Source organism: Phoenix dactylifera, chromosome 1 (genome assembly GCF_009389715.1).
Source record: "Phoenix dactylifera cultivar Barhee BC4 chromosome 1, palm_55x_up_171113_PBpolish2nd_filt_p, whole genome shotgun sequence".
Lineage (NCBI taxonomy): Eukaryota > Viridiplantae > Streptophyta > Magnoliopsida > Arecales > Arecaceae > Phoenix > Phoenix dactylifera.
Genome location: NC_052392.1, coordinates 37173122 through 37244882, shown reverse-complemented (window position 1 = coordinate 37244882; position 71761 = coordinate 37173122). Strand labels below are relative to the sequence as shown.

Below are 71761 nucleotides of genomic sequence, written 5' to 3'. Positions count from 1 at the left end.
ATTGGCATTTTGTGATGCATTTTTTTGTTAGGAAGATAGCACAGTGATTTGAGCTACTAAGATGAAGCCTATTAGAGAATTCTATGGATTTTTTAGTATTTGTTTGAAACCATGTGCATGATCCGCTTTTTTCTGTACAGAGGGAACACGAATGTTAGATGAGCATGATTAATTACGACCTTACATTACAAATTGCGTCTAGGCCTCCAGTGTCATAGTGTCATAATGCATGATCCATCTGCTAATATTCATCATAACACTTAAAGAATTATCTGCAAATATACCTAATAACCAATCCCTAATTTTGTAAGTTTATTTGTTTGTAAAATTTGCTTTTCTTAAAAGTTATTCTGATAATAGTTGATGAACTTGAGTTGTTAATATGGTATAATAAGTATACCTTCAATGGTTACTCCTAGTGCATGTTCAAAAGTAATTATATTATTGTTCATTCATCAGAATTCAATATGCACTCAGAAGACAACCGAGCAGAGACTTACTTTGTTACGCTTTAGGGATAACCATTACCATTGAGATGAATTACTACACCAACTCTACGATACTATTTATCTTCATAAACCTGCCAAAATTAGTTTAACATCAATTTTTTCCAAGCTTTTTTTTTTCCATCAAGAAGGGGTCCGTTGTGGAGCATGGTTGGTAGTTACAAAGCTCCATGGAAGGATTGGCAATTGAATATTTTCTTTTGTTTGAATGTCCACTCAATGTCATTTCTCTAAGATTTGTTGCTAACTTCTTAGAGAAGACGATTTTAGGCGAGAGAGTCTTTCCATGAAACCTATGCTAAATGGTGGGTAGGTGAGCTCCATTCTCAGATACAGTTTAAACTTCTAGAACAGGAGGAACCATTTGATCCTCTGAACTTGCAAAGAGTCCAGTTGAAAAGGGATGACCGAGAAAAAAGTTCTGAAATCCCTTTATGTTCGAAACTAGACCCCCTACCTGCTGTCTACAGCATTCAGTTCACAACTCAGTGGGCTTTGTTGTCCCAAGTCCACGACCAACGGAGAAGATTTTGGCCTAAATTGACATAGACCTGTCTTTCCTTTCCACTGGTTCTTGAAAGCTATCAATCTTCACTTCTCCCATTTTTTTATCCCTCTCGCATCGGTTCTACATCAGATGATGAGCCCATGCGACAGTCTTTTATGAAAAAGTTCTAAATTCCCTTTGTGTGTCTTTTATGTATCAATGGATCTGGCAAATCACTGTGGTTTGTGTTAATGTCAAGGATTCAGTAATCATTTGACACTCATATGCCGCAAGTACTAGCATGAATTGGAGTCATACATGTTGATGATATTTTTCCATTTTATGGTTCATTTCCATCAAGACTATGAAGTATGAGGGTTCAGTTTTGTACAACAGAGCCATCCCTTGATGATTGAATATTGCTTGAGTTTATCATTGTCTTGAGCTCCTCATATATGAGCTATACATGATTGAATGGGTTTTGTTTTAGATGTGATAGAGTTCCAAATTTTGGGGGATATTTTTTGAATTATGTTCTACTAAGTGACTATCACATTATGGTAAGTGATTGTTACACCCTTCTTCTTCCCCTCTCTGTCTTGTTTGTGGAGGTTCTGATGAAGATGCACATGTCCCTTCTTGACAATTGAAGTCATGGTTAGTAGGTGGATACTTAAAAAGGAAAAAGAAAACAAAAGGAAAAAGTTATGGTCGGTAGAGGCGCATGATGTTTAGTTTTCCTAGTTTTTGTGGGCTATATAGTTAATCAAATGATACTAGTCTTCTACTGCCTAGTATGACTATCTTGGTTTAGTCTTTGTTGAAAAACAGGTCATCACCTAGTAGTTATCTGAGTAGTCCAGAGTTCTAGGAGGGGCAAATTGGGGTAAATCATAACCTTTGGCATTTTTTGCATAGAGTGACTCGAACCCAAGCTATTGTTCCTGTCAGCCCAAGTCTTTTGCCATTGTATCAAGCAATGACCCTCTTTAGTTTAGTCTTTGTTATGGTTTGTGTTGCTGGAAATTGGACCCGGGGGCGACCGTCGGCTGAGAGGGGAGGAGCTCCGCTGCTGGAACGGTAGGTGGCGGCGCGTCAGCTGGTGGCGTCCTCCTGGAGAGTCCTGCAAGAAGCCGGTGGCCGGGATCTCCGGCGCCGGCCCTCCGATGCTTAAGTCAGAGGGGGCTAGTATATGAGTGGAGTAAAAGAGGAGAATGTTTGTTCTTGTGTCTGTCCCCTTTCTTTTTTCCCTCAGGTTTCCTTTTATAGAAGGATATTATGTTACCTGAGAGGTGACAGGGCAAATTGTCTTTTTCGTGATAATTGGGCATGATCATGCTCATTAATGGCGTTGTGGAGAATAAGACCGGATCGGACCGAGTTAGCGAATTGTCATGGTTGATTGGACCTGTTGGAGTGGTTGAACCGCCGGCCGTGGTGGGCCTGGGGTTCGTAGATAGCAAGTGCATTAATTGCTGAGTGAACCGGTGATCAGGGAGAGCCATACGCTTTGATGGTCTAGTGATCCGGAGATCAACTTGAGCCGTGTTCATTAATGGTTGAGTGCATTGGAGGCCCGCAGGGGTCACACGCATTAATGATAGGGCGTGCCGAAGGCCGGCGGAGGTCACGTGCCTTAATGGCTTGACGACGGTAGCAGAGTACGGTGGAGTTGGGTATCCAGTTGTCAGATTCTCTCTAAGGGATTAGGCTGGGGTCGAATATTTGGACAAGGCACTTTTAGGGCTCGGCACCTGGTCGGGTGCCGAGCCGAGCCAGTTGCCCAGTGGGGTGCCTCCAATTCGAGCGTTGTGAGGTCGGCGCGTTCTAGTCGGCGCCTTCCTGGCCGGGCGCCTTCCTGGTCGGGCGCCTTTCTGGTCGGCGCTCCTTTCTGGTCGAGCGCCTCCGGACTGGCGGGACTTGGGTTTTCCCCTAACAGTTTGTAATTTGTTTTTGTACTTCATAAATGATATGATCAATTTCTCTTCCTACCAATTTCTCTCCTGGGCTTCAAGTGAGATCCTTTATTGCCCAAGCTTGCCTTGTACAGGTTTTCCATACCAATAGTAAGATAGATTAACATCAGATCAAGAATCGAATGCGAAAATTTAGGTCTTTAGTGAACTTTGTATAGATGGTTAGGCTTGTCATTAACATTAAGGTTTAGACTTTTGTACCTTATATAAATTCTCTCGAGTGTTTGCTGGATAAAACCCTAAAAAAGCTGAAATCAGTAAAATCTTACATGTTTTTTTGCTTATATTTTAATACTTTGTATTAGAGATGAAAGTGGACCGGATAATATCTATGAATTTGTTTTCTTATCTAAATCTATCTATATAGAGATACAAATTTAAGCATCCAACTAATATCCTTATCTATTTTTCTTAGATGGATGAGCAACTATCCAATTTGTATTTAAATATACAGTATTGTTGTTAATCCTAGTTAAACTTATGTAGTATTCATGATTTTTCTAAAGAAAAATAAATGATTATATTAACATGTTCCCATAATTTACCTTCTAGTCAGTGAAACCTTTGATTTTATGATCACAAAGTTTCACTATCCAATTTATCTTCATATTTATCTTTATATTTATATCCATACCTTTAATATCCGATGTATATCCATATTTTTAAATAGCAAAAGTAAAAATTTTGTACTTTCAATTTTCCTAAAAATAATGAAAATAATTTTAAAGGATAGAAAATAAAAATAATAACACCAAACATGTTTTTTGTCTCAATTTCTGTGATTTTATTTTAAAAAATGAGAAATAAAGTGATACTAAATAGGCCCAAATTTATCTTTGAACTTTTGATTGTTTTTCTCATTTGATGGAATTTCTCTCGCTTAACACTTTCTACCTCTAATTTTTAAGAGAGTGAAAAAGAGAGATGTTTCTCTTTTTTTCTTTTGTCCCCTTTTTTTGCTAAACATGTGAGATGTTTCTTTAAAAAATAGCTTGGTGAATGATCAATATTTGAACATAGGATCGACATTTCATGTACAGGAAGGAGTGTTTCATATAGTCAAAAAAAAAAATTTCTTGATGTAGCAAAAAAACAACAATTTTCTTGACTATCAAATTAGTCCTATGTTTTAAACATCATAATCCTATTAAAAATTTGTTCGGAAAGTATTATTTCCTATTATTTCCCTCCTTGCACAATAATCTTTTAGGCCTCTACTTAGAAAATGGTTGAGATGTTGGTTTATTAGTGATGGACAGCATCAATCACGACGATTATTGGATAGCCGCAAATCTTATCAAGGTATTTTCTTGCAAATGATGGAGGATTTTTAGTTATTTTGTTAGATGAGAATCATGTTATAACTTCACCTTTAATATTTTGGAAACAACTTCGATTACATTGCGTCCATGGCCCAATGGATAAGGCTTTTGGCTTTTACATGCATTTTTTGGTATTTTGAAATAATTATTAATATTCTATTTTTTACTTTTTGAATTTTATGTTCTGAGATGATTATTAGTGAAAATTTAGGTACCATTTGGAATCACTTTTATTTTTTATTTTCAGAAATAAAAAAAAAATTTCTATTCTATTTCTATTTTACTAAAAAATAAACATGTTTGTTATTGTTTATTTTTGTAAAAAGCATAAACATAATTATAGTTGCAATGATATTATTAATGAAAATTTAGGTACCATTTGGTATCGCTTTCATTTTTCTAATTTTTAGAAATAAAAAAATAAAAATTTTATTTCTATTGTTTTTCTAAATTTTAAAATAAACATATTTGGTATAGTTAATTATTTTTAAGAATATAAAGATGATGATGGTGGTGAATATGCAGGGTGGAGATAGTGGAGGCTAGGTAGTAGTTATGGTGGCCATGGTGGGGGTGCTAGGAATGTGGTGGCAGCGGTAATGATGATGGGGCACTGATGATGTGGTGGTGGAGGTGATGATGGTGGAATGGTGTGGCAAAGGTCATGGTGGCAATAGGGATATGTTAGAGGTGGTTGGGTGGGTAGTGACCATGGTTGCGGCGATGGTAGTACTAGTGGTGGTAGTGATGGTAGTGGAGATGATGATGACATGATAGTGATGGAGGTGGTGGGATGACAATAGCGATAGTGGTAGTAGCGATGCTTGTGGAGATGATGATGGCAGCAGTGGTGGTAATGTTGGAGATGGTGTTAATGGTAGTGGAAGATGATATGAGTTTCTTGTTTTTTTAAAATAGTAAGAGTAAGAATTCTTATTTTCATTTTTGTAGAAATAGCAAAAATAATTTTTAAAAATAGAAAATAGAAATAATAACAACTAATATGTTTTCTTGCCTTGGTTTCTATGATTTTAATTTAAAAGCAAAAAAATAAGAAATAAAAGCAATGCCAAATAGGCCTAGATTTATCTTTTGAACTTTTTGCTTGTTTTTCTCATTCTGGTAGAGTATCTCTTGCTTAGTGCTTTTAATCTCTGATTTTTAAGAGGATGAAAAGAAGAAGTGTTTCGTTTGTTTAATTTTTTTTTTTTTTTGCTAAATAAGAGAGATGTTTAATTAGAAAAAACTTCAACGAATGATCAATATCCTGGGAGGGGCAAATTGAGGGCAAACTTATCCATTGGCATTTTTGCATAAAGTGGCTGCCTTAGGACTTGAAACCATGCCATTGTTTGTTAGTCCACGTCTTTTACTATTGTACCAAGCAATGGCTCTTTTTAGTTTAGTCTTTTTCATGGCTTTGCAAGTTATTTTTGTACTTCATAAATGATATGATAGGCTTCTCTTCCTACCAATTTGCTTCCTAGGCTTAAAGTGAGATCCTATGCCCAAGATTGCCTTGGAAGGGCTTTCATTACTCATATAAAGTTCTCTCCAGTATTTGCTAGACAAAACCCTAAAAAAAGCTGAATCAATAATATCTTACATGTTTTTTCTTGTATTTTCATACTTCATAGTGGACCAAGTAATATCCATCCGAATCTCTTTTCTTATCTGAATTTATCTAGATACAGTTACAAATTTGAGGATCTAGTCTATATCCGTATTTGTATCAATCAAAGCAAAATGGATATGGATATGTGTAGGTAACTATCCGATTCATATCCAAATATCTGGTTTTGTTTGTAATCTTATTTAACCTTATAGAGCACTAATAAAAATCTTAAGAAAAATAATAACCATATTAACATGTTACTAACAATCCGAATATCTGGTTTCTAGGTAATGTACTTAATCTTTTGGAGATTTAAGCGTTATGAATTCTCTTTATAAGAATAACCTACTCCCTTTTCCATTCTAGGTTCTATCAACTTCTTCCTTCAGATAGTTTGTGTAATACTCCTGTCCACGCTCGTCAATGGCATTAGGATCGCGAACAACTTACAATATATGCTGCATTCAAATTTCCGGAAGCCAACCATATGCGATGCATGTCACTGCCTCATGAATATATCTTGACAATTTTGAGATCGTCCCTTGGAAATACTAAGCTCGGTCTGGGAAGGCGTTATGAAGTCTTCTACAGGACAAAGCTCTATCTTGACCCTGTATTTATAACATAAGCTTGGGAAATAAGGGAAAATATGCAATTTAAGTTAAAGAGCTATTATGCTTCAGACTACTAGACATCATCAGGTTCACATGATCTTGTTTCTAACCAGTTAGCCTTGTTCCTGCTCAATCTGTTGAACAATTGCATGCAAGAGATGCTTTCATTTTTGGCAAATTCACTTCGTTGTTGCAATATTTTTATGCTGATGTTATAACTGCTGTCAATTTTATGACGATAAAACATGGCATGTGATTTGAAAGATCAATCTGATGGATCATCAAGTATCATTTATAGCTAACCAAATTATTTATCCTGCTGCTTCTAGAAATGCGCCTTTTCCTGGTCCTTACAATTTCCTGATGCACCTGCATAGTCTGCTACTAGAAGAACTGGACTTTGTATATTTGTATTGTACATTGTTGAGTGAGAAAGGGTCTCTGAGTACAAATTTCATCTAACTATGGAAAATCTCCGAATTATTTGGTGAAGTAAGGGTAGCATCTTTAAAAGTCATTCAGGCGTTGTCATTTCAGTAATCTGTAACAACTTTGCAGGTTGGTTAAAGTGGGAGCCCTTCAACGGACCTTTGCAATTCAACGACATGAAAAATGGCGCCTTGTGACATGCCCATGGTTGCATGCTGGTGTCATACATCTGATTCTGGACCTTCTGAGTACAATTTTTTTAGGTGTTCACTTACAGCAGGATTTTGGCCCTGGTACGTACTGCAGTCTCAAACTCTCAACAGTATGCTGTTGAATTATTTCCTTGTTCTTGTGAGGATCTGTGTGGGCGTCTGTTTAGTCCTATATTGATTATTCGCTGGGTAGATCTTAGATGCTTATATAGGATCAAATAACCCAAATAATATCCTCCAGCTAGCCATTTTGGGTGAGATTCTACATTGTTACAAATGGTATCAGAGCGGACCTGGCTCATAACCAATGTGAACTAGGAAACATTACAGCACAAATCCATTAGGGCCGATCATAGATCGATCGTGGTGCTTGTGATTAGATTTGAATGGATTTGAACCCTTAATCTGACGAGAATGTCAGGGCTTAAACGGGAGGAGTATGTGAGGATCCATACGGGCGTGTGTTTAGTCTCATATCGATTATTCGCGGGATAGATCTTGGGTACTTATATAGGATCAAAGAACCCAAATAATACCTTTGGGTTAGTATTAGCTAACTATAAATAAAAGTTTTGAGTGAGGTTCTAGGTTGTTATATTTCTAGTATGATGAGAAGCATTAGCTAACTATAGATATCATTCCTAGAAATTTGGAAGAATGTAAAATAGACTGTACATTCATTTACTTGTAACAAGCTTTGATTTTCCAGAGCCATGTCTGTCGTTTTTGTCATGCAGTTCAAAATGGTTAGTGTTAAATTCCCTTTAACAGTCGTTACTGTTGCAAAGATTTCCAATATACCTTATAGAAGCTTGTGCTGTCAAAACTTATGCGCTGCCTAAAACTGTATTTTACATCCGCACAATTTCTTTCATAACAATAGCGACTTCTGTGACAATTTCCAGTTTTATAGTATTTGTTCATTAGTTACCGAGAATTAAAATTCTTATATAAATTCTTTTTCTTGGATTTCTGTTTGCCAGTGAGGACTGGGGTGATATACCTACTCTCTGCTTTTCTAGGCAGCGTGGTATCCTCAATTTTTGTCCAGCATGTTCCAGTTGCAGGGTCGTCTGCTGCTTTATTTGGATTCCTTGGTGCCACACTATCCGGATTAATTCGTAACTGGCAGACGTATGCCAATAAGGTTGTTCAATCTCTAAGGGTTCTCCCTTGCTATCCTTTGCTCCCCTGCTTAGTTTCTCTTTTTTGCAGGTGACAGCAATAGCAGTGCTGTTATTTGTGGCTTCCATGAACTTTTCTGTGGGCTTGCTGCCGCGTGTTGATAACTTTGGAAACATTGGAGGCTTCCTATCAGGAATTCTTCTTGGATTTGCGCTTCTTTTTAATCCTCAGTTGTCGCAGTTGGAACGGAAGAAAGGCCTCTTTGACTACGATTTAAATAGAACCGTTAAATTGAGGCAAAAACTAGATAAGCCAGCATTGAGGATTGTTGCTCTGGTCTTCTTTTTCGCAATGTAAGTTTATTGCTTTAATTCTTATGTGCCTGTGCCAAAGTTACACGAGTTGCTGAACTTGTCGATTGCTTTCAATTGCTTTTCGAAAATTTATTTAAAGCAGTCTTGCCGGAGGGCTTGCAGCAGCATTTCATGGAGTAAATGCAAGTGAGCATTGCGGCTGGTGTCATTATATAAACTGTGTACCCACCAAAATGTGGAGCTGCAACGAGCAAGCAGTTCCTTGTGAGGTATGGCCATGTCAATTATTAATATCCGTGCAATAAGATAGGCATTGCATCATTTAGTTACCAGTCTTAAAACATGCCAAAGCTTAATTAGGTAAACAGCTATTTGCCCATAGATCTATAAAACAGAATTAGATCGTTAATTGAAGTTATCTCACAAAATATATGAGCAGCAGAAGTAGGCGTAGTATCAATTATGAGGCTATAATGTAGATATATTATTCTGCCTCTGAAACTATGTAATGCAATGCATTTTCACAGAAAGGAAGTCTAGCCCTCAGTCATAGATATGGATTGTCAGTGTTCTGTACTGGTTGCTTTCTTCCTAAAACAATAGTAGATTCTATAGATTATTTAGTCCAATATCTTAGAATGCTACTTGGAGGACAACTCCGTCATCTTTAATCTTACAGGAAAACTTTTTCATCTTTGGTTTGTTGTTAAAAACATCGTGAGAGAGAACTGATCAGCGAGCGGTCAAAAATTTGTGAACCAATCCATGATTTGTCAATGAAGAGGATGGCGCCGGGTCTTTCTAGGGAGAAAGAGGTCGACCCCTTGATGAATATGTTATGAATTCTGGCATGCATGGCTGAGATTCTGATGAAGCCTGCTGATGTCCTGCTGTTATATTGGTGGGTGCAGGAGATGGTGAGCAACGGCCGGCTGACATTAACGTGCATGCGCGGTGACAAGTTCCGGACATACCCTTTTGCCAACATCTCACAGGAGAGGATTGGAGACCTGTGCAGTCTCATCTGTTCCTGAGCCTCTCTGTATTCTTGGAGCTGGACTTCGTCTTTTGCTCCAGGAACAACGAGGATTGGGCTTTGGGAAGTTTGTTGAGTTGAGCCCTCCCTCTCTCTTCTCTTTTATACTTTGATGTAACCTGATGGACTTCCAGACGACTCGTGCATTTTCTTGGATGAGTGCGAAATCAAGATTTCGAACGGAAAAGGAAATTTCTTTAGCATAACTCAACACTATGGTTTAAACAAATATTGTTTCCTTCCTTCCACAATAATCTTTTGGGCCTCTATTTAGGAACTGGTTGAAGCGGTGTTTTAGGCGATGGACAAGCGTTGGGCAGCCCAAAGTCTCATGAAGCAGACGTTGTTTTCAAATGAGGAATCATGTTGGGAGTTTGGTTTAGTATATATGGAGCATATTCGAAAGGACGCTGCGCCCGTGGCCTAATGGATAAGGCGTCTGACTTCTAATCAGGCGACTGTGGGTTCGAGTCCCACCGGGCGTGGATCTTTTTGGACATTTTTAAATTAATTTTTTAATTCTGACCGCATCTTTTGATTTCTTTTTTTACTTTCAAAAATAAAATCAAAACTAGGGTACTGTATATGTTTGGTCTTATTGACTTCATTTTTTCTAAAATTTTTCCAATATTATTTAAAAAAAAGAAAGTAAGAAATTCTTACTCTCACTTTTTAAAAACAAGAAACTCCGAGCTGATTATTATTTAACTATTGCCATTTTTATTACTACCATCATCATTGTAGTTGATACTACTATAATCATTATCGCCACCAACTCCACCATCTCAGTGCCATGGTTATTGCTACCATGGTCTCTGCCATACTATTATTATTATTGTTACAGCCACTACCATATTGTTAGTATACTTATCATTACTATAGTTATAGCTGCCACCACTACAATTTGTACTATCCTCGCTACTACTATCACCGCTTTGCCTATCATCTTCATCTTTATATTGTTAAAAATAATTAACTATATCAAATATATTTATATTTTTAAGAATTTTTAAATAAAATAGAAAATAAAATTTTAATATTTTATTTTGAAAAATAAGAAAAATGAAAAGTGATGCAAAGAAACGAAAACTTAAATTTATCTTTGGAACGTTTTATTATTTTTTCAATTTGATAGAGTTTCTCTTGCTTGATACTTCTTAGAGGATGGAAAGGAGAGAGATTTTGTTTTCTTTTACTGGAGAGGAGATACAAAACATCTTTAATGATATCCGAATGTTTGCTCAGAATAGTAGGAGATCTGCTAAAGAGACTTACTTTTTAAACATAGAGTTGACATAAAAATTACCGGATAATTTGAATTATATATAACACATGTTGCTGCTGCTTGGGCTCAATTTTGCCCGAAAGGCCGTTCTTTAGGGAATAAATATCATGAATTTACTTATATTGTTATGCTCTTTAGATGGCCAAGTAATTTTTTTATCAGTAGTATTTACCCATAAAATGAAGAAAGTCTTATCTACTTAGGAGATGTGTAAGTCATTTTCTCAACTTTTTATTTTATTCCTCAAATACCTCTAACCCTATGGGTAGTATTTTATTCGGAAAAGTGGTGATGCAAAAGAACATTAATAATAAATTCTAAAAACCAATTTCCAATATATAAAAAATATAAAAAATTATTTTCTATTTAAATATTATCTAAAAAATATTTATGTAGAAAAATATAGATCTTTGGGTAAAATTTTTATCCCCCAAAGAGAGGGCCCTTAGTAGAAACAGACGTTGGAAGTCACGCGGCAGGCTGGTTGATTTAGCCTTATCAATTTGGATCAGTGTACAGAGGCAGTACCTTCCACTTCTTTTTGCATTATTAAAGCACTAAAATCATTTCATCTTTGTTCAAATCACCAGCTCATTGCCGACTTGCCAACTTGGTGAAAGCCGCTTTATATCTTCCAATTTGGAAATCGCGTCAATCATTACTATTAGCCATGCTTTTTTTCTTTCTTTTTTTTTTCCCCCCTCAAAGTACATGTTTGCTTTTTCCGGTCCCAAATGCCCGCTGGTCTACCTTCTCTGCAGCCTTGCGCGGATATATGGTGAGAGATTCAATTTCAAATTAGCTCCAAAAACCATCACATACATACATGACATGAAAGTGACGGATCACAAAGGCCTCCAACATCTCCATTAATAATTGATGATGGTGCTCGGAGAAATTATTCTCCACGTCACCCATCACAACCACTCACTTCTATAGATCACATCGTACATACAGTGTAGAGAATAATTTCTCTAGTGGTTTACAGAGCAATCCAAATGAAGAATGGATGAATGGCCATGATCGTCCAACAATACAAATCCATATCACATAAGGCTTTGGGAGCTGAATGTGAAATGCATGTTGAAGGACGAACCACACTTGGGATGCGTTGATTCGCAATCCGAAACGGAATGAAAATAGGAATTGAGCATATTTTTCCAATATATTCGGTTTATGATTAGAATCGGAATCGGATGGGATCTGAAAACTAAAAGAGAATCAAGATTGAGTTAGAAAATTGGGATTCTCATTTCTTTTAGGAATCAGAATGGGAATGAGACTCCTCTCAACCAAACAGCTGAAAAGAGCATCACTTTTTTCATTCGCATTTCAAAACCAACTCTCTCCAATCATGGAGAGAAAAATAGGTTGCCACATGCTATAATTCAGAAGGCCCCATGTCTAGTAGCATGCTGCAGTGGCCTAAAATATGGGACTTCAAACAGGAGAGGATACTAATTGCATGCTCCATGCCTTTTTGGTTCCCGTTAGCAAGAGTTGAGAGAACTTTATCGTTGCCTTTTCTGGAGTTAATCACTAATCTTCTCTGAAATTTGCACTGGCCTAGTGAGGCTGTTGCTTGGTCTGCCCTGCTTGTGGTAATAAGCCGATTCAATAACAGCAATAAATCTCAGTCCAAAATAAAGAAAATATCTAAGAGATTCTTTAAATTCAAATTTCTTCTTCAATTTTGTGAGGGCCTAGTTCATTGACCAGCCTGCACTTGATTTGAGCTTGTGGGGTAGCCCGAAGAGGCCAGCCTAGTGCGTCGCACGTGACAAATCGGGAAGAAGACTCTGACTGGGAGTCTCCTTCCTCCCCAATTTTGATCACAATTGCGATCGGAGTAGCAGCATTCCAAGCTAATCCAAACACCGAAAAGCTCAATTTTTTGCCTATTTAAGATTTTCTATCCTCCCCCTTTAAGATCTATCAAGGAATAGGGCTAGAGTTCTCTCGATTTCAAGCTTTCTTCTCGAGATTCTTTCTCTGAATTCTGCCGGGAAGCCTCACCAGACTGAGGTATGAATTCTTCATCTCCTCTTTCTTTCTTACAGTTTTAGGCCTTCGTTTCTTTAGATTTGAGCTGGCAATCGTCGGAGCTTCATCCGAAACAGAGCATCCCTATTTCGGCCATGATTAGCCACAGTCGATCACCAGGTTTGATTGGGGTTGCGGCCACCTGAGACCGCCGTCGGGTGGGTAGCTGGGCCACTACGGCTACCACCTGTTGCCGGCAAGGGGAAAGGAAAAAAAAGAGACAAAAAGAAGGATTCTTTCCTCTTCTCTATTTTCTCTCTCTAGAAGATCTATAGAACCTAGTATCGGATCCGTCGATCTGATCTACGAATTCAAGTTAATCCTTGAAATGAGGCCTTGAATTGCCTTGATGCCTGGGCCATCTACTAGACTGATTACTCCGATCCCATTGAATGTCCCTGAAACCCCATTGATGAACCATGTTGATTAATCTTGCCCCTGCTTGAGTCCGATTTATTGAGTGGATTGTTTAGACCGGACCCACATGAAACCATCATACGCTCGGTCAAGTCTTTGCGAATTATTTATTTAAAGTTATTAATTAGAAATTAATTTTATTGTTAATATTTCAAATAGGTCTAGCAGAGTCGGCTAGTGAGTCTGACGGTATAAGATAAAAGAAGTAAGCAAATCTTACACTTCTTATTATTTTTCAAATGATCATATTTTTCATGCATAAAATTTACTTGTGGAAATATCATGCTTTTCTTACAATTATGAACCAGCATATATGTTATGAAAATTATGCTTTATTATGAAAAATAGTTTTATGAATATTTTGATGAAAATAGCTTTGTAATGAAATATAAATCCGATCGTGCTATTTATTATTTTTCATCTATTTATGTGTATATTTTAAGAAAAAGATATAAGTTTTCTCAAGGCTCTTAGATTGTTATGACCATTCCTAAAAATGGAGGCTAATCGACGCTCTGGACCTAGCATCCATACGAACACAAGCCCTGCTAGCAGGTATAAAGTTGGCATATAAAACAAGAATCTTTGTTAATTACGAATACGGGTCGTTCATGGATATAAAGTGACCGTAGCACGAATATCTATGAGCAATATTTGAAACTATGATATGGATAAATGACAAAAGGATGATTTATTAATTTATTTGCAAAATGAACTTGGAACCATGTTTATGAACTGGGAATGATTTGTGCATGCATGATTGGCATTATGTCTTGTTTTAATATATTGTACTATAAAATACTTCAGTTTGTAATATCTGTTATTTTTCTTAAACGATGCATTGACATGAAAAACTTATGCTTGATTCAGTAAAGTAGGGTAAGATTTTACTTATTGAGCTGTGTCGCTCATATATCTTTATTTTTATCTTTCTCTCTCCAGATGAATAGGGTTGATAGGAACGAACGATGGTACAGGCTTAAAGTTCACTCTAGCAAGCTTGACGATTTTGTAGAAAAATTTTAGTATTTTATTGACTATGAAATTTGTAGTTAATGGATTTTTGAATATTGAGGATTATGGGTTTGGTATTTATATGTTGTTTAATGGATGATAAAATTAGACTTTTACTTATTATATTTTCTTTGAGATGAATTTGGAAGTTAAAATGGATTTGAAATTTAAATGAAATATCGTGTTATCATGGATTGTACCCTTTGGTACCACGATTATATCATGTTCTGGATTTGGGGCTTGACAGATTTTGCACTTAAAAATCACAAGACTATATCGAAGGCTTGGTAAGCTGTGACAAGATTGCGTGAAAGTTGATAAGCATTCAAATAAGTGCACTTCAGTAGGATCTATCTTCTTTCAGTTTTGGACCCGGACATGAACCACAGCTCAAGATTCCGGTTAAGGTTTATGGTCTCAAGTTGGTAACCAGAGTCACTGTCTCTCAACAAGAGATATTTTACTGCAGCAAGACTCCAAAGAAATCATAAATTATCAAACAACATGAACAACCAAGATAAAGCAGGAACCTTTTTTACACTTCAAAGAGTTTGTTTGTTTAACAGGCTTTTTACATGGATCAGGCGGAAAGAAAGCGACAATTTTGATGCCAATGAAATGATAAGGCCAGAAATTTTGCCACACAAACCTACCCACCTAAACCACCGCATTAGGCCACATTTACAATAAGAATCAATGTTTACTAATTGCAGATATATGATCCATTGATTCCGCTGTAATCCTGGGTCCCTCCAAGGCCCACTTGTAGTTCTCCACCTCTATTATTTGAGGCATTCTCCTCCACACCTTATCATTTCTGCTGCTCCTGAAAATCTGAAGGCCAGATGATGAACTGGTCCGTCAGCAAGATGAAGCCGATGCATGGTCCAAGCTTCGAGAGTGCAAATGAAGCAAATAGTTTGAGGAAGCAGGGAAATGAAAGATTAAAGCATGAGGCGTCGTTCAATCTTCGTACCCTCTCAAAGCTTGTGCTCCCTCCATTGGGTGCATTGGGATACAATCAGACTCAGGTGGAGTCCAGAGGGAGGATCATCTCCCCAATGGATTCAAGATACAGGTGCAAGCAACTTCATTCTTCATGCTTTAAATAGTCAACTGCACACGCAAGCAAGTAGTCATATAGTTTTTGAAGGAAAGACATATTTTAGAGTTAGATGTCTAGGTGGTTTTCGACCCAAATAAAAAAAGTTTACTACTTTCAAACTACCAGAACCTGCCAGGTTCTGGTCTCAGCAGCTTTTAAGTGTGTTCTTGTGAGATAAAAAAAACAGAAAAAAAATTGTCAAAAATACAGAGAATCTGTAACACATATTCTGTGCAATATTTTTTGTTTTTTTCAGGTGTTGGGAAGCATTTATGGTGATCCTCGTTGCTTACTCTGCATGGGTCTATCCCTTTGAGGTTGCATTCATGAACTCTTCTCCAAAGGGAGTTCTCTGCATCACAGACAGCATCACTGACATATTTTTTGCCATCGACATTGTTCTGACATTTTTCTTGGCTTACATAGACTCAAAAACACAACTCCTTGTCCAGGATCCCAAAAGGATTGCTATCAGGTTTGTTTCTCCAGCCATAGTCTAATATGATCATTGTTCAAGAGCCTATAAGATCCTTCTAATCAGGGTACAAAATGGATCCAGCAAAATCCAGTCCCCTTGTCCATTGGATCCAATATAGGAGCTAAGACTAAATAATATAATAAAGGTTAAGAATAATTGTTTAGCTCATACTTTATGTGGATTTGCAAGGCTAGAGGACATGTTATATATGATATTATCTGCATCCTGAACTATTAGATTTCAATTTGGGTCCCAAGGAGTTTCACTACAACACAAATAAGAGAAGTTAAAAAAGTCTTGAACACAAATCACTCAGCATCTCATTGTTTTCTTTGTTCGGTAATGCTTAACATATCTACAGATGGGAGAATGAACTGCTAAATGTTTTGACACAACTCTGGTGGTTTAGAAAATAAGAAAAAGGGGGGCAAAACTTTTAACCCCACTTATATAAGATGACAACAAAGTTGAGCCAGCACTACTTCTGTGACATGTCTTCTTGTATTTTATGAGTGGGAATATGCTAGAGAAACCTGTACTGAATATTCTGCAATCATCTAACGTCGCTCCATTGAGCACCTTGGACATTGGGGCCTGCCGACTTTGTGATAGGTCCCACCGAACTTTGATTTGTCAAGTGCTGCATGAGTCCTAGTATATGTGGTTGGCATGGCGGTCAGCAATGGCGTCTCACCATTTCTTTTGTTGCTGACTTGCAGTCAATACAAGACCAGGCACTTAATTGAGTGCTTATACAGATGATCGCAAACAAGTATGGTATACAGCACTATCCTGCCATGTAGGATGATATTTATCCCAATTTAATCCCTTTAGGAGAGTCTTTGTGGCAACTCACTCTTGTGAGATGTGTATGATAACTTCTTCTTTATTCAATTCTTTGGAAAAGTGAGGGACGGCTATTTTCCTGGTTTCAAAAGATGGTGCAACAAAAGCTGCACCCCCCTCCAACAAAAGCGCACACGAAAAGGAGAAAAAAAAGCTACAGTTACAAGGTGTTTTTTACATATCAAGAAAGCATGAAATTTTTTTAGTACTAAGATGATGACAAAAGATATGAGCCATAATCCTGACTATGTTCGCGTTTTGGAAAGGAAGGATCACATGCCTGGAGATCCCCTGCCTGAGAGTTGTGAGGGGTTGTCAGTATTTGTCATCACAGCATTGCTCAAAGTTTGAATGATGAAAGGATGAGAGTTGTGAAGGGTGAGATATTAACATTTTGGTCAAGAAAAACTATATCAGCTAAAATGGCTCAAAAACAGTACTGAAATAATTATTGAGCAAGGCTAGGCTACAATCACAGAGTTAAATGTCTACTCCCCCACCAATGATTTTTTTTTTTTTTGGCATCTGGTATGTGGGCAGCATGTGGGCCTTCATCCCAGATCAAGATCCAACATGCTAATGCTGTAACTTTCTTCGAGCTTGTCAAATTTTCTGTCGTCACATTTTTTATTTTGTTTTACAGTGACATATTGCTGATAGAAGTAGTTTGCATCAACTATTAAAGGTCCTAATGCATTGCATTGTAGATACGAACTATATTAAGATACACCATGCAAAAGCAGGCCAGTGTTCAAATAACTGGTTACCTCAGTTGGGTCCTTATGAAGCAGCAGATTCTCTCAGCCCTTCTGCCTGCAGCACAGCTAATTTAGGTGGTCAAATTACATGGATATAGATTCTGAGAAGCACTTTCAAATCACATGGATTCTTGGACAGATTATATTTCACCAGCTCAACCAAGGATTCTCCTGTATACAAAAGATAGTGAGCAGTTATTTAAAATCACAATGCAATTGCAATATATATTTAAAGAGATCTTGAAACCTAACTTAGAAGATCCTCTGCCATGCTATAAGCAAATCCCTTAACAATTATTAGTAGAATTTTTCCTTTTAGGGTCCCACTAAATATCCCTGGCAAACCCACTTACATGATAACATGTATGCTTAAGTTTGTTATTCCATTCCCTGATCTCCATAATGTAAAATACGTGCAAAAGTGACCTCATATAAAGTAAGTCTAAAACCCATCCAAGGTGGTAAATCATATGGATAGTTTGGACTTTTGTTCTAGAATTAAAGGCAATACCATTGACATGCTTTGCACAATTTTCCAAATTCCAGCTCTTTCACAGACATAGTTGTTTTGTCATATGGCATTTCTCAGGTATCTCTCAACATGGTTCATCATGGATGTGGCCTCAACAATCCCATTTGAAGGTTTGGGTTACTTGATCACTGGGGAGATCAAGGAAGGGATCTCTTACAGCCTATTGGGCATGTTGAGACTTTGGCGTCTGAGGAAGGTCAAGCAGTTCTTCACCAGGTACAAGCACAAGTGAAACAATAAATGTCTAGTAAAAATGTTATTTAACCATGTCCTACATGAAGTTCTGTTATTTCTTTTTGGGATATCTTTGCAGGCTAGAAAAGGATATCAGGTTCAGTTATTTCTGGATAAGATGCGCTAGATTATTATCAGTAAGTAGAGCTCTTAATTCTTCTACATCTTGGAAAGAAGCACACTAAACAAACTAAATGTAAAAAGGATACCGGAATGAGATGAGATGTAGCATTATTGTGCACAACCGTTGACTCAAGCTCATCTAATCAGTGTACCCTGCTTAAGTGCTTGACAAGAAACTAAAACCAGAGGCTTCTTTTTGTACTGAAATGTGTTCAGGAATTTGGATAACTAACTAGCCAGCTGATGAAATAATGTGTACCAAATATAGTATTGCTCTTTCATAAGTAGTCAGTTCATTAAACAGTCAAAAGAATTGGTTCATGTGCAAAAATAAACTCGATAAAACCTAAGTGCTAAATAGATCATGAACCGATGATGAAATGCTGTTGCTGCTTGCAGGTCACGCTTTTTCTAGTCCACTGTGCTGGGTGCCTTTACTATTTGCTAGCTGACAGATATCCACATCAGGGGAAGACATGGATTGGAGCAGTCAATCCAAATTTCCGTGAAGCTAGTCTGTCGATCCGTTATATCTCGTCCCTCTATTGGTCCATTACCACAATGACCACTGTTGGTTATGGTGATCTCCATGCTGTGAACACAAGGGAGATGATCTTCAACATATTCTACATGCTATTTAACCTAGGCCTCACTGCATATTTGATCGGAAACATGACAAATTTGGTTGTCGAAGGAACACGTCGCACGATGGAATTTGTAAGAATATGCTTCAGCTTGACCTAAGTAGCCCAGTGGGCCTGAAAATCCTTGGTTGTGAACTCAAATGAAAGATAATTCTCAAAATATAGTTGTAGCATAACTACATGTAGAAACAATAGAAATGGGACAAAATTCTAAATGGATTATTCCAGATTCTTGGCATATTTTATTATGACTAACAACATACATCTGAGGTAGGGCTGCAAGTGGGTTAGTATAACCCATTTCCAATTCAAAATCTATCTGAAAATAGTCTAATCCAATCCAAATATAAGTTATTTGGATTAGGCTTGGATTTGAAAACATGACTTGCTTAGAATATGGATTGGATTTATGTTATCAAGCATCCTGACTCTAACCAGACATAACCTGAATCAACTTGAAAAGTCCCCTACATATGTCACAACATTTCTTAAATTATAGAAGTTAATTTGCTTCAGTAATAATTTTATGTTGTTTATCATCAATTTGTCTTGTTGATCATAATTTATGGGTAGCTCTCAATCAAATCTTACGTATATGCGAAACATCTACACATGGTTTAATTGTCATGTTTTTGTATAATATATCTATGATATAGTCAAACCAATTTATATTTTTTTTTATGGTCTGTGTTTGGACTGTTCTTGCCTGATTTGACCCCTAAAAACCTAAGCGATCAATGAAGTAAATCTCAAGTCTGAACTGCTTGAAACAGTTTAGTCCCTCTCTCTCTCTCTCTCTGTTTTTTTGATGCAGAAATGGTTTAGTCTAGGATTCAATTATTTTGACCTGATCAAAATATGGATTGGATATGCTATGTACCGATTCATAATCTAACCTGACCTACTTGTCACCTTAATTTGAGGAATGTAAAAAAATAATTGGGAAATGGTTAAATTTTCTTAATTTGATATCATTTGTTTATATTGCAGAGGAATAGTATACAGGCTGCATCTAACTTTGTATGCCGGAACCATCTACCTCCACGATTGAAGCAGCAGATACTCGCCTATATGTGTCTTAGATTTAGAGCTGAGAGCTTGAACCAACAACAACTGATGGACCAACTGCCCAATTCTATATGCAAAAGCATCTGTGAGCACCTCTTCCTACCAGTTATTAAGGATGTCTATCTCTTCAAAGGCGTCTCAAGGGAAATGCTCTTGCTCCTGGTTAGAATCTTTCTCTGATTCAAATTAAATACAAAAAATAGATTATTGTCTATTTATCTCAATGATGTTTGGATCAGGTAACAAAAATGAAGGCTGAGTATATACCACCTAAAGAAGATGTTATCATGCAAAATGAGGCACCAGATGATGTCTATGTTGTGGTGTCAGGCCAAGTGGAAATCATATACTCTGACAATGAGAGAGAACAAGTGCTAGGAGCCCTAAGGACAGGAGACATATTTGGAGAAGTCAGTGCTCTCTGTGATAGACCTCAAGATTTTACTTTCCGGACAAGAACCTTGTCCCAGCTTCTAAGGTTAAAGCAGAGCACCCTCAGAGAAGCTATGCAAACCAAACAAGAAGATAGTGTAGTTATCATTAGGAACTTTTTAAAGGTAACATATATGGTGATTTCAGGTTTGTGTGTGAGACAGTTATTTGCTCCTGTACTTGGAAAACAGTGTTAAGCCTCATGGAGAAATGCAATAATAATTTCACACTTTTTGCAGCATCAAATTGAATGTAAGAACATTCGCATTGAGGATTTGCTCGGAGAGAGTGATGAATATGATGAAGCCAATATACCTTGCAATCTCCTAACTGTAGCTGCTACTGGTAATAGTTCCTTCCTTGAAGAACTTCTTAAAGCAGGAATGGATCCGGATACTGGTGACTCCAAAGGAAGAACACCCCTGGTACTGTACTTGACCAACTCTTTTCCTTGATGTTTTTTCCCTGCTATTAATTGCATTTCACATAGCAAAATATAACCAAAACATTTCCTTATAGATAGGTATTTTGCTTCCAAAACAAAAAAGGGAATTTTCAGATACAACCAATTACTACATATCACTTCCAACATATGACTTAAGATATAATGACTTGAATTAATTAGTGATTGTCACTAGAATCATATACCGCAAATAGACTCAATGATTTTAAATGTGCAATTCCAAATACCTGATCATTTTAACAAATGACACCTGAGCTAGCTCAAAGTTTGCCACACCTGTACATAAGTACGTACTTATGCACATGGGTCCTCTAGCATCTGTCACCAATACTGCATATCACAAAAACACAATGTTTTTGATATTTATTACCTTGAGTTTGTTTAATATTTGCCATGGGTATTCTATGGCAAATGGCTGCATTGTGCCTTCTCAAGTGAATTTACATATACACTGTATTTTTTGTATCAGTAAAAAATCATCACTTTAGAACTATCCTTCTTTGATTTGTCTTCTAACCTCAAGTTCTACAAGAAACTACAAGATCCTGCAATCCTAGTTGGAGATCTAAGTGATTTGGAAAGCAAACAAACTCATATACTTTCACGAGCATGGTACTTTCCAGATGTCACAATTGCATAGGTGGTATGGAAGAATCAAGCTCAGTAGGTTCATGCAATGGCCTACAAAAGGTGTAGCAGTGTTCTTCAAGTCATAACCCCCTTCCCTCTTTTTTCAAGTGTAGTTTGAAGTGTGACCAACCAATATCTGTTTGTTTGAATCGGTGATGTAAGTTACCTTAACGCTCTGCATTCAATGATCCCCACCTAGGTAAGCACCATAATATCAATGTCTTTCCTACTGTTAATGAAGATCCTTTTAAAGAACCATCAGCCATCGTTGCAGAGGCACGGCGGAGGCCGAGGCCGCTGCCTCCGCCGTGCCCCCGCAGCCCTCCGTGGGTGGCCTCTCCTCTCCTCCCTCCCTCCCTCCCCCACTCGCTCTCTCGTTCTCTTCTTCTTCCCCGGCTCCGGCGGAAAGGAGTGTTCTGGTTCGGTACCGGTTTAAACCGATACGAACCGAAATCGTACTGGTCCGGTAGGCGACCGGTACGCCTACCGGTACCGGTATGGCAAATCTTGGATGAAATTAAATTCTGCAAGGATATTACTATGAGTATTGATTACCACGATTTTACTCCTAGTATGGGATAATAATTGGCAAAAAAACAATGCAGCACATGAAAAAATGCATGTGTCTAGGGATCTATTGAGTTCACAAAGACTTAACCAAAGTTACAAGTATGGCTACAAGGTTCTCATAAAAACTAGATGTTTTCCAAGCTTTCTTTAGTCCTATCAAGTAAATGAGACTTGATTACAGGCCACAAGTATGAAGTAAGGTTCTCATGGAAATTGTACACACCAAGCTAGCCATAGTCAGCCACATGTGACCTTAAAGGGGAGATTATGACCACTGCAATCTTGGAAGTACAACAACAAGAAGATAGAGTCAAGTAGTGTAAGCTGGGTATCAAACTAGTTAAGTATAGGTGATAGACCCAAAACAAAAGACTTCTGGTTGGAGGACAAGGAATGGGACCACTATTTTGGACTTAGAACTAATTAAACAATGAAGGATATGGATGATTTCATGATGTGATATGATTTGCTCCAGTATATCCTCGACCTCATAAGATAGTGTTTTAAAATGCAGAGGATGCAGCCGCATATGCAGATGCAGTCCCCTGATTACACTGCATTGCCTGTATGTGGTTATTTTATGCAATTATACTACATATGGATCGAAAAGATGGTCCACTTAGCATTGTTCGACCACATGTGCGGCCCACTTAGCAAGTTAGGCCACATATGTGAATTATGTTAATACGTTAAGTCGTTAACTATGTTACAGTTATTGCTATTAGGCGTTGAATACTAAGTATAAAACACTAACTATTAGTCGTTATTATTATTCATATTCTGCAAGATGTTACCATCATTCTTGTTGTTTTTATTACTTCTAATATATTTATATATTTGTAAGTAGAATGATAACTGCTTATGCAACTACATACCACATATGCTCTATGAGGTCCCTTGACCACCTGCACACTGCACCATTTTTCAAAGCACTGCCATAAGGGTTCAGAGTATTTAGTTGGAACTTGGAAGGCATCAAAAGATGGGGGAATTAGAATAGAGAGGATGAACTTAGAGTGCAATCCAGTGACTATATTTTAGATGAGGGAAAAGAGATCTTAACATGAGGCAAAGCTAGGAGGTGACAATGGCGATCATTAATCTTGTTGCTGGAGATGTTGGAACCAAGGAGTGGAAAAGCAAAATTAGATTAATGTTGACTTAGCCAATAATCCAATAATCTTTTGATAGAAGGTATGATATATAAGGTAATGGTTAGGAGTTAAATGTATGGAAGTTTTTTTAACTGCAGCTCAGAATTTAGATGCAATTATCTTTCATTAAACAGTATCACTAGTAAAGTATGGAGGGAAATGGCTATGGGGATAGCAGTGATAAAGACTACCATATGTCCATCCACTTCTTCTATGATTGATAAATTTACTTAAGCAGCCTTAAGAAGCTTGAAACTTCTATCCTCAAAGCTAATGTAACAATTACTCCTAGATTACAGCAAAACTTCTCGGTTGCAACTTTTTGAAGCATATTTCTAATGATATTGAAATTGTTGTAAATTCTTCCTGCTGATTTGTAGTCTTATATATTATAGCACATAGCAGCATCAAAGGGATATGAAGATTGTGTATTGGTTTTACTCAAGCATGCCAGCAACATAAACATACAAGGCAAGCAACTGTAAAAATGATTTTATCTTTGATTTTTCTCCCTTTCCATTTCTGATATAATGCTAGCAGATATGGAAGGAAATACTCTCTTATGGCTTGCCATCACCGCAAAGCATCACAAAATTTTCAACATCTTGTACCATTATGCGTGCAACTCCCAATCCCCACGTTGGTGGCAATCTTCTCTGCCTTGCAGCAAAAAGAAATGATCTTTCTACAATGAAGGAGTTGTTAAAACATGGTTTAGACATAAATTCAGAGAATAATGAAGGATTAACTTCCCTGCAAGCAGCATTTGCTGAAAACCACACAGACATGATTAAGTTCTTGGTCATGAATGGAGCCAATGTAGAAAACATCAATCTAAGCAATTTGGAAACAAGAAAAATGACCCAGGCAGATTTACAAGAGTTGGTGCAAAAGAGAGAAGTTGGTTATCCAATAGCAATATTAGAATCCCACGAAGAGCTTAAGCAAACAAAGGTGTCAGAGGAAGAAAGTCATATGATGAAGTGGGGCACAAGAGATGGACTTTATCCAAGGGTTAGCATATACAAAGGCCATCCATTGCTCAGAAACTCCTGCCTGGAAGCTGGGAAGCTGATAAATTTGCCAAGTACAATAGAAGATCTCAGAGAAATTGCTGGTATATATATATTTCTTATTTCATGCTATGGGAATCACAAAAACCACCAATCATTTTGCATTGTCACTATTACTTCTATTGGGCAAAAACTGCATAGTCCATAATTCAAATCTTATCTTGTTGGATCACATTTATTGTCTTCAATAATGTCTAGTTTGTACAAAACTGAAAATGGGGTTTCCTATTGTTGGCAGGGAAGAAGTTTGGAGTTGTTGCAAATAGCACAGTCATAACAAATGAAGAAGGAGCAGAAATTGATTCCATTGAAGTGATTAGGGATAATGATAAACTGTTCATAGTTGAGAATGAAGAACTTCTTAGAGTTATGCCAACAAATTGTAACTGATCTCTCTCTCTCTCTCTCTCTCTCTCTCTCTCTCTCTCTCTCTTTCACGTACAATCATTTGCTCAAATTTCTCAAGGGCACTATAGTTGTTATATATTACAATAACTTAAAGGAGATTTATGAAATGATAACATGATATCTTCTCCTATAATCCTTCTCATATGTCTAACCAAAAATTAAAAAAAAAAACTCACATGATATGATGTAGAAACATGTCATACTTCATTCTCCACATGTTTGATTGAATTTCACCACATTTTCTATTAGAAAATCATAGCAGGGTCAATATAAAGGTCTTCAAAACTAATCACATTTTTTAGCTGCAAAACTGAAACTCTGTTTGGAAGGTCAAAGAGGACTCTTCAATCACTTATTCTCTTCATTCTTTAGCATCATATTTATTATTTTAGGTATCATCTCCCAATTAATTCCACGTTACTAGTAAATCAAAATAAGACTCGCCCTCCCCACTAATCAAGCAAACTGAAACTCGCGGAAGGTTATGAGACAGATAAACTAACTCGCGACTCATGATGCCGACACAATCTAAAATTATATCTCAGTCAAAGAAGATCGTTTGAAAGTTTCCTTGAAGCAAATCTTCACACTCTAGTAGACGACATCTTAGTTTTTTTTTTTTTTTTTTCTCCACAATGTCCACGTTGATCACCCTTTATCCTTGAAATGCATCCAAAATCTCATAAATCACGAATAACCAAGGCATCAGCTTCAATAGGAAGTGGACATCTTCCCCCTTTTGTTTTTATTTGATGAAAGAAGGGGAAACCCACCAGTCGAATTACCCATATCCTAATAGAATGAAGAATAACAGATGAATCACAGGCTCGGTTGCTTTAGACATTGTATTTTACCAACTCTATCTCGAATCAAACACCCAAATTATCTCAGAACAATGAAAAATTTTAGCTGCTAATCGGCCATGTAATCTCCTAAGAATTTAAAACAAGCATTCATTACCTCTAAATCGATGGATACCGTTCGAAGGCAGCACCCACCGAGTTCAAGGAAGACGGACCGCTGGAAGCACGAGAATTATGATGCGGAATAATCCTCCATTTACGTCTAAGATTGCGATTAAGTGCATGAGCAACCTTTTGGTAGTCCGGCGGAACATAAGGAAATCCCCTTGATGCTAATTGTGAACCTATATGATAGGGGGGTATGAGTTCGAGAACTTTTCTCTTATCGTGTCCCAGAGGATCATCAAGTCCAAGGTCGATAAAAGAAAAGGCCTTGGCTGAGTGACGGGTCACGCGTAGCAAGGGAGAAAGGTGATGAAAAAGAGGCCCCATGGAGCTCTCTCCGTTATCTGGCCAATTCTGTGATAGGTTTCCACAAATTGAGTCAGTTTTTTTTTTTTTTTAATGTTTGGTCTTCTCTTATATTCTAATTATTTTGGATTTGTTCCTTCTTTTTATCAGTGAGTTTTTTTTTTTGATTGCTCTGTGCATATAGATGTTGATAACATTGCTGAATTTACTCTTTTTTTATTGCGGTTGGGGGAGGAGTTGACAGTTTTTATGCCACATTTATTGCAAGAAGTCATGCAAAATTTTTTAGTGCAGGTGATTGAGGACTTGTATGGGATTCAGTAGGAAATGTCAAATGTTCCTTAGTTAGCATGGGGAGATTTGTAGTTTGATCAGCTGTTATTATGTCTTCTGGGTTTTGCTTCTGAATATTTCCATGACATTCTTCCTATCTCTGTTTGAAAGCTTTTGTTTCCTTCTTTCCAACCTCTGATATGCACTTAAGCCAAGAATAATGCAAATATACTGTGTAAGTAGTACAAGTTTTCAATCTATACCCCATCTCAAATGTAACCCAAATGCATGGTTAGAATTATTAATGGATGGCAAAACCCTACCCTACTTTTTAGAGAATCAGCTCTAGTGTTTGCTTTATAGAATGCTAGTGCACAATGTTGATGCAAAATTGTGAATATAGAAATGTCAAATTGCTGAAATTCGGAAGCAAATTTAAAGAACCATATATATTATGGCATGTTGTTTTTCATTGATCTTTAAGTTGCTCTGTAATCTTTATTTCATTCTTTTATTACCAATCAAGATGTATATATATATAAAAAAAAACTAAAATGGTAACCTGGTCTTCCTTTTTTTTCTGAAATAACTAGGATGGGAGGAAGCCTAGAAGAAATTGGTTGAAGGTGAGATAAAAAAAAAAAACCAGCTCATTGGTTTCCCACATCCAGTGACTTAACCTACTTGGCCAATTGGCAGATCGAAAAAGGGTTGATCCATTCAAGTATGGCATGGTTCATATTTTGCTAAAGCAGAAAAAAAAACTCAAATGGCCTGACATTTTGAATATCTGAAATAAAGTGGAGTGTCGAAATTGGTATCATCTTGTTTTGCCCCATTTTGTAAGCATTTCAACAAGCACGAATCTGGCTTTGTCCTAATGTTCCTAGCCCTTATGAAGACTCTAAGCACATATGCATATCATCAGCTGGGATTTCATTACACATGCCTACAGCTTCTAGGGCTTCTCTACAGATTCTTGATGTCTTTCTAGTCTCTTCATGCGTCTATCTAAACATTCTTATCTTTGCCACATTTTTTTTGTTTGTAGAGACCATTAATATTGTTGCCGAGCAAAGTGTATGATACTGTGACTGTGACTCTTATTGCTGTTTTTTGATATTCTCTTCTGAAGTGAAGGCATCCCATAGTCAACTAAAATTTCAAAAGCACCTAGTATTCATCCACCCATTTCTAATTTATTTCTGTATTATTTTCTAAAACTAATCTAGAATAAAGGAAATCATTGTTTCAAAACCATTAGAGTGGGATGGTACGAATAGTACCATACTGTTCCGACACGAAACCAAAACCAGTATGGGTGCTACCGTGCTTTGATGCTGAAAAGCAGTTGTACCAATAGGTAACGATCTGTACCAGTGCATATCGGCAGTGTCGTATTGATAGTAGCTATTAGTATATACAATCTGCATTGGTACTATACTGTTCTAATGAAAAAAGTATATGGTGCTTGGTACCCATATTTAGAACCTTGATTGAAGCCTCTTTATGCCATCTCTTGGTCATCAATTTCGATAACGGACTAGTCTTCGTTTCTCTTTTCACTAAAACACACACCATGTATTCTATACTTCTTTTTTTCTAACAATACATACATATACTTCTTCCTCCATAATTCCTAAAGTGTTCTATAGAAGAGAAGAACTGAAGGACTACAAGGTTTTTTTGAAGCCAAGGTTGTAAGGACACAAGAAAGGGAGCGAAAAAGTAAAAGATACACTAGTTTTAGCTAGAAAATTAAGTTCATTGATAATGATTGGCTGTTACATGTTTAAGTAGATACATGGTGTAATGGAGTTCTGGTATGCTTTGATAGATAGTAAAGAATGGGTTATTACAATCATAACAAAAGTACCAAGAAGAGAGTATAAAGGACATTCGGATTTCTTGTCCTGTTAGAGATCTAAGTAAATAATAAAAAGGACACATGTAAATAGGAAAAATGAAAAGACATGAAAAGAACCATAAGAAAAACATCTTGCTGAAAAAGAATCCTGTAATTTGGAGGCCAACACAATGCACACAAAAACACAGGCATGCATACCATGCAGGTATGCATACAAATGCATACACATAAAAAGAATACCTTGAAGTATTCAAGAAAAATTTAAAAATGGAGCAAACTGTTCACATGCAATCATGTTAGATGATCAACACACAAACTCCACTTAAGGCATAGATTTGCGGAAATCCTATGCAAGATGATGCATCAGACCTTTTAAATCCCAGCAACCAACCCTATGCAAGTTGTTGCATCAGATCTTTTAAATCCCAGCACCGAACCCTATGCAAGATGATGCTTCAGAACTTTTAAATCCCAGAATCCAATGAAGGGTGGTTCGGCATTATCAACCACTATTCAATTTTCTGCTTCAAGTTTTCTAATAGAGTTAGCTGGAACACTCCAAAATTTGACTTTTTGGACATTTCAAACACTTAACACTTGGGGCATTTCATGACACTCCTTGACACTTAATATCATCAAATAATGATGCCATCACATTATGTTTCTAAATGTAACATAAGACTCAGTAACCATTTTATCAAATTTTATGAACTTAACGAGCATAGGCCTAGCTCATTATTCATTACATGCATATGTTAATACATCTATACAGATACATAGCATACAGACATATCTCTGTGTCTGATTTTTCAGAAGATTCCCTTGTTGGATTCTCCTGGGCAGTTGGACACTTAACGACCATGTCAGGTGTCAATTAACATTGTTGCCTATTGTTCACATTATTAAGGAACGTCATGTTATATATCACTTTTTGTACCTCATGCCTGACAAATTATAATATGGGCAAGTCATCAAATATTTAAGAAGGTCGAGTCTAAAATATGATTATCAGATCAACTTACTCCTTTACTTCCTATAAATGATTTTTGATCACCTTTTCCTTCAAGTCCCTATGACCTTTCAAGATTAACTCTCAGAGTGTGAATTTCACTGGTCCTTTTATTAGCAGGTGGCTGAATGCTGAATAATTATTGGCAATTATTCCCAAAATCAAGAGGGAGAGGAATGGCATTTGCTTGTTTTACTTTTGCTGATCTAATGAGGCATAGACTTTAGCGGACATGTTCTGTGAGTTTGAAGGCTTTTAATTGGTCCACATAAATCATAGATAAAATGGATAAATTAGAGAATGAACTAGATGTATTTTCTTTTTCACAAGATACCTGTGCCTTCATCAGTCTTCTTCAGTGATTTTCGTTATTTCCTGATGACACATGGAGCGTATCTGCAGGACATCTAGATGTCAAGATATTAGTAATTAAAAGTTTAGTGTTGTTTGCATAATAGCACTAGTTGTGATACTGGTTGTATATTCTTGGCTGTAGTTTAATATGACTCACGGTGTCCTAGAAAATGAGATTCCCATTGAGGTCATTTGGAAATAATAATTTACTACCATGTTCTCTTAATTCATTTTCCTCTTTGTTAAATGCTTTATTTTGGTATTCAGGCAAAATAAAACAGTGGAAGCAAGTGACCCCATGAATACTAAGAGACTTAAAAAGGCTGGCTGAGAAAAACTGAAGAGAGACCGATTAAATGAGCAGTTCCTTGAGCTGGGGATCATGTTAGGTAAATTTAGATGTCTTTTGCCTAGTTTTCTAATATTGTTTTGTAAATGTTTCCATTTAGTCATCTTTATGGCATAATGTCTTTGTTTATAAATACTTTGGAACAATCCAGGACGTCACCCAAAAAGGCTAACTAGAAGGTATTATTTAGGTTCCGTGATCCTATACAAGTACCCATAATCTTCCGGGTGAATAACCAATGTGGGACTAAATATACACTCGCACGGGTCCTCATATACTTACTAAGATAACCCAAAAAAAATTGAATGTGGATGCTACTTCATATTTCACTGATGTATATGCACGGGGAGATTTTTAAAGATTTACCAATATATTTTAGTTTTTTTTCTGAAGGATTTCCTGGATGAAATAACTGTGAACACCATGTCTTATGTGGCCCTATCTCCTTTGAAGTGCCCTGCCTTTTAGTTTTCTTCTGTTGATTGTTTACTACATTTATATCAGATCCCTGTCAACCTAATCCTTTCTGATGTGGTGGAAATGTTGAAGGAACTAACTGCTGAGGTAGAGAGACTGAATACTGAACAGAAATCTCTTTAGACTGAAGAGTCTAATGATGTATGCCTTCTTATCATTGCCATCTCTGTCTTTTAAAAAAAGAATAAAGAAACAAAAATTTACATGTGTTGCAATTTTGACATGTGATGATCTATGTCCCGCTAACAGCTTATGCAAGAAAAAGAGGAACTAAAAGAAGAGAAAGCAGTTCTAAAGGCTGATATTGAAAACTTAAATATCCAATATCACCAAAGGATGAGGTTTGTGAGGACTCGTATGGGTATGTATTTATTCCACATCGGTTATTCGCCGGAAAGATTTTGGGTACTTATACAGGATTAAGGAATCCAAAAAAATACCTTTCGGCTAGTTTTTTTTTGGGTGAGGTCTTGGGTTGTTACAAATGGTATCAGAATGAACCCTACCCATGTTCCATGTGGACTAGGGGACACTATAACATAAGCTCATTGAGACTGACAATGGGCCGATCGTGGTGCTTGTGATTAGATTTAAATGGATTTGGACCCTTAATCTGACAAAGACGTCAATGCTTAAATGGAGGGAGTATGTGAGAATCCGTGCGGGCGTGTCAGGACTAAGGAACCCAAAAAAATACCTTCTGGCTAGCCTTTTTGGGTGAGGTTTTGGGTTGTTACAAATTTAATGTATCCTTGGGTCACCATTGATCCAATGGTCTACACTGGAACTCCACCATTCTCTTTCCAGATGATGTCTGTGGTGCTAGATACACATCATAGTAGTTTACAGGGTCATGGCCTATCTCCTCCTGTGCCTTCTATCCTGTCATATCCATTGTATCCTTCCCTTCAACCTCATCCCTTGCTAAATGATCCTACACTTGATGTAGCCAATCAATATCTTGCCTTCCCTTCGTATGCACCAGTTATTGTGTCATACCAAAATTTGGAGAGACCGTCTGCTAGGAGGCATTCTGTGCAGCCTTCATCCAGGTAACATGTGCAGACCCAGCCTTTAGCCTTGAGTTGAACACCAGATTCCATATCTCACTTGACATGCCAGCAGGAAAATCGTCAAGACACAGATCAACAGGGAAGCTCTTCCACCACTAAATAATTATCTTGCAATTCTGGAACCAAAGGAATTGAGTCTAAATGTGAAGATGCAGCCATTAACACTAAAGAGGGTGAAGATGTTCAATCCAATCCTTCATGTGAGTGCAGTGGTTCAGGTTGTAACCTGAAGTGTCAAGAAAAGGTTGAGGTAAACTTTTCCAAAGGGCTCATATGTGAATTAAAGAGGATTATGTTTTCCTTTTGCCTATATGCTTGTCGCTATCATGGTTCAGTTTTTTAACCTTGTTTGGTCATGAAAATTGTGATATTCACTTAGGCTTTATGGCAATATAGTAGTATACACACTGTCTACTGCCAGTCATTGGTAGGTCTCATAGTTATGGTACATGGTGCACAAAGCATGAAATGGTGAGTGATGTTTTTTCTTCGTTTTAGTGTTTAGTTGAGATTTAGTCATACTTAATTTAAAGGTTATTTATGCTTGACCAATGGGTCTAATTAGCTTTCTTAATAATACCCTTATCAGTCCCAAGGGTTACTTTTCGGCTTCAAAAATGCTCTGCATCCTATTCAGAGAACGAATGCTTCTTGTTGTTATATTTTTCATTCAACCTTTCCAAGAAACCGCTAAAAGAAATCATAGGTTAGTGCATGAATAAATACCTATCATCATGTAATATGTACTATTTTTGCATTTTTTTTTTTTGATTCTTAATAAAAAGTTACGATGCTTCAATTTTTTCTTTTAGCTCTATGAGCTTTGATATGATCCATGTCTCTTTTCAAGGTTTGATGTTGTTTAGCAATCTGTTGTCTGGGTTTGGTGCTAAATGGAATACCTAAGTGTGTTGATTACTTCATTCATTGGTTGCAAAGAAAACCTGTCTAACCCTCTGAAATCATGAAAACTACTAAAATCCATGGGCACCTTGCTCTGCAGTAAAGAGTGTGCATGTGCTTTGTAGCAGCAGTGTGCTTTATTTAACTAGGCTGCAGGTATATTTATGAATCTCTTGCAGGAAATTGTGGCCAACATTAGTTAAAGCTGAAAGTCTGCATCACAAACAAGCTTTAGCACCGGCAATTGTTGTGAGAAGGATCATCTAGAGATATCATCTTCTTCAACACTTCCAACTGATGAAAATCTGAAAACATAATGAATTCTTCCAATGTAAGTTGCATGTTTTCGATATGTAAATGCAAATGATAGCGTAACCATCGTTTTCTGAGTGCCTTGCCATTATTTATCGGATCGACCAAACATTTCTTTGCTTTCTATGGAGTACATGTAAAGAGGTGTATACTTTCTATGCTGACCTTGAATATGGTTCAACTTATCTTGTCTTGAATATGGAGTACACATTTCTTATGATGTTTTGGACTGTCTCCTTTCGGGGCACTGAAGTTAGGGGATACTCTATAGAGTTTCTTCTTCGTGAGTTGGGAATTTTCACCTTTCGCTACATCAGGGAACATCCAAACCAGTCATGAATGCTCAAAAGGAAAAATTTTATGGGTCATTAGGCACTCGAATCAAAGCGCCAAGCCGATTGCAAGATTCTTTACAGCATCATCTCACCTCCAGAACTCTTCCAGACATTTTTTTCCAACTTCTTCATCTGTACAGAAATCAAAGATCTGAGAAGCCAAAACTGAAGGCATTATTCTATTGAAGCACTGAGATTTCAGAAAATGCAACAATTATGTCAACTGCAGGAGGTCAATGAGGTATTGCCAAGTAATTTGCGCTTCTACTTCTGCTATGACAAATTTACTAAGACTATGATATACTCGAATGCTTGAAGAATGAACCTTCCTACTAGAGGAAAAATCCTATTCAGCACCACACTATTCCCCATTCGATTCCCTGGTCTGACATGATACCATACCAGTGTTGGCCCAACCTGCACTCGGCACTCGCATATGCCTGTATGCTGCACCAATCACCGATTGCCACGTTGGATGATGAATGGAGCGCCCATCAGTGGTAGTAAAGTCATCACAAATTGGTATTGGGAATTTTATTTATCACCACTAATGTGAGGATTCATGCGGACGTATATTTAGTTATATATCAGTTTTGCACCGAACAGATTTTGGATATTTATATAGAATCAAAAAATATTAATAATATTTTTTGGCTAGACTTTTTAGATAAGATTTTGAAAAAAAAAAAATCAATTGAACCATCTCAGATTTGGTAAAGCATATGGGTTGATGTGTCACTCCCATTTGGTGTACAACGTAGACCAACTGGGAAGGTATTGTTATGCCACTGCAAACCCTATAGGAAACTCGCATTGTGCTGGAGGCTGACTCGAGAGCCATGGTCGATTGGGTATCCAAACTGAGGATGCAACCTCCGACATCCAGAGGTTTACCATAGTTTTAGACTTTTTTTTGAGGCCGCCGATGTCTATATCTATCAAGAGGCAAATAGTGCAGTAGATTAAGTAGCATCCTATCCCTGTGTTGCTAATCATTTGGGAGGTGTCGTCTAGGAATCTTTCTCATCCATTCCTATTCAGCTCCATGAGATCCTGTTTGTAGACTCTATAGGATGTCTTTACATTAGAGTTGTCTACAATATATGTTTAAATCAGAAAAAGAAAAGAAAAAGATAGGTAATGTTAGGAGTGCTTGTTTGATCGAACAAGATTACTCCTGCTACTTGGCATGAGAAGAGTTGAGGATTGATGTAACTCTCAAAAATTGTTTCAATACGAAGGGGGCTTTGTTGAATTGTGAGTTGCAATACTAGCATTAGATAAACTGTCACAACTTAGGACCTCATCCAAAATAGCTAGCTAGAAGGCATTTCATTAGGTTTCTTAATCTTGTATAAATACCTAAGATCTTTTTGACGGATAACTGATGTAGGACTAAATACATGCCCGCATAGGTCCTTGCATACTTTACCAGTTTAAGCCATTACGTCTTCGTCGGGCTAAGAGTTTAAATCCATTCAAATTTAATCACAAGCACCACGATCGGCTCATGGTCAGTCTCAATAAGTCCGTACTATTGTATCTCCTAGTCCACATGGGACATAGGTCAGATCTGTTCTGATATCATTATCACGACTCAGGACTTCACCTAAAATGGCGAACCGAAAGATAATTTTTTGGGTCATCATATAAACTAAAACCATTTTTTTTTGTATAAGTGGCACTTCAAAGCATTTTTCTTCGTTTATATGCTATTGAGGCTCTCCTCCTTCCTTCCATCTGTAACAACTCAGGATGTCACCTAAAAATGGCTAGTGAAAAGGTATTATTTGGATTTCTTAATTTTATATAAGCATCCGAAATCTATCCAACGAATAACCGATATGAAATTAAATATATATCCATACCAATCTCCATGCCATCCCTCCAAATTTGATGGATCAATTGATAGTAGCGAGACGAGCGAACCACTCTCCTCGAGCAATTGATCGAGTCCGTAAAATTTAAGTTCACAAGGTACGACCACCTCCATCTATCACGTTGCCCTGTCGGTCCTCCCTCTAAGCTTTTCCTCAACCAAAATGAAAGAAGAAAGAGCAAACATTGATCAATAAAGAGAGCAGATAATGTCGTACGATCTTCTCTCTCAAACACGCAAAAAAGAAAGAATAGAGAGAGGGGAAAAGGAAAGAGAGGACCATTTGGTTGCAGTCTCTGACCTACCTGGTTTTCTTTTGTCTTTCTTACCCACCCCCCAGCCCCCGAGGCTGAAGGGAAGTCACAAGCCGGTGCTGGTTGTCCTATCTGAACCAAACTCCTTTCCACGATAGAACGGTCAGAAAACATGACCGCATGGGACCACCTCATGAAACGTATCTAAGATCGACGACATTTGTATACAGCCATGTCCGTGTCCAAATACTAAGGACGTGTTTCATTTGCATCTTATATCAAAATCAAAAATAATTATATTTTTTTTGATATATCTAGCTCACGACTGAAATTAAAATAAAATTTGAATACTAAACGAGAGTTCGAATTAAAGATTCGGATAATTTTTATTTTTTTCTTAGAATTGGAATGAAAATAAGATTTTCTTCAACCAAACAGCAAGAATGGTAGTCACTTATTTCTATTTTTATTTTAGAGTCTATTTTTTTTCTAACTAAACATATAAGTTTCTATGCATGACACTAAACGCATGGAGATAGGGCAGGGCGTACACATTTTATATGACATTGGCCTTTTAGAGCTTCAAAGCATATTTTTCTACCATAATATAATGTTGCAAAGTTTGCTAGCTCAATATGATTCGAAATCTCTGAATTTAACCTGGGTTAAAAAAATCATAAGCGTGCAATGCATATGTCAAATACTAACTAAAATAGAGGAGAAGATAAATAATATCTACAACAGCTTTACAGAGAGAATTATCAAAAAAAATCTTAAAATTACCTTGTAATTGCTTTTCTGTTGTTGGTCTTATATTTGCTAGAACATCTTCTACGCAAGCATAAATATACTAAATTAGGGTTGCATGGAGAAATAGTCGGTTCATGGCGCTCAGGATTGTAATCCAACGCAAATTTTTTTCTTGAAACTTAAACACCAAGTTGGTCTTACGCAAAATTACATATTTTACTTGCCCGTAAAAAGGAAAAAAAAATTTCCATAGTTAAAGTTATTTGACTCATATCCATTCAGAATATATAATCAAGGATATATTGATAAGTGTTGGGAAATGCTTAAGAATGATCCATTCTCTACATGGCCAATCAACCAAAGAAATCTCTCTCTCTCTGTGTGTGTGTGTGTGTGTGTGTGTGTGTGAGAGAGAGAGAGAGAGAGAGAGAGAGAGAGAGAGAGAGAGAGAGAGATTTGAAAAAAAGATGCCAATGTTCAATAATGACAAATTTTTGTTGTCTTAATTCATCACAGGCACTTGTTTCAGTGAATGCGGGATCCTGGTTGGCCGCTAGCCATGCGAGCCATGTTACATTTATGAGTCATGTTACATTTATGAGTCATTCCATGTCCACATAGCAAGACAAGTTTTCCATTTAAGACAGCTTAAATAGAACAAATTTCATGAATGAGCCCACTAAATTGCATCAAACAATGGAAAGTGCAATAAAGTCATATACTTCATAAAGAAGGGGTTGCATAGTTATTGTTTGAGCTAATGGTTATGATTCCATCTCATTAGATATTTCCACCATATATATTTATTTAACAAGTATATTGTAAACTGAGCAATGCATAGTAGTTATACCCCTACTTGACTAATTGATAAGCAGGATAAGTTTCCTCTTCCCTATAAAAAAATATAAACTATATGAATAAATCCACCTCATTATATCAATTAATTTTTTTGGGACAAATGATGATATTAACATGGTATCAGCAAAGGTTCTGAGTTCGAACCTGTCTCCACACTCTTTAATCTCATTATTAAAAATTTTACATGCTGAGCTCACCTATTAAAAAAAAATCCGTCCCACATTTAAGAAAAAATATATAAAATATATAAATAAATTTAGCTTATTCTATCAGCTTAAGCTTTTGAGATAAATGATAATTTTAACATTCCCTTCAAACTTGGCAAGTATACTCTCATTTTGGTTGCTCTCTTGTTTCTTTTCCCTCGGTACATATCATTTCTTGCTCCTTTATTTATATATTTTTTTAAAAAATAAGCATCCATAGAGTCTATATTACATTAGTAAAGTTAAAGAGATTTGTTATTAATGTAATTTAGCATAGCTCCGCTTGTTGGTTCCGAATGAAACCTGACAATATCAATGAATGGTAGGAAGAAAGTTATAATTAAAAAAGAAGGACAGGTGGTTTTCCAACTCAAAAGGTAGAGAAACTCAGTTCACATGATTTCAAGAAGAGAGAAGAAAAAACACATCTCCCTTGTCCCACTATTTGGCCCCATGAGACCTAACACCTAATACATCGTGTCTAAAGTTGTGTTCCGGATAAGAAAGTAGGGCTGAGGCAAACACACCAACCATGAAGCCATGGCAGACTTCAATTCATAGACACACCAGGGGAGCTAAAAGCCTAACATGATATTGGCCAGTGACAGGCTTGCTGGAGTGGGATCTAATGTAGATTTCTGCTCCCTTATGTGTAAATGTCCACCTCCTAGTTTATGCTGACATGTATGATATTTTATTTGTAAGAATGTATATTTGTGGGTATCCCCATACCGTATCACAAAAAAAAAAAGAAAAAAAAAACGTAGAAAGTAAAACACCCGCATTCTAGCTTTCTCGAAATCAACTTCAATAATAATGTAGAGAACTAAAGTCAGTGTTGTGGAGCTGGCTTTATCATTCACAACTCCAGATCATCCATGATGGCAGGTGGTCGTAGGGTTGGCAAAATATGATCTGACTCATCATTACGACAGTGTTCAATCTCCATAAGCAAAATTGTAAACAAATCAATCCATTTAACTTAAATAATATTCGGGTTGGGTTTTGGTTTCAGATATCTGATCCGTTTAATTTTTGGATTGGATTGGGTCAGATAACTTGTTTAATCCATTTAGCCCATTTTAGACCTATTAACAAATTTAAAATTACTTAACCTATTTTTCTCCTGTCTAACCTTATCCGCTTAACATGTTTAACCAGTTTAATTTCATTTAACCCGTTAAAAATCTACTTAACATGTTTAACCTATTTAACTTGACTTGATTTGTTTAATTATTATGTGGGTCAAATCGGACTATCTAGTTAATAAATAGATTGGGTTAAGATCTGAATTTTTGATCTATCTATTAAACAAGTAGAGTACGAGTTGACAAATTTTTGATTTAATCCGCATTCAACCCGACCCGATTGCCATCCCTATGTCACGACCCCCGCCCCGTTCCCGGCGGGCCGCCGCGACGGTCCTAGGGTGCGGGTAGGCATAAGGCCACCAGCCACCGCGTAGAACCCTACTACCTATCAATCATCAATAGATCTTGAAAAAAATTGGCATGATACATGCACAAAATGATCACTTTTCCTATAGTGACCTGTCAGGATTATCTCAATACATACAACACACTACCTGTCAGAGCAGCAATCACATAATCTGTCACATAATAAACCTGGACAATATATAGCAATACATTATCACAGGCACACAATTGATCTGCACACACATATATATATACCTGCTTCCCAATTCATCCATGGTCAAACCCATATCCACAACAGGATCTATGACTGTAACTATGCACTATATACAATAGAAGGTTTATAATACACCAAAAGATATAAACCTCTATCTACATTATATTATACTATACTATGGAGCGGCACAGCTAGCAGGCAACCACTAATCCTGCTCCTCTCTATACAATACCTTTCCTGCAATCAAAAACATCAAACTGGGGAGTGAGTATATAAATACTCAGTGAGTGGAGTAGAGAGTACTATGCACATGAGACAAGATATAATCATGGCTCGAGGTAAAATCTCAAGATCAATAACAAGATGAACATGAACTCAACATAAAGAATATGGAGTAAATCATCAATATCACCACAATCAATATCAACTCATCTGAAGCATATATGGAATAATCAAGTCAACATATATGCTACTCATGAATATGTTCAACAGGTCATAGTACTGAATCATATAAATCAGGTGTCAATAGGCTGAATCATCAACAAGACAGCTATCGGGAGGTGGGTTTTACGCCCCAGGCGAACCAGCAACAACTCCCTACTGCCATATGCATACATCGAATATGACACCACACCAATATGTAAATCATCACTAGACAGCTGTCGGAAGGTGGGTTTTACGCCCCAGGCGAACCAGCAACAACTCCCTACTGTCACATGCATATGCAGGATAAGACACCATACCGATAACATAAATGCTAGACAGCTATCGGGAGGTGGGTTTTACGCCCCAGGCGAACCAGCAACAACTCCCTACTGTCACATGCATATGCAGGATAAGACACCACACTGATCATATAAATGCTGGCCAGTATCCAGAACAGAAATCCATCTCACATCTACATACCAAACGGCACCTCGCGGGAATTCTACATCCGCGGAAAGCCATACTGCACCTCGCGGGGTCTTACTATGCCCGGCGGCAAGCAGAATATAAGTCGTAGGACCGGCCGATCCTACGCCTAGGGCCGTGTCCCCCCCTAGGAAGGGACTGGGCTCCGCCCACCCAGAAGGCTACTATGTGCACAAAGGCCGATGTTCAACCCCATCGACTATAGGTGTCCTGCAGATACTGCCAAACCATGCATAAATGCCATAATGCACCCTCCCAATACTCTACTAAAAAGGAGTATGATCAAGACTACCACTCACTCGATCATGACCCAATCATAAACTAACATCAGGGTTAGGAGTGAGGGTCAAGGAAGTGCAATACAACTCAATATACCACTAAGAAGGCTCTACAAGTCTTTGAAATGGAAGAAATGAAATCAATTTACAAAAGAAGTTATTTCACAATTTGGAACCAATTTAATTACTCATAAAAGAGTATAATCAAGCTACGACTCACAAGTCTTTAAAATAGAGGAAATGAAATCAATTTACAAAAGAAATAATTTCACAATTCGGAATCAATTTGATTACTCATCAACCCCTCGTAATTCCTCTCAATGTTCCCTCAAATGCATGTACAGAATAATCAAGCATGGAGAATCAAAATTATAGAGGAATCTACTACAATATCAATCAATATGCTCAAGTGGAATCAATTCACACTTGGCGACATTCATGAAAATGAATTAAGGATGCTCATAGTGCAAAGTACATGACTCCCACTCACCTGTCAATCCGGCACGGCTCGATACGCCTCTAGAATTTTACAGTAGGCAGCAGGGGACTTCTTCCTCTTGTTCCCTAGCTTCTTGCCCAACTGTGACATGCATTTACAATACATTTAGTTTTGTATCAAGGGCTATAATCTACGTGCCAATTATAATATAGGGAACTTTAATTGATTCAACTCCCCCATTCCCTAAATCTTTTCTTTTCTTTCTTCTTTTTCTTTTTAATTAATTAACTTACCATTTATATGTATTAGGGACTCCCTTGCATGAGTACAAGGTCCCTTTTAGCTTGATCTAGGCTTAATACCCTATTATAGCATGAAATCCCCTATTTTCCACCCGGATGAACAGTAACCTGAACTGACAGTGGGTTACTTCATCCCGGTTTTGATCCACTTTCAGGACTCCAAATTTGATGAAATTTTTACCTAACATTCTACACTCATAGAGGATTCCAAAGAGATAACATGCATCATCATCGGAGGCCGTTTGACCCCCTAAATAATTCACCGAAGTTGGGACTTCGACACAGTTTTTCCGTAGTGCCGGAAAAATTTGTTAAAATCCGATTCTTCCTCTTTTAACCACCTCTACAACCCTTATCCGACCCCTCTAGACTATATCCACCCTTTGTATAGCCTAATGTCATCAAAAGACTAGATAGGGATGGATATTTACCTTTTTCTTTTTGGAAATCGAGGTCCTTGCGTAGAGGAGAAGGAGATCTACACTTTTTCCTTCAGCTGGAAGTGCAACCGGGACTCCCTTCCACCTCGAATCCCTCTTCCTTCTTCTTTTTTCTTCTTCTTCTTCTCTTTTTCTTTCTCTCTGTGTCGTCTGAGAACCCTTCCCCTCTTCTCTCTGTTTCACTCCCGTGAGCCAGCTCAAACCCTCCAATTAAATCACATCAAAACACTATTCACCCTTTTTTTAATATTATTAATTTCCCATTTTGCCCTTGCCACTTCAACATATCTACAACTATGCCATTATTTTTTGATTCCTTCCAATTTTACCCCTTATATCAATTTTAAAGGACTATTCTATCTCTTTTTATATAAAAAAAATTTTGGGGTTATTACACCCTACTTGGTGGATCCATATTGTATGATATAACAGTTCCATCGACTAAATCAAGAGCTCTATCGAAGGGATTGGCTTATACCAATCTTGTATTACGAGCACATAATGTAATTCTAAAAGAGGATTCTGAAATAATTATCTTATTACTTTATATGTCATCAAATATATCTACACCGATTATGCTGCTGATTGGATGGTATTCTATGTGGCGACTATAGGGCACCTTATCATAGCAGGCTCCTTCTATTTCTGAGACGCTGGCCAGCGGCTGCTCAAGCTTTGCAAGATACCCATTTCAGAAAAAAAAAGAAGAGAAAAAACTCTTTTAGATGCGAGATTCCTCGAGATCACAGCTCGAATCACCCTGCTCTCCTCCAATTCTTTAGAACGTGGGCTCTTCTCTGCTGCCTTCCGTGAAAGCCACGGTTCCCCAGGTGGTGTCAGAATAAAAAGTTGGTTCGGAATTTAAAAGCCCGAAAACAGTGGCAAAGAGACGCCATTGGTGCGATACACCAACAGGCCAAACCCATCATCCTTGTCATAGCCGTTCATCAGAGCCAACGGACGGCTGCAAATAGTGGGATCAAAAGTTGGGCCCGTGATGGCCGGATCCCAGCGGCGAATTACCCGGTTCGGGGGGGTGGATTCATTTAAGAACTGGAGTTCGCAATTCACGAGCTTTCTGGCGTCATCTAATCTCCTCTCTCCCAATTTATTTATTTCTTTGATATCATTAATAGTATTAAAATGTTACAAAAATGCATCAACCGATAACTTTTTTCTTTACCACTTTGTTCTATTAATGCGACTGATCTGATTCTTTTGTTTGATGTGATGATTGATGGCGGAAGGATTCAGCCTTTCATGGATTCTACAGAGGAAATGGGCAGAAAACTGAGCTCCGATACGAAAGCGATGTGATGCTTTATTCTTCCATCAGAAGGTGATTAGATTTAGGCATTTAGCTTGTCTTAACTCTTAAATTAGAATTTAACCTTTAAAAGCTATTGGAAATCTTAATGTAGTTTGAGGGATGAGATGGCATACCTTTATGTTGGGCGGTGGATCGACTTCAAGGCGACATGAATAGAATTACTACTCATTGAAGACTTGTACCAAGGCACGGTAAAAGAATCCTCTTTTCACTCTTTCTTGCTTGCGATCCACTTAAAAGAAGCGTATCTAGGTTCAATCTTCCCTTCATGGATTTACGTAAAAAATCCAAAAGTAGGCTTTCTTCTACACCCTCTTGGAATGGCCTGCGAACAGCATAAATGACCCTGCACTCTCTCCCCACAAGCATCACTCAAAATCTTCAAACCTTTCCACTCAGCCATGCAAAAAGTACCCAAAAAGAACCTACCTTGTTATGGAGCAAATTGACTAATTAAAACACCAAAGCAATTGATTGCATAAACGATCGAAAGATTCCCTCCCAACCCTGTCTGGTCCCACTGAACGCTGAGCTGAAAGGAATAAGCGTTCTTTGGACTACACACACACGCTCATGACATGATGACCGACGTCTTCAGCGTCTTATCCCCACTCGTGACCCCTCCTCTTCCCAGTCTTCTCCCCCATCTGAATACTTTTGTCCCCTTCCCTTCTCCCACCACCATTGTATCTATATTATTATTTATAAAGAACACTAATAAAAGGGCACCAGTCCCTCACCACCCTCACTTGTTCAAGGCTGGTGCAGACTGGTAAGAGTAGAGGAACGAAGGAGAAGAGAGGAGTGATGATGGAGAGTGGAAGCAGTGCATTTCTGAGGCAGCTGAGCTCTGGTGGTGGGAGTGAAGGCTGGGACTATTACTATTCCAAGGGTGGTTCTAAGAGGTGGGGGAAGAAGGGGAATAAAGAGAGGCAAGGGATGGGAGCCATGGGAGTTGGAGGTGGAGGAGAGATGATGGTGGCGAAGAAAAGGGTGATGGTGGTGATAGACGAGAGCGCGCGGGCGAAGCACGCCATGATGTGGGCGCTCACCCATGTTGCCAACAAAGGCGACCTCCTCACCCTCCTCCACATCGTCCCTCCCCAGCACCACCACCACCACCACCAGCACCACCCCAGAGGCGGCGCAGGTGAGGAGGCTGCCCGCCTCGCCAACTCCCTCGGCTCCCTCTGCAAGGCCTGCAAGCCCGAGGTAAGGTTTTCTTCCTTTTAGTTCTTGGCTACATAGAACTTAGTGAATTATGACTATAAGCTATATTTTTCGGAAAGGAAAGTTGTTGTTGATCAAAGGAGTAGTCACAGATATGTGGATCTGTGGGGACTACAGGTTCTTGCTATCCCTTTTACAAGGATCGGTTGCAGTGCTTTAGAGATGTCCATTTTCTTTGCTGCACGCATCTCCAGGGGACTAGAGAATTGCAATCATCAGTTTTAAAGTGTCGATCTATTTTTCTGGATGAATGTTTCTGCATGCTTGGCTTTTGTGTGTGCGTGTCACACACACAGAGAGAGAGAGAGAGAGGCTAAAATTTTCTTGAACACTTTCAAATTTATTCTCCAAAAGGCAGTGATATTGGGAGAAAATTGCACAAAGAAAGAGTGGATTAAGGTAACCTCAGATATAATAATGTATGCTAATCTACTTTCTTTGTAATTTTCTTGGTTCGGCCCAAAGAGAGAATGTCTGTTCTTTTTTTCCCTTCCTTTTCTCTTGATCTACTTTCCTTCCTTTATAGATTCATCTGTCTCCACAACCAAAGAAATTAAGATCCAGTAAGGCTGTATATTTGAGGGATTTTGGTCGAACAGACTGGTCATCTTCTTTGCTTCTCCTAGTGGTCCGAGTTTCTCATATTCAAACCATGTAAGATTTGACCTTCTTAGACTTCTACGTCCGAGGCGTACTGCAGAATCTTCTTCTGAGCTATGATCCATTGAAATGGGGTGAGAGAACAGGGGAAAAAAATGCAGGCCCAAACTTTTTCTGATTTTGCTGATTTTTTATTTTATTTTATTTTATTATTTTTTTATTTTATTTTATTTATTTATTTATTTATGTGTGTGTGTTTCTCATCCTTGTTTGTAAACTGTCATTTTCAGGTGGAGGTGGAAGCCCTTGTGATTCAGGGACCCAAGCTGGCTACTGTCCTCAGCCAAGTCAGGAAGCTGGAGGCTTCTGTTTTGGTGCTGAGCCAGGGCAAGCCTTCTCCTTTTTGTTGGTAAGATATATTAGACTGCCCTACTAAATCCACACACACACACACACACAGAGGGAGCTGCATAAAGTTAAAGTAGCCCTAAATGAACTCTAATAACTTGAGATGGACACTTGTCGGAGGAACTGTTGCTTATCACTAAATTGAAGAATCCATCGCCAGTTCAACTCTTTTCATCTTGATCTCTTTTGCTGGTGATTGTAGCATGCGTAGAAGCAGCAGTGAGGATTTCGTGGAGCAGTGTATCAACAAGGCGGACTGTCTGACGCTGGCTGTGAGGAAACAGAGCAAGGGAATGGGAGGTTATCTCGTCAGCACTCGATGGCAGAAGAACTTCTGGCTCCTGGCTTAAATGACCCTGGCTTCGTGATAAATCTCAGTTCTCTAACAAAAATAAGCTCTGCTGCATTGTGCTCATCTCTTGTAAAGCAAGCCCTGACCTGATCGCATCCCCATATGCCACTGTTGACATTTATCATTCGCTGTAGCCTATGTTTGACTCATTGTTTTCCATTGTTACATGGCATGTTCAAGTCCGGTGGATATGTTGTTTCCTTTCAGTTAGGAGCCGTCCGAGATACAGCCCATAACATCTAATATTAGAGTAACTCTGTACTAAGTAGGATAAGGTTCAAAGGAAAAAAATGAGAAAAGACTCTTTCTCGAGTATAATTTTAAACAACCGTAACAATTACATGGCAAATGAAAAACCAGAGCCCTCACGGCTGCTGAAACTTTTGCATTTAATATGGTGCCTGTAACTGACTGAAAACTGGGTCATCGGCTTCCTGGAGATATAAAGGTGACCACACAGCTTGTACATTGCTCTTCTCTACGCTAAATCTATCATGAATGCTGATAAATAGTTAGAAGAGGTTCCTTCGACGTGCGTATGGGTGTGATGCTAAACTTTATCTTGTTTATCGTTTACAAGTGGAAGCATCTCCATTCGACTCCTGGGAGTGCGGGGAGTTCGCGGAGTTCCAGGAACAGCAGGTTGCTGGGATAGCTTGTGCCTAACATACCCATAGAAAGTGCAGCCTGACAGTGTAATTGCACATCCGATGGCATTAAGAGCAGGGATTGGGTTCCGGAAGATAAACCATGAGACCATGACAGCAACCGCAACCTGCAAAACAAAAGGTTCATACATAAATACTACAGATGCAGCATAATGTTGTGAAAGGTTGATAGAAGATGTAATGAACTGAAACCAACTTTGAGATTGCCTGCAACGTTGAAAGTGACGGCAGTCGTCGAATGGATGACGTAGAATATAGAGAAATTGAGGCAAAAGGCCAGAACTCCTGAGCTGAAAATTATGATCAGCGATGAACAAATTGATTGGTGTGTGTAGAACCAGTTGATAACTCCACCCCCTTCGAGTAATGTCGCTGGAACAGCCAGTATCATGGTTGCAAATGGCGCCATGTAATATACCGTGTTTATGCTGAAAGACAAAAATATTAACTGATATGTAAGAGGTAAAAAAAAAAAAAAGAAGCCAGAGGTTAACCTGAACCTTCAACCAAACTATATTTGTTTGTTCAATATGTATAGTTCAAGTTATACGTGATGATATAGTCCATTTAGCAGTTTAGTTGTTAGCCTTGAAAAGCACATTTTTCAAAACTTACTAACCACATCCGGGTACTGACATTAAAAGAAAATAGGAAGCAAGCTGAAATAGGACACTTATGCACATGCCAATTAATTTCCAAGACTTTGGAGGCACTATCCATCATTGAATTCTTTTGCAATTTAAACTAAATCTTTGTAGCATACTGGAAACAAACAAGTAGCAGAAGAAATGTCAATTGGTGATTCAACTATTTTTCACTTATTTTCTTTTTTCCTCTGTCAGGGGAGTTTTGGTATTGTTCAATGTGATAAATATCCCAACAAGAAGCACATCGCGCCAAAATTAGAATCATCATGAGGCTCATGGAAGATAAATTTTAAATTCCATGAGAAATTGAACAATGACAACTACATCTAAATACTTGCATCCTATATGTTGTAGCTGTCAGATATATAGTGTCAGCAGTGTAAAGGCACGATGGGCTCAGAATCAGGCCTGCGCAAGTCTGGCCTGGCCTGAGCACAGAATAGCCCTGAACAGCACTAACAAATAAAGGTTCATCAAGCTGTCATGAGATTACGATGTGTCTTGACTCTTCTTCAAAACCCAGGCTTCAGCCTAGCTCGAATTCATTCTAAGCACTGATAATGCAAGCCCAGACCTGGTTTGCAGGAATAAAAATGAGAATTAAACAGTTCTAGAGAGGTCTAAATCTACTGCAGACATACTTCAATGCTACAGACCTATAATGCTCTCAACGTACTCATTTACTATAGAAGTAGATCTGCACTTAACCCTGGTTACTTATCCTGGAGTGAGTACATAAATATTCTGGGCGATTCCAGACATTTTTGCATGCTTAATGTGGTATCCAAAAACATGTTCACGCATTAACACATGTCAAACACTACAGCATGAACACACATGCCCACCATCATGAAGTCTTTTTCTTCTTTTTTTTTTTTATGTGGTGGTTGGGGGGGGGGGGGGGGGGGTAATTTTTTCAGGTAAAAGTTTTAATGACAGAAAATCAAACAACATACAAGCATCCATGTGCATGTGCACAAGCACATCGATGCACTCACCATGCAAGCATGCATGCACAAATACATGTGCGTACATACAAAACATCAGTGTAATCTCTAGTGGTTAATAATTATGTAATGCATAATGTTACATTGACGTGGAAACAAGGGAAATGGTGTCCTGAACCATCTAACAAATACGATAAGAAAAGGTGTCCTCTGATTTGTATCATGATGTCAGTATATTTTCGTAGAACTGAAACTTTGAGTTGACTCACGACTTGGTATAAGTGAAAAGGCCCCTGATCAAGGTCATGTCAGACATGGCATCTCGTGTGATAGAAGTGCCAAGCATTGACTTGGCAAATTCTACGATTCGACCGAGAAGCCTAAGATTGAAGTATCTTGGTAATATTCAAGATGCAACCCACAAAATCAATGTGATTTAGCCTTCCAAGAGTTTCTAATCATGCACATAAATTCTTTATAATTAACCACTACACCTAACACAATAAAATTATGACAATATCAGTTATCTGTTTCAATATAAAGAGCAATTCCTTCTACCTTCTACAATCATTCTATGTTGAACTTTCGGAGTATCTTCCGAATTAATTTGCTTAGTTGGGGAACTGCAATTGGCAATAGGCAAAACCGCACGTCTAATTACAGAAAACATTTTGTTAGCCTAAAATCTGAGAATATATAATGCCTTGTGGTATAACCAAACCAAGCTACATTTTATATGGATTCCGCTACAGGGTCATCATCGAAAGAAGCTGCTGATATGTTTGGAAACAACTTCTTATTTGATTGTCACAATGACAAAGAAGACAACCATAATAGTTGTTTAAATAAGAGTCATCAAGAGTTAGCTAAAGAATAAAGAATATGCTTCTACACATATAATTTTGCATATACTTCTGCTCATAATATCTCATTGGTTTAAACAGCAAATATCAAATGCAACTTAGGATCAAGTGATGGAAGATGCAACTGATAGCTATTTTGTGGCAGGCCCACAGACCAATATATACACTTGCAACAGGACACAGCACTCACAAGTATCTTTCAGTTATCATACATGCAACGATGAAGCATGTAATTTAGAGAGTGAGTGTCGTAGAATGAAAATTTGTCTAACTCCAACCTGAAACACATTCATATCACAGTTTAAGATACATCAAAATGAGATGTCTTACATCTAATCTACTTATATAGTTCTGTATCATCCTATTTCAGCTTGAATTGAATCTTTACATATCAGACAGGACCAAAGCTGTAAAAAATAATGACCAGAAAGATACTCCCACTTACTACTCATAATTCTAGGTTTCTCACCTTCAGCAACTAAGGCATCCAACCTCAAGGTTGAGTATGTATTTGTTTGTATCTATCTTATATCATTTTTACTTAATGGAAACACTGATTACCAACTAAAAGTAGATCTAGTAACATAGACAACTAGTACAAATTATACTTAAAAAGCCTCAAATGTCTAACATAATTTTGTGAAGTATTTCACATTCAGAAAATAAGGACGGGCCTTGGTGCAATAGTAAGGTCGCTCTATTATTACTTAGGTGTCACGGATTCGGAACACAAAAATAGCCTCTCCGCACACAGAAGTAAGGCTGCGTACATATGACCCTCCAAAGGCCCTGCAATGGCGGAAGCCTCGTGTATTAGGGCACCTTCCATTTATTCCATGTTTTCAAAAAATGTTTCTACAGATTTTTTAAAATGTTCCTTAACTTAAAATTTCTGCTTTTGAGGTTCCATCGTTTTCAGTTTGTGGGCAGCTGCAAACATATGGAAAAACATAATAATTCAGCCAATATACACCTGACTTTAAATACCTTGTATCAAACTTACAATAAATAATGTTGCAGGAGTTCAATAGCAGGCACTAAAAATATTAGGTAAACAAGTCTGCATGAAGAACTCAATAAACAATTCCATGAACTGGATATAGGTAACAAGGAATGATGATAGAATAAGTTCTAAAATACTAAGTATGTAGGTATCAGTATTCTTGCAAGAAAAATACTAACGAAACCCACATGATTTTTTTATGACATAAAAATTAAATATATCACAACATCATCTTATTGTTTTTATCCAAAACCTTCAGAGGAATTGCTTGGATGATGACCACCATACAAGGGTCAACTTTGTCTCTCCACCAAATTCTCAGGAAACACTTTTCCAATTCATCATTATATACCATGTTCTAGTGTTTGAAAAAGAACCCAATTTGATGATTTGACTGGACTTTCATCACAAAGAAGTCTACGTAAGACTCTTTTTTGTGGAATAAATGTTATGTAGCGGCTTACTTTATGTAACATGGAACATGTTACATGTCTCTGGGCCTTTGCCATTATTTTTTTATATATAAAAACAGAATTCTACTAATATCAAAATTTCCTCAATTATTGATAGTGATCAAATAAAATACATAAAAATATAGCATGATTGCAAAATCCTGATCTATAAATTTGGAGAAGAGGAACTTGATGGCCCTGCTAGTGCCCAACACAACAGCCACAGCACAGTCCAAGCAATACAACTTACAATCATGCCAGGATGTTTGGACCAAACTAAGATCACATGCCAGCAGATCAATCTTTTCACCATATATGTTAGCCAAAGGGTAAGATTATTTGGCAAAGGAAAAGAGGTATTAAAGAAAAGAAGTGAAAAATACAACTAATCAACAAGAAACATATACATTTGAAGGCACAGGAAATCTAATCAAGTGCCGAGAAATGACAGGAAAAAAAAACTGACAGCTAACAACAAAAGATGCTTAAGTGTGTCCTAGCAATAAGTAAATGAAAGATTCAACAAGCAAACATGAAATTTTCCATATTATAAACTTCCAGTTATGGCAATCTTTTCTGGATTAGTAGCTTTGGAATAGGAAATCCACGTAAAATGTCCAACGTTGTAATGATATTGATTGACAATATAACACTAAAAGATTCAGGCAAGTAGCTATCAGCATAATTTTCAGTTCTTAAAATTCTAAAGTGCAAATATCAGACATCATAACATAAATCAATCAGCTACCTGTCAAATTTGTATCCATGAAGTAGCGACTCTGCTAGAATAGTCTTTGTAGATGTAGCCAGACAACCAAACAAAGCAGCACAAAATCCAAATATGTTGAAACTAAGCTCTGTTATGGAGGTTAAAAGAATCCCCCCAACAATGGGTACCAGAGAAGCCCATATGCGCCACTCAAAATATTTTCTCCACACTAACCACTGCAGAATGACTATTTCGGATACACAAATATCAGAACAGGCTACAGATGAAGATGAAAAGGCATGCAAACAGCAGTATAGGTCATGGACAAAAAATCAAGAACAAAAAAAAAGACATGCAGAGCAAGTCATGAGCGAACCAGTTGTTGCAGGAGTAAATGATTTTATTGTCTGCATGAACGAAACCGGAATGTACCGCAAGCTCACGTTCCCCAGAACAATGTTGATGCAGAACACAAATGACATAGGAAATATCCTTCTCCAACGGTCTTCAGTATCAACCTCAATCAGCGGCTTAATTTTAAGCAATTTGATGGCAATATATGCTCCAATAGAAGAGCATATAAAGTGGATGCATGAGACTGTAAGAGGGAACTTGAAATCCAGTTTCTGTATCAAAAAAAAAAAAAAAAATTGTATTCAGATCATCCAAAACTAAGTCACGTCATTACATAGAAAGGGCAAATCAAAAAAGTTTTGTTTTTTTTTTTTTTTGACCATACGTTTGTGATGATGATGAAATGAACAGCTAATGTTAAACTAAAAAAAAAAAAAAAATCTATGCTACAGAAATTGGATCGGAACATATTATGATTTCGAGTCCACACCGCATCCTGATGATCAAATATAATTCAATAATTCCAGGAGTCGACCAAGCAATAAAAAAAATTATCAGAATTCAAGTATAATCTGATCTAGGGCACCAAAATGATGACCCGAATCCATCCCATATAGCGATTTAATTTCATAAGAAAGGAAAGAAAAGGAGAGGAGGAAACCTGGAAGATCCACTTGTTCATGATAATGACGGTGACGTTGAAACCCCACCACTGGAGGATGGCCAGCACCGCCCGGAACATCCCCCAATGCAACAGCCGGCTCTCCTCCATCTCCTCTCCCCGCTTCGATCCGATCTCTCCCTCTCTCTCTCTCTCTCTCTATCTCTCTCCAATTCGCCAGTCGAAACGGCCGATCCAGAGATTTAAAGCCCCCTCCCCCCAGATCTGGTCGAATTAAATCCCAGCTAAAACCGCCCTCCAAGAAGCCTATTTGAAGAAAGCCGAGGAGGAGAAGGCGTGTGAGGAAGCTGGGGGAGGAGGTGGAAGCGGCGAAGTACGCAGCAGGAGCATCAGCCGAAGCGGGGCTGCGCTTTCCATGCGACCACCGGAGAGGCGTGATGATGATGACGATGCCGATCTCTCTCTCTCTCTCTCTCCACTCTTTTTCTTTCCTTCCTTCCTTCTTTCTGCCTTCTTTTATATAAATAAAAGAAAGCAACAAGAACTATTAGGACTCGTAAATGGGGAGCCGAACCCCCTCCATTTCCAAACAAGAGAGGCTTTGGCCTTTGGGGAATCGGCAGGAGATTTATGTATATATATTTACGTTTATTAGATGATTGTAAGGATTACACGTGGGATTTGGGTTATATATGGACATGTTCTTTGCCCGGGGGAAGTGCGTGAGGAACACGGCCGGGCCACTTTCTTTGTCTTTGCATGTGGCCCACGTGAGGATGATGGACTGTTGGATGATGGCCAAATTAAAGATAAAAAGAGCAAAGTGTCTTCAAAAGAGTATCATCTAATAAATGCCTCTCTAATTGCCTGATTAGGGAATATTGTGAGATCAAATTTGCACCATATTCTCTATAAATACTAGGCAAGAAGACCTCTTAGATGTGAAGTAAATTTGAATATCATACTCTTATACTTCTATCTATCGCTCCTTTATCTCTTCGGTTTTCTCTTGAAACTTTGCCCGACTTAAGCATTAGAAGGTCCTAGTCGAATGTGTTTCAGTGACCTTCTGATTGTTTTCTGTAGTTGCAAATTAGATCCAAGTGTCGTATGATGCTCCTCGTCCATCTATTGAATCGAATTTTTAGTGGCAATAGATTGGTGCTAGAGGAAGGGCTAGGAAGCACCCTCTTCTTTTGAGATTTCTTAGAGATCCAAGAGAGATGAAGTCCAGACGAAATAATCACACCATTCCGCCATATAATTCTAGGAGTCTAATGACTCCCGACCTAGCCCTCAATGGTCTCTGACTTGGCACATATAGACTCAAGCAACTTGTTAGAATTATAGTATCTCGGGCATGACATTCTGATAACCTCCAAGTGTACCACCTGCAAGAGTTGTAATTTTGAACTCTATACTCCTTTATTTCTAATAATAAATGAAGTTTGCCTTTGTTATCCAAAATAGCTGAGCACTACAAGTCGAAAACGTCAATCGCCGACCAAGAAATCTTCAAAATCTAGCTGATATAGCTCATTTTGCTAAAGATCGGCTAGCTTAGGCGCACAAAAAATGAGCTATGAAGCGTCCAATCATCCATCTATCGGTCGCCATGTGCAAGCTTGGCATTCAGGGTTGTGTACTTCCATGGATTGATCCTCTTTAGAACTGCAAGAAGGAATGATCGCAACGGTGAAAATTCTGCACGTACATAAGATGCTTCAAAAATGGAACTGACTCAATAGAAATCGTGCCAATTGTTAAATGCAGTTTTCAGATGCACCCAAGGCTGATTTGATAGCACGAATTCAGCTCGACTAGCTCTCCTAATGAATGATTTGACTACTTCGAGTAAGCCTAACTCGAGCTCGGAAGTAGGGGGCCGGTGATATGGTTCAAATTTGATCAATTATAGCTCGATGCGATCTCGACGTGCCTAAAAAAGTATCATAACCGACAAGATCCGCATATAAGAAAAGCATCGGATCACAATTCACAACGCACCTGAAAAAGGAATATTCTAACCATCCCGATCGATGGATATGAAAAGAGCTCAACAGCTCGTCCGTGAATCGTGCGATCCTAAACGTATATATTCGCATTCTCGCTTTTCTAAATACTAGACAAGAGGATCTCCCAAGTATGAAGAGAACTTATAATTCCATACTCTCATGCTTCTATCACTCTTTTATCTTTCCTATTTTCTCTCGAAACACTCTCTGATTTAAGCATCAAAAGGTTCATAACCGAATATGTTCCAATGACATCCTAATTATTTTTTATAGTTGTAGATCAACTTCGGCGCCGTATGATGCTTCTCCGGTTTAACCAGGCAGAGCAGCTTGTCCATCAGCCCGTCCATCCATCAGATCAGATTTTGAGCAGCAACCGTTATCTTAAAAGGTGGTAGGGTTGCGTTGCTTGAAAATTTTCTTATTTACTTGCCATGGCGCACTAAAGAAAGGTTAATTTGGAGATTATGATTTATGAGCATGCATGGGTAGGTATAATGTGCATGGTTACCAACCGGCTCAGTTGATAAAATGGCTTTAAATTATGTAGATGAATTGAGTTTGAATCGTACCCGTACGTCATCAGGGATTGGCAATCTTTTTCTTATTCTGGGAGAGTGAAAAACAGGTTATGTATATAATTTTTTTAATAATGAGACTTTTTTATTTGCAAGCTCTGAGGGAGTTTTGTGCTGGAAGCCTGGAAATTACAGGTCTACGATAAAGATGAAGTACTAATTAAGCTCTCAAAATCGTATAAGTCACTGCATCTCAGTGGTAATTTGCTACGTACAGCTATAAAAGTAGGTAGAATAATTAAAGCTATGTAGAATAATTAATGATTTTTGTCAAAGCTATGTAGTATCAACTATTATATTAAAGTAGAATAATTTTAATTTTATATTTTATTTATTGGTGGGTTAAAAATTTAATTTTAAAACTTCAACCATTAAAATGGAATAATTCCAATTTATATCTCGTGATCAGTTACAAATTTAATTTTAAAATTTCAGCAAAAAGTAAAATAATTTTAGTTTTATATTTCATTCATTAATTGGTCATAAATTTTATTATAAAATTTCAAATATTAAAGTAGAATGATTTCAATTTTATATTTTTAAAATCTCATTTATTAGCCGATTATAAATTTACAAAAAATATTTATACATTACAACTTGTTTGATTGGGATGCTCCCACCAGCCTGTAAATAAAGCAAGGTTGAATCAATAAGGGCATTAGAAAAATTTCAACTTTAGTTCTTCTTGCTTACTATTTTTCCACATATTATTTATAACTTTCACAATATTTTTTATTGATAATGAAGTATAATATATTTTTTAGATAAAGAAAATACTATTTGAAGAACTTCTCATCTTACAAGTGGTGGAAACTTGCAAGGTATGATAACTGAACTTATTGTATCATGGTATGCAAAAAATTATCAACCTGTTGCACTGAAAAATTTTGTAGATGGCATGCATTGCTCTCTTCTGCATCTAAACTCTTCCGGCTTTCTTAGTTAAAATTGTTTCCGGATAATTTCTGCAAAATTTTTGGTAAAATTTTTCTCCCACTAAACTATGAGCCATATTAGACATTTGCGATGTGTTTGTATGCATTGTAAGTATGAAGAAAAAATCTCACTCTCACCGAAAACTCATACTTAAAATCCACCATAAATAAATAATAAATTAATAATTTCAAGAATATATTATCCAGGCATCAGAAGTGCCTCCAAAACTAATCCAATATCTGCCTAAAAACCAACATTTAATACGTTGATTTTTGAGTTGAATTGATATTTGTGGGCTCACGTTCAATAAATCCGACCTTGCCCAACTAAATACCAAGTTGACCAAGTCACAACTCTGGTAATATGAAGTCAATAAAGCAACGCACACACCATTATCCTATAATATAACTGTTGAGGAAACTCGGTTCCGTGGGTCCCGTAGGAGACCGGACGGAATTCCAAATCAAACTCTCATCTAAATTGGAGTCAACACCGGACAATTGGATCAAGCAGTATTTGACTCAACCAAAATATTTGAATCTGACAAACATTGCACAATAGTTTATAGACTATTAAAGTTAGATACCGACGCCACCAAGGTGGTAGCTCAATGAAACTGGGCGTTGTCTTTTAACCGCATGGTTCCAAGTTCGAATCGCCCTGCGCGTCGATTAAAATGTGGTGACACTGCTTGGACATGGGGTTTAGGAGCGCTTATTGGTCCACTGGTAGCTTTGGTGGTGCCAGATGTGACGTACTCACCCTTGGGTGGGGAGGGTATGAGTAAAACTTGTCTTCCCGCATCGAACATTCTTCTGGCGGGGCGGAGGCCCAGTGGGGGCTGCTACGCAGGGGTGGGCTTGTCGGACTTAGCCATCATGTAAATGAGTTAGGGGCACGTTTGGTCCGTAGCTAGAATCGAAATAAATTAGAATAGAATTCAGAATCTTTCATATTCCGCAATGTATTTGGTTCGTGACTGGAATCGAAATCTAAATGGAATTTGAATACTGAAAAAAAAAGAGAAAAAAAAGTAAGAATTAGAACATTTTCTATTTTCTTTTCTCTTCCCACCAAAAGGTTGAAATGGAAGTCACCGAGTCCAACTCCTCTTTACCAAACATGCTTTGAATTTGGATCTAACTTTTGTATCCTTATTGTGAAGACCCGTGTAGGCGTGTATTTAGTCCAACATCGGTTTTTGCTGGGTAGATCTTAGGTACTTATTACAGGATCAAAAAACTCAAATAATATCTTCCGGCTAGCTATTTTGGGTGAGGTCCTCGGTTTTTACAAATGATATCAAAGCGGACCCGGCCCATAACCTATGTGAACTAGGGGACACTATAGCACAGATCCATTGGGGCTAATCATGGGCCGATCGTGGTGTTTGTGATTAGATTTGAATGTATTTGAACCCTTAGCATGACGAGGACATCAGAACTTGAACGAAAGGAGTACATAAGGACCCATGCGGACGTATATTTAGTCCCACACCGGTTATTTACTGGGTAGATCTTGGATACTTATACAGAATAAAGAAATCCAAATAATATCTTCCGACTAGCCATTTTGAATGAGGTCCTGAATTGTTACTTAGAAAATTTTGAGAGCATCAAACAATATGGCCGAATAACAAAACCATTTACAGCCACATCTTCTCGGTTTCCTTATTTCCTTCTCATGAGCTCTGCTCATGCTTTCTAAATTCCATTACCTGTTTCCTAAGTTGGAGACATTTTACCATGGCATGATTCTTTAACTTCCGTCTCAAACACGGTCCCATTTTCCTCCATTTCCTAGTGGCAGCAGCCATGTGCTATGTTTCCAAGGTTCGGTCGCTACTCTGGTTATATATTCTTCAAGATCTACTCTTTTTCAAGCATGGACCGCAACTGGCACGCACATTCCACATTGAAATCTTTTCTTTCATATAATTTCGTTTCCAAACAGCTACTATGATCTTTGTATCTTGCAATTAAGTGGCAAACTTTGGTACGAAATTATTTTAAGGATTTAGTTTTGTTTTAGTTTCAAGTTGTGGACCACAAATGCTATCACGGTGCGGTGATGCCTACTTTCGCCACTTTTTGCTCCAATGTGGTGAGCCCATGGGCTATAGTTGATAAACTACCAAATTCGCGCATTTGAAGGCACTGAAGTCTGGACTGCTTTAGTCTGGCTATCATTAACCATTACAATGAATAACAACAGAATATTGGAGAGTCGTAGTGCCATTTTATGGATGAATTTCTCAAACTAAATATCTATTGTTATTGGATAATGTAATTGCTATAGGTTTGTTCTCTAAAATTACTAGTTTATTATTTACCAAAAAAATTATTATTACTATATTTTTCTAAGAACCGAGATGCAAGGAAGTCTGGTCGATGTTAAGGTGTAGGTGACAATTGAATCTATTATCTAGATTAACAGCACAACACCCAGCTCTAGGGTTGCACCGGAAGGATTCATCTTCCTTCGTACGGGCCCATTACTGGATCACCTACCTTACTGATCTCAAAACACTCTAAACTCCATCATTCATCCATCTGTATATTTTCAAAAAGACCGGTGGGTGATCCAACAATGGATTCGTCTTAAGGTGAATCCTTCTTTCGCACCCAAGATGCACTCCACCAACTAAACTAGCTGCCACCTTCCTGTTCATTTGTTATCTATTAATATCCTAATAAATAGGAGAACTTATTGATAGGCTTTGTGTAATGGTAAGGTTCTTTAATTTGCAGCCCCTCTTCTATTCACCACCTTGCACGTTGTGTATTGTCAAGAGGTATCAAGAGATAGAAACACTAGGTCAGGTGGATCGGAAATTAGGAGCGAAATCCTAGAGAATAGAAGAGGGCCAATTTCAAGCATTGCCGGAGTCCAACCACCTTCGGATCCTTGCTAGACTCGGAGAGGAAGAAGACTCCCATTGAAAGTCTTCCTCCCCCGACTCACTGGCCAGGCGCGCGTTGGGCAGCCCACATGGCCGGCCCAAGTCCAATAGGCTGGACCAGGCCGACAAAAGGTCAAGAAGGACATATTGTTAGATTCCGGTCCGCCGAGGGACCTATTAATAAGTCTTTCTTGTTATTATTGTCATAGCTATAAACCATATTGTAATCCTATATAATCAACAACCACAAACTTTTGAACCAATCGAGTCGCATGTATGCGTGCGTCTATTCATGGTATGAGGTATGCCATGACAACCAGTGACTCTAGAGTCAAATGGATGCATCACTCATTCCCTTTCATGGGCGATGCCGGCGATCAACATGCATCACCCGACTTTGACGTGCATCAAAATCGGCATCGCGTGTGGGTTGAAAGAAACCCATCCGTCCATTGCAACGTGGTGGAGATTAAAACTATTCGCTAATCCATGCACCCTTGCATGTGATTTGAATCTTTTTTACCTTCAAGAGACAGTATGTGGTTAAATGAAACCTGGGATAAAGATATTGTTGCTGCACCAATTACAAATCATTCCCCAACCGGCCATGAGTATGCAATTATGTTGAATGTAGGTATCAAATGTTAGGTAAGACTAAAAGAACAACTGGGGTCGAGAACCCTTATTAGTGGATTTATACAGTGTATAACTCCACCAGAAACCCTAATTCTTGGGATAAATTAGTACATTAACAAAGCTGTTGGAAGATTTACAAGTGATAGAAAAGGTCTCCGCTATTTATCATTAGCCCTTTTTTTTTATATTTAAAACTATAATCGATAGGCTGAAAACGGATCGGATTATATCCGATCATATCCGTTTCCGTATCCGATTTGGATCGGATTCGGATACTATTTTTTTGTTCGATTTGATCCAGATACGAATTTGGATAATCAATTTAAAAATCTTCCGAACATGTATAAGGATGAGGATACACCTGATTTTTCCAGATTCAGATCCAAATCCGGATATCCGTATAATAAGGGTAAGTAAAAAGAAGAAGTTTAAGTTAAGTTAAATCAGGGAACCAATTAGGTGATTAACCAAACGTAAATTAAAAGGAACCCAGATATCGGATGATCGTTACTTAAGATAGTAACCTGAATATGGAATACTTTGATTCGAATAAAATTCTTTGAATCGCCTCGCATGCCTGAAAGACTCAAACCTCTCGTTCATCCATTTCGTCCCTCTTTCGTCTTCGTCGTCTTCAAGCACTAGGATTTCGAAGGTTCAGTCTATTTCTTAGTTTCCACCCGGCGATTACAACCAGCGACAACCATGAGATGCCTTGAAGGTGCCCTGGTTTCTATCTACTTCGGTAACGACCAACCTTGAACAGTATATCCTTTATGAAATTGTTAGTTTTTATTATTGATAAATGCTTGTTAAAATTATTTTTTTTTAATTGAATCTTTTTTTATGATTATGTCTTTGTTGCTAGTTGTCACTTTGAATTTTGTTCAAATTTGATTAATATTTGAAAAAGTATCTGATTTAATATCTGATTCGTATCCATATCCGTTTATAACAAATATGGATATGCTTAATATCATATTCGTATCCGTATCTGTTTAGAACAAAAAAGGATATTCATTTTGATATATGTTTAATATCCGTATCCGTATCCATATTTGTTGAAAAATATCCATATAGATACAAATATCGGATTCATATCCGGTCCGTTTTCAGCACTAATGACCGAGAAGTTAGCAGGATCCAAACCTAGCTAACTAGTAACCAATACCCAATAAATTTACTAACTCAACTAGTAAACACATTTGTGATCTTAGATCACCGGAAATGTTATACAAAATAAACCTTTTTACATAGGGTTTCATTGAATTACCATGGTGAGACATTTGCTTGGTTGCCCAATAAATCTATTGGCTCTCATCGCCTTTGGTTGCCTTCTTTATCAAATGGTCGAACAGATTTGGATTGCCTTCTTTTGCGACAATAACCATTGGATCACTCATAGATCTCAAAGTACTTCAAACTCCATGCATATGCTTGCTCGTGCATCTCTTAAAGTAATTATTGTGCGATTCAACTGTACATGCGTGCGAAGAAAGTTGAATCCCTCTTGCATATGAAAGAGACAACCTGTGTCCTTGTCGACGGTATGATGTATGGACTGGTTGGACAATTTTGTGACTCATCCGTATATCTGTAAAATATATGAGCTTTTGTTTGAAAATTGTTATGATTTTGCTGCCTACTAACCGATAGCTCGGCGGATTAACCACTGTCCTGATAACACTTGCTCAAATTGCAACATGGACGAAGAGTAGATTTAGCACTAATTTTTTTCGGATGTAGACACTCTGTAGTGCAGTGATAGAGTTGTTGAATGGATGTGGGAGTTTGAGGAGTTGATGGAAACGGGTTTGTTGTTTGGCCCATTTTGACGATAAGAACTGAAATGGATCAATTGTGAAACTCATCTTATCCTCAGAAGTTTCACGAAAAAGAATCTTTTATTTTTATCTTTTTTTTCCCATCTAATGGCAGATATGAACAATAGAAATCCATAAGTTTGTCATGACAGTGTGGATGAGACTACAGCCATAGTTTGCAAAGTTATGAGGATGACAATTGATTACGCCACTTCAAAGGCCAAGACAGACACAGAAAGATGCCTTTCATTCAGCCAAATGCTTCAGTAGGTTTAATAGTTCAGTCTAATAATGGCTTTTTGTTCATGCAAGATTACCATTGGTCGCAATGAGGCCTCATGGTGGAAGCATAAGCGGTCCGAGAGAAGTGATGAGGGATGTAATTACTTTTGGGCCTGAGTAGGCCACGTTTTAGGATCGAGCTGGGCTTTGGCCTAGCATCAATTGTCAAACTACAAGGTATGTCCTCAAAAGTAGACAATGGCCTAATTAGGTCTTAGATATAGTTGTAAATGAACCAAGTTGCTCATGAGCAGCTCAAGCTTGGCTCAATATTTCCTCGTTCAAGATCGACTCAACTGAAAATTAATTTGAGCTAAAACTTCTTTTGAAGCTTGGCTCTATAAATAAGCCAAGCCTGAGTAGCTCGGTTCGAAAAACTATAATGGAAAAACCCGAGCAACTCTTCTAATATATTGAGCTGAGCCAAGCAACATTATACTCGGCTTGGCTCATTTGCACGCCTGATCGTGAGGAATTAAAAAAGAATTGTAATAAAGGATAGTTAGAGAAAATGACAAGAAAAGAAAAAGAAGAAGATCAAAAATAGAAGATATATTTCTGCACCTCTTTTTTTTTTGTATGTAGTAGAGTTGAATGTACATTGTATAAAAATGGAAAAGAAAAGAAAATAAAAAGGATTATGCCCCAAATATTTTTCTTAATCATAGCTTAACGAGACTAAAATCTATTGTTGTTAGTGCCAATTAAAGGAGAAAATCCAATTAAGGCAGCAAAGTGGGAGGAAGAATGATTAAAACATGACAAGAAAAAGAACCTCCATATAGTTGAGGTGCATAAGAAGCATGCTTATCAACATAGGACAATTCCAGACTTGCTAGACTAGAGGCAAACCTCCCTGCTAACTTAGAAAACATTATCCTAAATGAAATCAAATAAAGCAATCAGCAAATCTAGGTACATATAATTCACATCTTGTGGTAGAGTTCCATGACATTTCCCTAGGTCAACCTCTTGTTTAGCTAGGGGTTCATGGAGTGGTTCCATTCATGTCAATAGGTCTACAATTTCTACTACATTGAAGGCACATGCCTAAGGAAATGTGATTATGATAATAGGATGTGCCCATGAGGGAATCCTAGTTACTTTTAGTAGACTATATGAGTGGGGATTAAATAATTTATTTGGTGGAGGGCATTGACTAAACCCATTGCTTAGAATAGGCTAGTGGATCATTCATTTCCAGTGCTTTGGCTTTGGGCATCATCACCATCTAGAAATCTTCTCAATATGTGAATGAATGAGACTTCTAACTGCATGAATATAAATGCTACCGAGATATCTACATCTAGGTATTTGGTGCCTCTAGGCTTTGCTTTAACGACCTTTGCCATGGAAAAGTATCGATTCGAAGGAGCAAATTAAGAGCAAAAGAAGAGATTCTATATATGCGGCCATCATCACCTGAAAGGAAGAGATTTTCTCATGATGGAATGTCCACAAATTGTTTTATATTACTTCTTTTTTTCTCTCTCTTTGTTTTGTTATTGTTAGGGGGAGGAGCTGGGCGTAAACAAGCCAATAAGCTTCAGTAATGCTGCCATGACTTCAGCATTCAACATCACTAGAATCATGAAGTATTGCTGCTGCTCATTATGCCTTTGCTCACATCCTTACCAGAAGTTATTATATTTCATGAATCATGCATCCAATTCTAATAGGAATCGCGTTCATCTTTGAGGTAAAGAAATGACAAACTTTGTGCATCCATGAATATATAATACAGCTTTATGAGAGGATGTAGTGAACAATTTTTCCTTTTGTTTTTCTTTTTTTCTTTTTGGTTCTCCGGATTCTTCAAACACTATAAGAGTAAGAACAATGAGGCACATCGGTACCTCTTATATCATATCAGCAGTGCATCACAGAAACAAACCAAGACGAGATGCACAAGATGGCAATTCGAAATGAGCGTACGATGAATGAGACCCACATAAACCAATATATATGAGTAGTGTGGTGCACTGCTGCATGTTGTACATGGTGGAGGATATACTTTAGACATTGCATGTTGAGCAAATATTGAGACGCATAAGCTAGGAGGAGGAAAAACTATACCTTGAATCTTTTGCATCATATTAGCGGAGCACCTCGGGGCAAACTAAGACGAGATGCACAGAACAACATTCCAAGATGAACGTATGATGAATGAAGTTCACGGAAACCAAGATATATGATTAGCATGGTGCACTATCAACATGATGCATATAGTGTAGAATATAATTTCTCTTCGAAGAGGAACATAACATATTGAGAGCAGTGAGGATTATTTTTTTAAGGGAATAGAGATTAAGATTAATGGTTGAACCAATAAGTCACTATTTTGGATGATTTAAATAGTTGGACCACTCAAAGCAGCGGCTCCACAGGTTCATAACGCTGGGTACCGGGTCAAATTGGTCTATTTATTCAGGTTTTCAAATGATAAGCCATACTTAGCAGTCTTACCAAAATGGCAAAGTTTCTTAGTGTCATGCATGTCTCATCACCAAAACGCCCACTCACACATGCATGCACTCATGCATGCGAGTGCGCACACAGGGCAGAGGTCCGATAAAGTGTTCCAGGGACCTCTTTTGACCCCAAAAAATTTTCAACCAGATATCACCCTTTGCATGGTGGAAAGGCAGCAGAAAGTCAAGGTAGAGGATTTTTTTTTTTTTTTTTTTTGATGTGAAAAGATGGATGAACTTGATATGCCTGTATTTGCATATCAAAATAAATATTCTGAATAGGTATATATTTTCTTGGCATTTCGTTGAGTTAGAACATATTTGGTTGCAAGAATAAAAAAATAGAAAAACTTATCTTTTCTCATAAATTTTTAAAAATAATAATTAAAAATATTATATATATATATATATATATATATATATATATATATATATATATAAAAACTTTATAAAAATATATATTTTTTATGATTTTTCTTGTAGCAAAAAATATCTTAGTAGAAATATCTTTCTTCAACCGGTTCAATTTGACTAGAACCGTCAAGATTGGGTAGAACAAAGCGCAAGCAGGACGTTTGCGGGGCGGGCCTGCGATCTTGATCAATCTCTAGGGGTTTCTAAATAAGCTCTAAATTGACAGCCTCTCCTACATCCTATCAAACTACTACTTTCTTCTTTGATGTGCGCCTAGGGTTAGGTTGAATACATATAAGCCGGCACAAATTAAGCCAAGATTTTGCTTGCCTTGACCATTAAAGGCTATAAATGGATCCACTGAGCATCCAAGATCGTGACCTAATTCCTTGAATAACTTTGAAATAATCAAAGTTGCCTATTGAGAAAATAATTTGCACCGACTAAGCATCAAAAGAAAACATTATGTGGTCACCGGACCTGGATTCTCGACAACCTCAAGTATAGACTACTTATCATATTAGTGAAAGCCTTATCTTGCTTTGACCAGTAATCTGGTCCAACCTATACTTCCATAGGATGGAGTTTTGAAAGATAAGCCATGCAGACTAGGTTTTGGCCCACAACTCTTTTGATCACAAGAGTAAAATATAGAGGATTTTTTAAGGATAATTAACTCGAGTTAATCACTTCATTAAGCTATACTAACAACAATGGATAGAATTTCATGTGCTTATCCATCTTATCACATGGAAGTCTCATCTCTTGACTCTATGGTCCACTAAGATCAAAGTCATCATGTTTGTTTAGCCCATTTAGCTTCCTTGAATTATGCTAAAGAAATTAAACTAATTAAGCTCGAAAGTGACAAGGGTTATTTTCTAACCAAATCAAAACACGTGAGCACTTAGAATCTAAACCATTCTACTTCGAAATAAACCGACCAGAAGATTTGATCATAATATAATATCCTCGCATTAAGGAGATATAAAGTCTTCAAGCAGGGAGAAAATTAGCGTCAGAACTGGAATGCACCAATGGTTGTCTATTTTTACATGCAATGCTTGGTCAAAGATGCGAAGTACTCTTCAAATCTAAGGTGAAAGTGCCTAGGATTATAAGAAGGAATAAAATTATATTAATCCAAGTAGAGGACCCCATAACGGCGATTTAGTTTTGTCATTATCGACCACCTTTGTCGGTAGAGGTGGTTACTCGGGCAGGGCCCCAAGCCGGATCGAATTCAGGTTGGATAAAAAAAATCTAGATTTAACCTAGATTTAGAGTAGCCTTCAGACCCTTCGGAATTTGAGTTCGATTCAAATCAGCCAGGATTATTTTTAAAGGTAACTTATGCTAATGAATAGAACAGAAGTTAGGAAGTAGCAAATCATGCAATTATTATTTTTAATAATATTTTTAGACAAGAGTTGCCCTTTGTCCAGATTTCTTAGGGGAAAAAAATAGCAAGTGACAAGTAGAGGCAATAAACTCATCCTAAACAAGAGAATAATTCGAGGTCAAATCATGTTGGGTCTGGGTTAGGTCAAATTAAGAAAATAATTTATGAAAACCTGGCCCATCCTTTTGACCTAACCTAATCGGTCGAACTAATAACTGCATGGCTCAAGTTTTAGTTAACCTAACCCAATTTGCTCGATTCAACCTCACAATTCCTTGTCACTCAAATCTAAGGCGAGTGAAACAAGTAATACTAAAAGGAGAACATCCTTACCTTTGGGTCATGACGCGACCCAATCTAAATAAATCATAACTGCATCCTACAGTAGACCTACTAAATGCTTGGGTCAAAAGATTTGGTTTGTATCTTATCCAAGCTTAAAAGCCCCTGAACCAAACTTGATAAAAGAAGGCTAGATTCCCTGATACAAATCCAATCCTACTTTCGAAAGTATACGTAATAAAATTTGGAGGCTGAGAATTATTTTTGGGCAACTTGGGGTGTAAGAACCTTGTTTCAAATCCAACTTTAGTTTCATTTTATTCCTTTTGCATGGTCCATCTTTCGTACCCCATCAGTCTTGTTGATCATCTTTGGCTAGCCCCTTTTTTTTGGCCTTTTGTATGTTGTTTTGTCACCAAAAAGGCCACCCTGGACTTCCTTTCTTTAAGAGCTGATGCTCTTTTTTTTTTCTCAAATTTTTATAAGCAGAAGCCATCTAACAGTCCTTGTTGGCCGAGTCATTTTGTCTAGCCCAACTCTTTTTTTTCGAAAAAGCAAAAAAGTAGTAGTCACTATTTTCACCAGGGACATCGAGTCATCACGTTTCTCTCTTTTAGCTGGCTGCTCGACAACTATGACTTGTAGATTTGCAGAACAGAAGAAGAGGTTCCCTATAACTTGTGTAGTAAGCCAATGACTTTGGACGTACTCCGTCTTTCGTGGACATATCAATGAACCCAATTATATACCTTGCCACTTTTATGTACTTTTTTGCTCTGCGCATTGCAAAGTAGATGCAAACAGAGCAAATTTCCAATATTATTGCAAGAATAATTCTTGCTCAGATGTAAATGCTTTTGTCGAAGGGAATGGAAAACAAATAATTACTCCCCATTGCATTTCCCGTACAATGTGAGAGAATGGAATTGGTGGATGCATGGCTAGTTGGTGCAATTTATAGACCGTCAGGGCTAGCCTTTAGGTGTTGCAGCAAGCCAATGCCAAATTGAATCTAAAATTAAGAAAAAAAATTGCAACAACTCAGACCTTATCCAAAAAAAGCTAGTTGAAAGATATTATTTAGAAAAATTAATGTAGGACTAAACACACGTCTCCTTCCATTTAAGCCCTGGCCAGACTAAGGATTTCAATCAATTCAAATCCAATCACAAATACTACAATCAGCTCATGGTCAGCTCAAATATACCCATGATGCAATGTCAATTAGTCCACATAGGTCATGAGTTGGGTACGCTTTGATACCATTTGTAACAACTCAAGACCCCACCTAAAAAAGTTAGCCGGAAGGTATTATTTTGGTTTCTCGATCCTATAAAACCATACAAGATCTATCTAGCGAAAAACCGATGTAGGACTAAATACACACCTGCATGGGTCATCACAGAAACATAACTATGTTGCATGGCATTTTTCTTGTTACAAAAAATGTACAAAAATGTTGCATTCTCGTAATTTACGAATGAATATTTGTTGAAGTAGTTTGGATAAAACTTTGTACAGTCAAAGGCCTACAAATAAAAGAAGTCAATTTAACATAAGAATAAGATTGGAAGGAGTTCTATTAAGAGTTAAGGCATCATCAATATCATGACCCAGCTAGAAGATCTAGCTAGATCAACTCACAATTCATTTAGCCCCCCATAAGAATTAGTGCTGTTACATTTTTCATAGAAGAAAGAGGATTGTTGAGAATTGAGATATCTTTTCTCGGTGATCTCGGTGAGGTCATCTTTCCAGGAATCCTACTATTTTTGTCTTTGAGAATTCCAATGGTATTGGGATTCCAGTGTTTCGCATAAATAGAAGGGCATCATATATATAAGAGTTCTTCCATCAAAAGATTTGTTAGCAGAGCAAGTCCTTCTATAAGAAAATTATAGGACTTACAGTTGTCAGTGAAAGAAAATTATTCTTGGAATGTTTCATCTCTCGAAATTTGGCGTGGAGGAGCTTTCATCATATATAGAAAACGGTCAAAATTGTAGGTAGGAGATGGCAAGAGAGAATATTAGCAGGATCGATATCTTCCATCAAGAGATGAACTGCTATCAAATTAGAAAATCTTCCATGCTATACACGATGCATCATTTTTGATAGCCATCCATTTTTTTTTAATGACGGTCATATTTGTTAGATTTGAACAAAATGACATCTCCTTGAGATATTCTTTCCTCTATTAGCCATTAATAACAAGACATAGCAAATTAAGCAGCTAGCACGTATATGTATATAATCCCAGCGAATAATAAATACCAATTCCAGCCCAAAGTCCGTATAATTACGAGATGGACGCAGGCAGGCTTCTCGGACGCGGCCGGCTTCCCGCCTGGCGGATCCTCCCGCCAAGCCCAAAATCCGAAACCCCGTCGGAGCTCCAGAAAACGACACCCCGACACGCGTCTTTCCCCCGTTGGAAACCCCACCCCACCGCCTCCCGCCCCGGCATCACGTCGGCCTCGCCCTCGCACGTGCCAAACCCTATTAGTACTATTACCCTACTGCCCTCGTCGGTGGTACGACCACCACTAGCCGCCTTCCGCCGCCCAACAGTTTCCTCATAGTCAGCAGCACGGGCACAGCCTTCCACCCACGGTCCCATCACCCCCCGGTTCATCCGGTATAGTTACTCTCACCGCCTGCTTTCCTTTAAACCCCACACCCGCCCCTCGCCCCTTCATCTCCGTACCCATAGGTTCGAACGAACTTGGTGGAGAGGAGAAAAGCAAGTAAAGGAAGTAAAAAGCCTTCCTTTTCATCCCCGTCTTCCTCTGTTGTCGAAAATGGCGGAGGGGAAGGAGAAGGGGAGAGACGTGGAGGAGGCCGGAGGCGGCGAGGGGTCGAGGAAGATGGGGAGGAGGGTGGTGGAGGAGCTGCGGGATCTGTGGGGGATGGCGCTGCCGATTACCGCCATGAACTGCGTGGTGTATCTTCGAGCCATGGTCTCGGTGCTCTGCCTCGGCAGACTCGGCCGCCTCGAGCTCGCCGGCGGCGCACTCTCCATCGGGTTCACCAACATAACCGGCTACTCCGTCCTCTTCGGCCTGGCCTCCGGCCTCGAGCCCCTCTGCTCCCAGGCCTACGGCTCCCGCAATTGGGACCTTCTGTCTCTCTCGCTGCAGCGCACCATCCTCCTCTTACTCCTCGCCGCCGTCCCTATCTCCTTCCTTTGGATCAATCTCGGGCCTATCATGGTTGCTCTGGGGCAGGACCTGGCCATCACCGCCGCCGCCTCGTCGTACTGTCTCTACTCCCTGCCGGACCTTCTGACGAACGCGTTCCTGCAGCCGCTCCGCGTGTTCCTCCGGTCGCAGGGGGTGACGCGGCCGATGGCGGCGTGCTCGGCGCTGGCGGTGGCGCTCCACGTGCCGCTGAGCGCGTTGCTGGCCTTCGGGCTGGGGCTGGGGGTCCCCGGGGTGGCGCTGGCGGCGGCGGCGACGAACCTGAACATGACAGTGTTCCTGCTTGTGTATCTCCGGTGGCGGCGGATTTGTGAGCTGACGTGGCGGGGGTGGTCGCGGGAGGCGCTGGGGGGACTGGCGCCGGTACTCCGCCTGGCGCTGCCGAGCTGCGCGGGGGTGTGCCTCGAGTGGTGGTGGTACGAGATCATGACAGTCCTCGCCGGCTACCTGCCGGACCCCACCGTCGCCGTCGGCGCCACCGCCGTCCTCATCCAGACGACCAGCCTCATGTACACCGTCCCCATGGCCCTCGCCGCCTGCGTCTCCACTCGGGTGCGTCAAAATTCGTGCTCTCTCTCTCGTGACCTCACGCGGTGCACCCGCGGGGGCATCTCACCGTTGAACGGCATCATGTGTCTACATGTCATGTCCGTACCATATCATGTGTAAAAACCCATCAAGATTTCGTTGGAAAAGAGGTTTGAGAGGTTGGGAATAATGGAATATCTAGCCTCCTCCTACCTAGCCCTTGTGGCCCACCCAGTCGCATCATGCCACGTAGGCGTCGTACCATACCCACCTGAATCATGGCGTGCAACATTGCACGCACTGTTCCATTGGCATCGATTCCCACCTCCAGCTTTCCAGCTTTAGCGTTCCTAATTCCTACTTACTAGAGTTAAATTGCTCTACTCGTAGCTTAATTTCTTTTTCTTGCTCTAATAGTTGCTAATCTTCTTCTTAGTATCTTGGTTGCGGTACGTAATTCGTGATCTAATTTTTTGGATTAATGCAGGTGGGCAACGAGCTGGGAGCGGGCAAGCCCCGGCGGGCCAAGTTGGCGGCCCTGGTGGCGCTCGGTTGCGCGCTGGTGATCGGCGTCGTCCATGTGGTGTGGACTGTGACATTCCGCAAGCGGTGGGCGAGCCTCTTCACCAAGGACGCGGCGGTCGTGAACCTCGCGGCGGCGGTGATGCCCCTCATGGGGCTGTGCGAGCTGGGGAACTGCCCGCAGACGACCGGGTGCGGCGTTCTGCGTGGGACCGCGAGGCCCGCCGTCGGGGCCAGGATCAATCTGCTCTCGTTCTACCTCGTCGGCACCCCGGTCGCCGTCGGCCTCGCCTTCTGGCTCCGGGTGGGCTTCGGCGGGCTCTGGTACGGCCTGCTGTCGGCTCAGGTGTCCTGCGTGGTGTCGGTGCTCGTGGTGGTACTGGGGAGGACCGATTGGGAGGTCGAGGCTTCGAGGGCAAAGAAGCTGACCAATTCGGAGCTCGGGGTTATAGCTGATGACGAGGAGAAGGCACTCATCATAGGTGATAGCGTGGAAGGCATATGAAACTAGAGATAGCTATATGTGCATAACGTGGAAGGAGAAGAAGGCTGGCTGGATTGGTTCTACTTGGTTTTTGGCTGTTGGAGGAGGGAGGGGGATGTGGGTGCAGGGATCCCACTCTCGGCGTTTTGCTGCCTTCAAGCAGTGGGTGAAATGAGAAAGGGATACTTTAATGGACTTGTTTGCTAGTTTTGGGCTCCTTCTTTGTACATGGTGGGGCTTAGCTTTGTCCTCCACTCTCTCTTTGTTATTTTGGTTGTCGTTCCGAGGTGTTAAAGAGGAAGTAGGGTTCTGAATAGGTGCAACTAAATTTCGAGCTTGTGAATGCCCCGTGTGGTGCAGCGGCCACTGCTTTGTTTGCTAAACGTGGCATGAGATGATTGAAGGCACACCATTGTCCTTACTTCTGCTCGAAGCATCTTTGTTTCTGTCTCCAGAGACATCTCCTACTTTTTGATATCGTTTTGCATAATTATTTATTCGACGGTGAAGCAAGATGTTCTCATGTTGATATGACACAGGTGTTTGTTTACGATATCAGCAGAGATATTCCACATAGCAACAAAAAAAATGTCGCAAAGTTGGACGAGCTTATTCTCTCATTACGCTCCATGCTATGACATCTCACGCCCTGAGAACAGCGGATAAGAGCTGCTTGCAGACAAGGTTGCCCATACTTCAGCTTGGTTCGCTATAATTTCATAACTCCTTTATAGAGTAGTTGGAACAGAAATGCCTTGCATGTGTGCTGCAAAAAGGAAAGGAAAAGAGAGAATGGGACATCAACCACGTCCATGATATGAGATTAACCCGCCTTCAGTTTTTGTGGTTTGAATTGAAAACTTTTGAGCATCCTTTCTCTCATCCAGCAGCAAACTTTCAGGATGCAGTTGCCTAGTATTGGACTTAGATATCCAATGATGGGGCCCATGAATGTATCATTCAATGCATTCAGGTGATAGTTGAAGGTCGCAAGCTCAAAAGAAAGTAGGAAATGAGTAACAAAGAATATGTTTCTCTTGACACGCCACTCCAGAATCACATATCTTTTCCCTGCGGCCAATTCTTACTGTTGAAACTTTTGGCCTCTTCATCAGACAAAAGTATCACTACCCTTTCAGCACTACCATCCACCAACTCCATCACAGGATAAACTCTCCACTGCCATGCAGCACTTCATGTCGCCATCCCTCCAAAACAGATCAAACAATCTTATCAACTAGCGTCCATCAATTGCAAACTAACTCCAGCTGCTGCTTCCCTTCATAGACAGAAAAGAAGTCAAGATTATTAGATCAGTCATTTATACGATCAGATCAACGACCTGTAAAGATGCTGTAAAGAGGACATGGGACAACACAGCCATGGGAGCTGCTCACAAATACCGTTTGTTTCCAGGGGGTCATAAGGGAGACCAGGAAACAGCGAAGTACAGACCTAGTCCCACTTGGTTATCGCTCATAATGCTCTAAATGTTAGAAGTGGGAATCATTCGTTTCTGCAGCCTTTTTGAGTGTAGAGCTGGCCACGGAGGGCCATCCCGCAGGAGCCCTCTCCTGACCCCAAAATTTTCTGGTCACTAACCAGTCTTTCTTGGTACAAGTCACTGACCAGCGTATAAATCGCGAGGCACACAAATTTGTCCGCAGAGGCCTTGGAAAAGGGTCTCCAGAAAAGCATTTGCCACCCAAATCAGCAGCCTTATGCGTCTTTCCCTTTTAGCTCAGGAGTTTATGCCGCGTGGATGCGATGAGCACGGAGGTGAGGGCCCGCCAAAAGGAGCACCTTCCCTTATGGTGGTTCCCAAGGAATATTCTAAGATGGGTCATTGATATCAAAGTGGAGGGCTTGTGGAGACAGCCACTCGCATCCCATACTGCATGATTTGTCTTTCCATAAAGCACATCCTCTGTAGCAGTGTCAGGCAACACTGCCCAGTAAAAAAATTTAGCAAATCATCGTTGAGAGAGGGTTAT

General features: G+C 38.6%; 6 protein-coding genes and 1 non-coding gene across 7 annotated transcripts in view; 6 read left to right on the top strand and 1 right to left on the bottom strand.

The window, feature by feature from the left end:
• The window catches only part of LOC103702736 (RHOMBOID-like protein 8), a 10380-nt gene extending 521 nt beyond the window's left edge, over positions 1-9859 (top strand). The window contains exons 2-6 of the mRNA XM_008785289.3: positions 7079-7242; positions 8145-8308; positions 8377-8639; positions 8743-8869; positions 9512-9859. Coding sequence (XP_008783511.1) covers positions 7079-7242; positions 8145-8308; positions 8377-8639; positions 8743-8869; positions 9512-9634 — 841 coding nt within the window. The 3' untranslated portion in view covers positions 9635-9859. The remainder of the gene's footprint in view (positions 1-7078; positions 7243-8144; positions 8309-8376; positions 8640-8742; positions 8870-9511) is intronic.
• Positions 9860-10048: 189 nt separating this feature from the next.
• Positions 10049-10121, top strand: TRNAR-UCU. Its single transcript has one exon. It is a non-coding gene; the product is annotated as a tRNA-Arg (tRNA).
• Positions 10122-15186: 5065 nt separating this feature from the next.
• LOC103702633 (potassium channel AKT2) lies at positions 15187-25046 on the top strand. The gene is given in 12 exon segments (XM_026802837.2): positions 15187-15473; positions 15757-15975; positions 18172-18330; positions 18428-18485; positions 18871-19188; positions 20106-20345; positions 20423-20740; positions 20855-21040; positions 23828-23903; positions 23973-24051; positions 24053-24549; positions 24744-25046. Coding segments are annotated over 12 exon segments (2535 nt in total). The 5' UTR covers positions 15187-15240; the 3' UTR covers positions 24896-25046.
• A 5939-nt stretch (positions 25047-30985) lies between these two features.
• On the top strand, positions 30986-33001 carry LOC103702632. The gene is made up of 2 exons (XM_008785137.3): positions 30986-31568; positions 31642-33001. The coding sequence occupies exons 1-2, from the start codon at positions 31261-31263 to the stop codon at positions 31817-31819; spliced, it is 486 nt and encodes a 161-aa protein (XP_008783359.2). The 5' UTR covers positions 30986-31260; the 3' UTR covers positions 31820-33001.
• A 10043-nt stretch (positions 33002-43044) lies between these two features.
• On the top strand, positions 43045-45233 carry LOC103702630. The gene is made up of 3 exons (XM_008785135.4): positions 43045-43649; positions 44558-44676; positions 44878-45233. The coding sequence occupies exons 1-3, from the start codon at positions 43245-43247 to the stop codon at positions 45023-45025; spliced, it is 672 nt and encodes a 223-aa protein (XP_008783357.2). The 5' UTR covers positions 43045-43244; the 3' UTR covers positions 45026-45233.
• Positions 45234-45260: 27 nt separating this feature from the next.
• LOC103702631 (UDP-galactose transporter 1) lies at positions 45261-51904 on the bottom strand. The gene is made up of 5 exons (XM_039133365.1): positions 51332-51904; positions 50693-50942; positions 50356-50563; positions 45892-46123; positions 45261-45802 (listed from the first exon to the last, which is right to left on the bottom strand). The coding sequence occupies exons 1-5, from the start codon at positions 51440-51442 to the stop codon at positions 45578-45580; spliced, it is 1026 nt and encodes a 341-aa protein (XP_038989293.1). The 5' UTR covers positions 51443-51904; the 3' UTR covers positions 45261-45577.
• Positions 51905-67560: 15656 nt separating this feature from the next.
• LOC103702627 (protein DETOXIFICATION 54) lies at positions 67561-70276 on the top strand. The gene is made up of 2 exons (XM_008785132.4): positions 67561-68785; positions 69249-70276. Exons 1-2 carry the CDS (start codon positions 67835-67837, stop codon positions 69786-69788), a joined length of 1491 nt encoding a protein of 496 aa, XP_008783354.3. The 5' UTR covers positions 67561-67834; the 3' UTR covers positions 69789-70276.
• The last annotated feature ends 1485 nt before the right edge of the window (positions 70277-71761 follow it).

Coding starts and splice junctions, on each gene's coding strand:
- LOC103702632 (XM_008785137.3), top strand. CDS start 31,261: ATGTATCCTTGGGTCACCATTGATCCAATGGTCTACACTGGAACTCCA. Junction 31,569..31,641: donor TCTGTGCAGCCTTCATCCAG/GTAACATGTGCA, acceptor ACATGCCAGCAG/GAAAATCGTCAAGACACAGA.
- LOC103702630 (XM_008785135.4), top strand. CDS start 43,245: ATGATGGAGAGTGGAAGCAGTGCATTTCTGAGGCAGCTGAGCTCTGGT. Junction 43,650..44,557: donor GCAAGGCCTGCAAGCCCGAG/GTAAGGTTTTCT, acceptor TGTCATTTTCAG/GTGGAGGTGGAAGCCCTTGT. Junction 44,677..44,877: donor AAGCCTTCTCCTTTTTGTTG/GTAAGATATATT, acceptor TGGTGATTGTAG/CATGCGTAGAAGCAGCAGTG.
- LOC103702631 (XM_039133365.1), bottom strand. CDS start 51,442: ATGGAGGAGAGCCGGCTGTTGCATTGGGGGATGTTCCGGGCGGTGCTG. Junction 50,943..51,331: donor TGAACAAGTGGATCTTCCAG/GTTTCCTCCTCT, acceptor TTTTTGATACAG/AAACTGGATTTCAAGTTCCC. Junction 46,124..50,355: donor CATGGATACAAATTTGACAG/GTAGCTGATTGA, acceptor TTTGTCTTTCAG/CATAAACACGGTATATTACA.
- LOC103702627 (XM_008785132.4), top strand. CDS start 67,835: ATGGCGGAGGGGAAGGAGAAGGGGAGAGACGTGGAGGAGGCCGGAGGC. Junction 68,786..69,248: donor CCGCCTGCGTCTCCACTCGG/GTGCGTCAAAAT, acceptor GGATTAATGCAG/GTGGGCAACGAGCTGGGAGC.